Below are 70,815 nucleotides of genomic sequence, written 5' to 3'. Positions count from 1 at the left end.
GCATCACCTCTGCCTAAAGGCCTCTAACTGGCTTCCTGCTGTGACTGGAGTAAAATCCGCAGCCCTGACAGTGGCCTATCCAGACAGCCTTGCTGCCCTCAATTCTCCCCTCAAGCCCCGACCAGCCTCGCGTCCTGTCTGAGCAAGTCAAGCTCACTCACTCATTAAGGTCTTTGCACTGAGATTCCCTCCCTTGGAAAAGGTTCCTCAGGTCGCTGCAGGTTTGGCTACCTCCCTTCGTTCAAGTCTCAGCTCAATGTGAGAGTAGCACCCAGCCATGTCACCTCTGCTGGCACCTCTGGCACCTCTACTGTGCTCCCATTTGCCCTCTTCATAGCATTGACCATCTTCTCACTTACTTAGATGCCCAGCCACCCATTTATCGTCGGCCTTCCCCATAGATGGCCACCACCATGACAGCAGGGACCAAGGCGGTCTGTGGTCGTGGCTCTTTCCCCAGTACTTGTCTCTGGGTCTGGATGCAGGAGACCCTCTGAACTATTTATTGAATTTTATTTTATTTTATTTTATTTAAATATTTATTTATTTATTTTAGAGACAGGGTGTCACTATGTTGCCCGGGCTGGTCTTGAACTCCTGGACTAAAGCAATTCTCCCATCTCAGCCTCCAAAAGTTCTGGGATTACAGGCATGAGCCACCAGGCCCAGCCTACTGAATAAACATTATTTTTTAAATTCTATAAAACACCAGGTTGAAACTTCTTTTATCAGAGGGGAAGATATGAAAGCGATGGAGTCTTTGGTGGCTGCTGAAAACCACTGCTCATCAGACTTCTGCGTCTGAGCTTGCCCTCTGCTTTCCTCTTGTGGAGACCCCTCTAAACTCCTGCCTGTGTAGAGAGAGACAAGCCCAGCACAGGGCAGGAAGAAAGGGAGCAATGGGCGGGAGGAGAAAGGAACAGGAGTGTCTCAGGCAGCGCCCTCTGGTGGGCACAAACTCCGTGACAAGTTGGAGACCTGGAATCCCTGTCCACACTCCTCCCGCAACTCCATTCTTGCAAGGTTTCCCCTAGTTTGCCCCTTTGTCAGGTGGGAACTCAAGCTCGTGCCCTGCCTATGCAGTCACTTTCCACCTTGTATTGCAGTTATCTGGCTCTCCCGTGGGATGGAAAGTCACTGGGGCCAGGGCTGGCTCTGGTCCATCTCTGGGTGCCCCATGGCTAGGACTGTGGTGTCTGCCAAACATACGGCTCTCACGTGTATGTGGGGACGAATCCTGCAGGCTGAGACCCAGGGGCCTACTCCCTGGTCTACCCTAATCCTTTGAGTCACTCAGCATGCTGCTGGCTTTGTCTCAGAGTTTTATTATTCTTGTCATCTCTCACCTCATCCCATAGAGAAAGGGCTTCCCACCAAATGATTTAGCCTTCTGCCAGGGCTAAGCAGGCTCCTCAGGCAGGTCTACCAATCAAGTTATTATATGCAACCTTTTTTTCTTCTTTCTTTTCTTCCTTCTCTCTCTCTCTCTCTCTCTCCTTCTTTCCCTCCTTCTTTCTTTCCTTCCTTCCTTCCCTCTCCTTTCTTCCTTCCTTCCCTCCTTCCCTTCTTCCCACTTCTTTCTTTTCTTTCTTCCCTCCCTCCCTCCCTCCTTCCTTCCTTCCTTCCTTTTTCTTCTCATTTCAACTCAAATCACTCTGTGGAGAGCAGGAAGCAGACATAATTTGGGACAGGGCCTCTGAGTATAAGTCCCAGGCCCTGCCACCTACTCTCTGGACATCATTTTCCTTGACTGTGAAATGTGCTGATGCTAAGCCCTGCCCTGCTGTCCTCACAGGAAGGCTACACAGAGCAAATGAGGTGTGGTACGAAATGGAAGATCCACGTCAACTTTAAAGTGTGGCCCAAACCTGTTTATGCAGTAAGATCATCTGGATTTGCTTGTTGTAAAAAACTGAAAACTATGACTCCCTACCCTCACCCCACACACGGGAAAGTTTTAAAAGTATGTGACATTGAAGTGAAATTCTGGAACATTTGGGAAAAAATGAGATTTCTGGGCCTTTCTGTTGCTTGGTGAAGACTTGTGCTTTGAACCATGCTGCAGGCAGCACGGAGTTGGCCCCAGCCTCTTCCATCTTCACAGGGCATCATAGGCTCTCCCAGCTGAAGGAGCCTCAGGATCTCCGAGGCTGACTGGTCTTATGGCTGAGGAAGACAGCAGGCTCAGAGAGGTGGGACTCACCTCTCCATAGGCAGTGGGGCTGTGGTGGGCTGAGTGAGGCGGGGCACAGACTTAGTCACCAGCAAGATTCGGAGCAGAAGTGGGTCCTGGCCAAGGAGTGGAGAGACAGAGGTGGAGCCTCACAGGGGACTCCTACCCTAGCCCAGCTCCAGGCCTGTCTGTGCACACACCTGCTGCCTGTGAGGAGGAAGAAGAGGGAGCAGGGAATGGGGGTTTCCCTTGCAGAGGAACTGGAACAAATGCTGGAAGTCTCAAGAGCTGGTTTCTTGGTGGTTTCTTCCATGAGCTTGCTGTGCAGCCTTGGAAAGGCCACTTACTCTCTCTGGTCCTTCATTTCACCATCAGTAAAACGGATATAACAGACCCATTTATTAATCCTACAGATATGAATTGACAACCAGCTATGTGCTGGGCGGCAGCCTAGGTGATGTGGACCCTGTGGGGAGCAAGGCAGGAACAGTTCCTGCCTCCGGGGAAAAATAAACACAAAGTAAATGTGATGAGCATCACTCTGAAGGGAAGACCAGGTACTGGGCTGGCACAGAGGAGGAGCATCTAATTTTGCCTGTTGTAGGATAGGGGAAGGTGGTCAGGGAGGGCTTCCCAGAAGAGGTGGCATGGCAGCTGAGGCAGGAAGGATGAATGGGAGCTAATCAGGCTGGTGAGTGCGAGGATAGGGAAGCATTCATTCCTCCCCCTCTCCTCTTCTACCCTTGAGGTCACCTTTCTTTAGAACATGTTAGCAAAGGACGTCTGTGTAGTCACTCCTGAGGTCTGCTCAAGAATCCGGACTCACTCCTACACGCCCAGCATGCACCCATTCTGTCCCCTCCCTGCCAGCCTCACGTGTCTGAGCAGGATGTCGAATGTTACTGGTGGGTGGGGCAAGTCCAGGAATGACAGTGTTTGTGTCTGTGTGTGGGGAGAGTATTTAAAGCCTGCTTTAAGTATGACTTTGCCCACAGTCTGCGGGAAGCACCCAAAAGCTACGCCTTTCCCAGGGTCCCCTGGGAGTGCTGGTCTGTCCCCTCCACCTCTTGCCCTCTGAGCAGCTTCCACCTGCTCCCACACAGTGACTGGCCTCATTTAGCTTCAGTTCCCTCCTGAGAGTCCCTTGGTCTGAAGGACACAGGACAGTGAGCCGGGCATGGTGGCTCATGCCTGTAATCCCAGCACTTTGGGAGGCCGAGGCGGGCAGATCACCTGAAGTCAGGAATTCGAGACAAGCCTGGCCAACATGGTGAAACCCTGTCTCTACTAAAAATACGGAAATAGCCAGGTGTGGTGGTGGGTGCCTGTAATGTCAGCTACTTGCGAGGCTAAGACAGGGGAATCGCTTGAACCCGGGAGGCGGAGGTTGCAGTGGGCTGAAATCATGCCATTGCACTCTGGGAAACAAGAGTAAACTCTGTTTAAAAAAAAAAAAAAAAAAAGACCACGCGCGGTGGCTCACACGTATAATCGCAGCACTTTGGGAGGCTTAGGGCAGTGGATCATGAGGTCAAGAGATCGAGACCATCCTGGCCAAAATGGTGAAACCCCATCTCTACTAAAAATACAAAAATTAGCTGGGCATGGTGGCATGTGCCTGTAGTCCCAGCTACTCAGGAGGCTGAGGCAGGAGAATTGCTTGAACCCAGGAGGCGGAGGTTGCAGTGAGCCGAGATTGCACCACTGCATTCCAGCCTGGTGCCAGAGCGAGACTCCATCTCAAAAAACAAACAAACAAAAACAACAACAACAACAAATAAGACAGTGAGTTCAGGTCTTTATTCTTCCTGATCCCAGCAGCAGGTGGGGAGAAGGGACCCATGGAGAGTCTAAGAGGGAGAGGTGGGTCTGTCCAGGGACTGGGGAGGAGTACGGGAGGAGCGTGTGAGGTTACCAGGAGGGGCCCTGCCTGCTGGGTGGTCTTGAGACAAGAATGTAAGGAGATGTGCTCAGAGCAGCCCCTCATACGCTTTCAAACACCAGGCAGCGTGCTTCCTTCAACCGCCCCTCTCTGCCTGCTCCCCTCAACTGGGCTGTCGTCAAGGAGGGTGGATTTTTCATTTGGCATCTTTTCTGCATCTTCAGCTGCCCATGTCCCAGGGCTCCAGCGAGGTTAGCATGTAGGGAGGAGAGGGGAAATGTGGCTGGGGGAGGTGGAGGCTGTGGCTTTTGCTGTTTCAGTCATCTATTGCCTTATAAGAAACCACTGCAAAGCACGAAGGCTTAGAACAGCAATCATTTTATTTACTCATGACTCTGCAACCAGGGCTGGGCTGGGCTGGTTGGTTCGGCTGGGTTTGTTGTGGTCACTCATGAGCGTGAAGCTGGTGGCACAGCTGGGGCCTGAAGTCTGCTGGGATATTGGAAGTTTGAACTTTTCTTTCTGTTTGTAGTCTTAGAACTGGCACTGAACCACTTCTGCATTGCACTGATTAAAGTCACATTCCAGCCCAGACTCAAGAGGAGTACAAATACAATGGTGTAAATCCTCAGAGGTGTGGGTTCACTGGAGTCGTGAATAGAAAAGGATATCACATCAGTTGGTGGAGAAGGCAGCATATATGTGAATAAAACGCCCTACCCTTCAACTACCTTCTCTATGGATCTCACAGTCTTGCCTCTAGCATCATGGTCTTAACAACTGTTATATCAACACACTACCTTAAAAACATTTTTTAGGGTATAACACATTTTGAGAGCATGCTCAAGTACCTCTTGCACTCCATTAGTTAGAAAATGCCCCACTCCCGCATCCAACCCAGATATCTCATCTCTATCCCCTCATCACACTCTTGGTATCCTGCGTCCTTGCCTATCTAGGAGAGGTCTTGGACAACAATCATAGCTTAAGCCAAAGGGAAATGCTGGAACTGAAGGTGGAGACTGAGGCTATTAGGGAGAGTAAAAAGAGTGGAAGGTTTTTCTCTCCATCTCTCAAATCACAGCAGGTCAGTGACTGCCATCTGTGATGCAGGCCTGGGGAAACAGTGGCAAACCTGCCTCAGGAAAGGGGCATGAGGGCATTTCCTAAGCACTGTGTCTTTAAGAGTGTTAGGCCAGAAGGCGGCTGTGTGGCTGGGTGGTGTTGAAATGTACTGGGGCACAGGGTAGGACGTCTTTTTAAACAAATTCCTAAGCATAACAGCTTCCATGATATCACCCTCTGGGAGATGATGGCCACTAAAGAAACCCTGGTTGAGAATATCTTGAGCCACAGAAAACTTATAAGTTTGACTAAAAGAAGAATTTTCAAAACAAATAAATCATGTGATGTCTCTGAACACTTATCATACACAGAGCACTCTTCTCAGGGTTTTAGGAGCATTAGCTTATTTTCAACCACTGCCCTGTGAGGTGTAGCTACTAGACCTCCATTTCAGATGTGGAACTGAGGGTAAACGAGCGGCTGAGCAGCTCACCCCGGGACACCCAGCTGTGAGTGGCAGGGCCAGACTTGGGCCCAAGCAACCTCCTTTTGGAGCCTGTGCCTTGGCTACTAGTTACACTGCCCTAAGGAGTCCCTGCCTCAGGCCTTCACCTGATTAGGGAACCTGGCTTTTTACAGCCAAAAGCTGGGCTCTTTGCCTTTCTTAACCTGAGCAAGAGGGCTGGCACCTCCATTCATCACTTCACTTTGGAAAAGCTGTTGCTTCTGAGGCTCAGCTAATTAGAAAATTGTTCCTGAGTTGATACTTCTGGTAAAAGACTAGTTTCTCTTTTTCTGTGTCTTCCTGTATCATGTATATAATTATTTCTGTGTCTTCCTGTGTCATATATGCAATTATTTATATGTTACATATACATATGTGCATATATAAAGAAACATGGCAGGGCACAGTGGCTCACATATGTAATCTCAATACTTTGGGAGGCTGAGGTGGGAGGATTTCTTGAGCTCAGGAGTTCAAGACCAGCCTAGGCAACAAAACGAGACCTTGTCTACTAAAAAATAAAATATTAGCTGAGCATGGTGATGAAAGCCCATAGTCCCAGTTACTCGGGAGGCTGAGGCAGGAGGCTTACTTGTGCAAGGGAGATTGGCTACAGTGAGCTATGATCACACCACTGCACTCCAGCCTGGGTGACAGAATGAGAGCCTGAAAAAAGAAAAAGAAGGAAGGAGGGAAGGGCGGAAGGAAGGAAGGAGGGAAGGAGGGAAGGAGGGAAGGGAGGGAGAGAGGAAGGGAGGGAGGGAAGAAAGGAAGGAAGGAAGGAAGGAAGGAAGGAAGGAAGGAAGGAAGGAAGGAAGGCAGGCAAAAAGAAACATAAATGTGTTTGTACCTCCAGTTCAGAACACTTTGACTATCTAATGGATATGCAAAAGAAAATAATAAATAGCTTCGGGAACTAAAGAATAAACACACAGGAATTTCCCTCTAAGCTCAACAAACACAATAATCCCTGTAGACAGAACCACTAGTACTTAAATAAATAAAGAGAAGAATAAACACAGGGCATGTGACTTAACTGGATAGACATTTGCTGTCGTTAGAAGCTGAGCTATGGACTGACATTGGGTATTGATGCACAGAGCAAGTATAATTGCAGTTAGTACCAGTGAACACTGGGCACTGATATACAGTGGACACTGCCTCCAACAGACATTTTCCCTTTGTGGATATTGGTCATTGGTGGAAGCTATCATTCATATGATAAACATTAGATATCAACCCACATTTGCAGTCTGGTGAACATTAGTCAACAAGGAACACTGAACATTGATGGGCAAGGTCCTATTAGCCTATGATGACCTCTGTTATCATAGACATTGCCCTTGGTGGAGACTAGGTATGCGTGGGCATTAGCACTGGTGGACTTTAAATTCTGTAAGCACATAAAGTGAGTAAGGGGTAGGCCTCTGCCTGCCATATTCCTGGCAGTCCAGAAAAACAGCTCATGAGGGGGTTTGGTGGCAGCTGGATGGTAGAATCTACCTCTTTAGCCGCCTTTCCCCTCTGAAAGCCTTTTGGCCATGGCAATTTGGGGAAACCAGGGGGTCGTGTGATAACAACAGAGGGACATTTCTGAATTTGGAAGAGTCTCATTGGCTCCCTGAACTACAGAGGGATTGGATTACACACAAATCCACACCTACTCTCTTCTGCCATCCTGACCAACACTGTCTGGGTATTTGCCCCTCCTCTAGAAATGAGATAATCAAATCGCAGCAGGGCTGGCTTCTTGGGCAGTGAAACCATGGAAGGATCCTGTGCTTGGTTTAATGCTCTGTTCTTGTCATCTTGAAATCCTAATAACTTCGAACAAGGGGCCCCACATTTTCATTTTATACTGGGTCCCACAAATCACACAGGCAGTTCTGAAGCACAGAATCCTGGCCATGGACCATGGCAACTTACTCATCTCTGGGCCTCAGTTTCCCCATCTGTGAAAAGGGGCCAGGAGAGAAAGGACTTTAACTTTGAACTTCGGCTTTTTATACTCTAAGATCTAGAATCAACAGTCTGATTGGAGCTATGTAGAACTGCATTAACTTCTCCAATTTATTTGAAAATGAAAAAGCAATGGAATCCCAGTGCTCTCTGGTCTCTCAGGGCACCTCTACCCTCTCTGATTCATGGGGTTTACACAGCTGGCCCAGCCCCTGGGGTCGGACAAGGAAGAATGTCAGAATTGCCATCTGACAGATAAAGCCTGGCCTATGCTGGTTTCTTCATCTGTATAGTGACAAAAAACCTGGTGCAGTTGTGAGGAGATGACGGCATGTACCCAAAGCATGAGGAACACATAACCATAGCTGGCCGCTGCATTACTATGAAAGGCATAAAGAGACTGGTGACCCTGCTGACCCAGGATGGCGAGCTGGGCCACAGCTGACGGTGAGTACCTTCTTCATGACCCTGTGGATTACCAGGTGTTGTTCTGTGATTCTACAGTCCCAGAACTTTACAAAATTCTTCAGTTCTGAGTGACAGTTATAAAAAACGGACTCAGACTACATGGCTCTGTAATCTACTTCATAACTCTATGAAGTTGAGCTCAGGAGTTCAAGACCAGCCTGGGCAACAAAACGAGATCTTGTCTACTAAAAAATAAAATATTAGCTGAGCATGGTGACACAAGCCTGTAGTCCCAGCTACTCGGGAGGCTCTATGAAGCTGGATGAGGGCAGGAAAGAGCACTTACAGGCTGTCATTTTGTGCCAGGCACAGTACTTGGTTCTCTACAAATGTTACTTCATTTCTTCTTCATACAGTCCTGTGGAGGGAGCTGTTTTCCCTTCCTTCCTTCCTTCCTTCCTTCCTTCCTTCCTTCCTTCCTTCCTTCCTTCCTTCCTTTCTCTCTCCCTCCCACCCTTCCTCCCTCCCTTCCTTTTTTTTTCAGGGTCTAGCTCTGTCACTCAGGCTGGAGTGCAGTGGCACAATCTCAGCTCACTGAAGCCTCAACCTCCCAGGATCAAGGAGATATTTCCTCTTTCTTTGTTTCTCTTTCTTTTTCTCTTTTCTTTTCTTTTCTTTTTTTTTTAAACAGGGTCTAGCTCTGTCGCCCAGCCTCCCAGGTTCAAGCCATCCTCCCACTTTAGCCTCCCAAGTAGCTGGGACTACAGGCGTCACCATGCCCGGTTAATTTTTAAATTTTTAAATTATGTTGCGCAGGCTAGTCTTAGTTTTGAATTCCTGAGCTCAAGCGATCCTCCTGCCTCAGCCTCCCAAAGTGCTCGGATTACAGGCAGGAGCCATCGTGCCCGGCCTTGAGGGGGATATTTTCATCCCTATTTTCCAGGTTCAGAGAAGTGAAGTGACCTGGTCAAAAATCACACAACTGGTTAGTGATGAACCCAAGATTTCAACCCTTTTCTGTGAATTCCAAAACGGATTCTTTGCACTAATTTTCCTGATTGTGTAAGATTCGAAGGCCCTCGCCCTGAGCACCAGGGCTCCTGAAGGGTGGAGTAAGGCAGGGCGAGGGTAGTCCGGCAGGCGTGGAGGGACTGGCCTCATAAAGCAAACAGCGCAGCTCACTTTGTTCTGCAGCCGCCCTGGGCCTGGCTCCTGGCCCTGGGGTGTCTGGCCATGCGTGAGCACGAGATGGCGCTGCGGGCCGGGAGTCTCCGCAAGGGGAAGGAGGGGCGCGGGGACTCCCGGGTCGGCTAGGCCTGCCGGGGCTTCCACTCTCCTTATGGCTGGCAGGAGGCCAGGGTTGCAGGGTGCAGGGCAGGTTCCCCACCGGGAAGGACGAGCCCGCCCAGCGTGATGGCATCCACGCCCATGCTCTCACTGGGCCTTCACCCTGCCCCGTTTTGCAGAGGAGGAAGCTGCAGCTCACGCGGAGGTGACCTGCTCCAGAACTGATTGCCGCAGCAGCCCCCTCCTTCCCTTCGCTGCCTCCGCACACTTTGGCCCTGTGTTTAAGGCCTTTTTGTTCCATGGCCCTCCCTCAAGGACTCCTTCCTCAAGCGGGGACTTGGGAAAACCCCGACCCAGTGGCTGAAAGTACCGTGATCCCCACCTCCATCTGAAGCCTCTCTTGTCCCAGGAAATGTGGGGGAGGTGTAGAACAGGAGGACTGTGGGGGCCCGGAGTCTCACCCTGACCTCCCTCTCCCCCACACCGCCCTGCGCCATGCCTCAGCCCTTTCCTACCTTGACCGCTGGGTGCCAGCCTCGGACCCAGGGCCTCAGGTTGATACTTCTCCCTGGGGAGGCCTGATTACAAGATGGGCAAGCTCCCTACCAGTGCATATGGCCTGAATGTTCTGGGCACAGAGTAGGTATCAGGAAAAACCTGACATTGGTGATGATGGTAGACATTCCCTGTAGACCGACCAGTTAGAAGAACTTGGTGACAGCAGAGCCACCCAGATGAGCTGCAAGCCTGATCTCTGTCAGTGGAAGTGTGCAAACAGGAGCTGGGGTACCATAGCAGCTGAAGCGCCAAGGAAGAACAAAATACTCTTGCAGTTCAGAGGAGGGAGGTGGGAGGGGCTCGGGAAGCTTCTGAGGACCGGCAGGCACTAGGTCTACTGGATGGGAAGGAGGTTGAGAGACAGGGGTGAGGACAAGGGCAAGGTCCCATAGTAACACCTGAGCAAGAGAACAGGTGTGCAAGGGCCGCCTGGCATGCTCATGGCTATGGCTGGAGTTGGGGTGACAGGAACAGCGGGGAGGGCCGGGGGAGATGAGAGGTGAGCAGGGTGCAGGAACTCCCTCCCTCACGTCACCTTACTCCCCTAATCCTGAGATTATCAGGCTTTTCAGGGAGAACAAACTGCCCAGGGCACGGCCTAACCTGATTCATCTTTGTGGCCCCAGAGCCCAGCCCAGGGATTGCCAGTGGACGCTGGCTGAGTGAAGCAAAGAACTTTTTAAGGATGTTTATTAAATCAAGGACCAGTCAGATAGATGATGGGCTAAGCAGGTGGGGGAAGACAGAGCTCACTGCCCTGTGGGGTCTCTGTGGGGCCAGCCCCTGATGCCCACGTGGCCACTGATGCCCAGCTTCCCCCAACACCGCAACACAGGCCCAGGACAATATCACAAAAGTGAACAAATGCAACCTTTTTCTGCTTTTACAAATGACATGTCTCCATCCCCGGCCAGCAGGGGTGGGGCAGGCGGGTTGAAAGTGACAGTCCATTAAAAAGGCAACAACTTTTATAAAATGAAGACTAAGGAAACAGCCCAGGGTTTGGAAGCTGAGATGCTACCCTGGGGGTCGAGCATAGACATGGGTGGGGGAGACCTTGCCTCCTTTCACAGCATTCCTGGGAGGGTGACAAGGGCTGTAGCACTCAGGGCCAGTGGGGACTGAATCCAGGAGGCCCCTTGGAGCTCCCGGCCAGATGAGGCTCCAGAACTGCAGCAACTCCTTGGAGCAGTATCTAGAGGATGCTCAGGGGAAAATGGGTAGGTTTCCAGTCTGGATGCTGGGGGACCCCAACCCAGGGTGAGAAACTGGCTAGGCTGGAACCAATGTGCCCTAAAGCTTCCAGAGGCTCCGAAGGGCAGAGTGACCTAGCCCATGCCACACAGCTGGTCACCAGGCCCAGAGTCCCACTTGTGAGGCTCTTGCCTGTCCTGCTGCTGCTACTCCTGTGCTAATGGGGAATGGGCAAGGGCAGCAAGGGGAGCCCAGGTGGGGAGGGTGGGGCTTATTAGAGGAGACAAGAAAGTGCAATGGGCCCGGCTGGGAGGCAGGAGGCTGTGCTCCAGTCATGCCACTGCCCCCTAGGAACTCAGACTAGCCTTTTTCCTTCTCAAGGCCTCAGTTTCCCCATCTGTCACATGAGAAGGGTGGACTTGATTCTTTGCAATTCCTTCTACCATTAAGGTTCTAGGGAAATAGAAAAGGAGGAAGTGGGTCTCACGGCCTCATGGCAAAGAAAGGGCTATGTTAGAAAAGAAACTCATGCCCCTGAGTGACTGGGCCACGGGCCCAAGGGGACACTCAGCCCAGTGGACCTGAACTTTGCCTTGCAGCAGGGGGTCCCACCCACCCTCTGCCCGTCTCGGGTCAGGCCGGCCCAGCCATGAGGGAAGGCACTTGGGGGATAAGTGGGGAAGGGAAGCAGGAGGGGACCAGAGTCTGGTTTGGCATCGAAGTCCCTCTGCTCATGGTTTGGGGGAGCAGTGTAGACAAAGGGGTGAGACTTTGCTGCTAGGTGTGACTCCCAGGTCCAAAGCCTCTCCTAGGCCCACAACTCCTGCAGTGACGCTGCAACATAGGCCTGCGGGCTCCCCACTGGTGTTGGCACATGGAACATAAGTCATTCGGGACCGGAAGCAGCCCAGGACAGCAGTCTGCTATGTGGCCCTGGGCCACACCATTCGTCACAAGATGTTGGGCCCCCTAGCAGCAGATTCCCGGGTGTCTACGCAGTGTAGGGCCACCTTGGGGCTGGAGCCAGGCCTCCGGGGGTAGGCACCCTCCCGCACCAGGCGCCGGCACCACACATCCTGGCCCACGCTGACACTCTGCAGTGCCGGGAGGTGGAGAAGCAGCGCCTCAGGCAGGGGCACCAGGTTGGTGCCCGAAAGGTCCAGCTCCTGCAGGGAGCTCAGGCCTGAGAACACCTCAGCTCCTGCCCAGTTGAGCTTGGGGTTGCCCGACAGGTCCAGGACCTGCAGTCCCGGTAGCTCACGGAAGCCATAGGGCGCCAGCTCAGGGAGCCTCTGCAGGCTGGCCAGAGACAGGTGTGTAAGGCCTGCCAGCCCCGCGAAGGCACCCGGACCAATGACAGCTAGAGGGTTCCCATCCAGGCTCAGGTAGCGCAGGGGCAAGTCTTGGAGGTCGGGCACGGCATGGAGCCGGTTCCAGGCCAGGTTCAGGCTCTGAATGGTGGGCGCAGGCAGGCCGGCCCTCGCGGGGTGGGGCACAAGGCGGTGAATGAGGTTGTGGGAGAGGTCCACGTGTAGTGCCCGGCCCTGACTGTGGGTCGTGAAGGCAGACACTGAGACCTCCCGGAGCTGGTTGTGGCTAAGGTTCACGTCACTCAGGGGTGAGCTGGTGAAGCTCTCGGCTGGCAGGGCTGTCAGGCCATTGTGGCTGAGGTCAAGCGACTCCAGGTAACGAAGGCGGGAGAAGGCAGTGGGTGAGATGCTGGTGAGCAGGTTGTGGCTGAGATCCAGGCCAGCCAGCGTCGTGTAGCCTGGCCCCGCCAACACCGACTCGTTCACCATCTCTAGCCGGTTGGAGGACAGGTCCAAGTGGGCTGTGTCCAGAGGGATGGGCACTGGCATGATGTGGGGGCCCAAGCCACTGCAATCCACCCGAGTCAGGCTGAAGCTGTCGAAAAGGCCGAAGGTCTCCACCTCGCACTGGCACCCGGGAAAGCATGGCCGGGTTGTTTGGGCCCCACTCACGGCCAGCAGAAGCAGCAGGGGCCACAGCATGGTGGGGGCTAGAAAGAGAGCCATGGGTGAGGACTGAATGCACCAGATGGTCTAAACCCACCGCACAGAATATGAGCCCATCTAGAGACTGCTGGAAGGTGTCACAGGCCCCAACCTCCTGGAATGCTTTCTGGAACACTCCCCAGAGTTCCTAGACCCAGTTCCCCTCTGGCCTCTGCCTCTCCATCTGCATGGTAAAGGGGCGTGAGGCTAGGTGGTGAATTTTCAACTAGAAGAAGCAGACTCCTTTCTTAAACAAGAGCAGCAGATGAAGGCAGGCCTGGTCTGGCTGAAGTGAGGGGGACCTGAAGCCCTCCACTTCTGCCCACCATCCCTGCCTACGGTGTTAGGAAACCCAGTTTGAAACCCACCAGACTAGACGGCTTCTCGGGCTGGCCTCTCCAGCTCTGACGGTCCAGAGTCCCTGGGTTGGTCTAGACCCCGACCCCCGGGTGAGGGGCTCATCCACTGGGCTGAGGGTAGGGTGTGCCCAGGGTGCCCCATTCTCTGCTGAGCAAGTGTTACGTGTCAGGTGCTGTTCTGGCTGCCCCACAGCACAGTCACATCTGATCCTCACGACCCCCTTGCAAGGCAGAAAATTCTCTGTTTTACCAAAAGGGAACTGGGCCTTAGGTAAAGACACTTTTGGACAGCCACACAACAGAGTGGAGTGGCACTAGAGGGGACACTGACAGACAAAGCACCACCCACTGCTGTGGTCTGGCCGGGGCTGAGCCAGGCCTGAGACCCACACTCCAGACTTCAAGACCAGGGCTCCCTCCCTGCAATGGGGCCTGCAGTGACTACCCCACCGCACCCCTACTCCACCTGCCCTGTCCCCCTAGCCTGTCATCCAGAGGCAGGATCTTCCCTTCTCACTGGGCATCCGGGTGTCCAACGTGGGTGTCTACACTCCCAGATGGGTTTTGGGGACACCTGTCCCGAGTACCTTTCCCCCTTACCCTGCCCCTTCCCCCAGCAGATTAAGCTACTACACCTCTTTCGTGCCTCCTTTAACCTTGGGCAGGCAATTAGGCTGCTTCCCCCATTATACAGATGAAGAAACAGAGGCTGAGAGAGGAATAGGGCTTTACCCCAAACTAGTAAAATGCAGGGCAAGAATGGGACCCAGGCCTGCTATACTCCAATTCCTATATTCATATGCATTGCCTCCAGTTGGACTGGCAGAGTAGCTGGTGGAGAGGCAGGGTGCAGGAGGGGCTTTTCCCACTGACACATACTATGGCATGAGCCAGTTTCCCTCCTCAGATCTCAGTTCCCTCTGTACAATTACCGTGGTGGCTGCCACAGATGCCGGGCGCTACATACGTGTTGTCACATCTAATGGTCACACCACCCACTGCTGTTGGATTCAAAGCCTGTGTTCACGTCCACTGTAGCTCCTGGGATGCTGGTGTTCAGTGGTGCTAGCATGAGAAGCAGAGGGCTGGGCAGTGGGAGCCTCTAAGTAGACCAATTCGATAGTCTGTGGTCACCCTTGCCCTGCACAGCGGCCTGCAGTCTGGGAGACAGAAGGCACTAAGCTTCCTTCTAGCAGGGTTCTTCATCTGGGTGGCCCTGCTCTGGGCCCCCTGCCCTCCTGCCCATCCCTCCCTCTGGCCTTCAGGAAGAAGGGCCAGGGACCTGCCCCCCTTCCAGATGGGCCAGGGACCTGCCCCCCTTCCAGACTGGAAGGTGGGTGGGGAGGGAGTAGCAGGATTGTATTACCAGCCTTGCATGAAACTTTAAAGAGCTAGCCACTTGATCTGCACTCTGGCTTTGCCCAGGGGCAGGGAAAAGTGGGACTCTTCTCCCCTGCCCCCATGCCCATGTAGGCCCCTCCTCTCCCACCTCTTTCTTTTGTAGAGGCCAATTTCAGGATTAAATCCAGCCCAGGTGCATCCTGGGCATGGTCCCAACCAAGGCAGGACAGAGTGTTCCAATGTCTGGAACCAAAAGGAAAATATTAAGTTGCTCCAGGCCCCCTTTGTTCCCCTGGGTGAGCTCCTCACTGCAGGGCTCATTACCACCAAAGGCCCCACCTCCCCTGCTAAGCTGATCTGCTCATTCATACCCACCCTTCCTGGGGTTTAAACAAACACCACAAAGGCCCCAAGATTACCCTTTGATTCCCAGAGGTGATTATACAAGGGGTCCGTGAAATGCCAAATGGCCTCGTATGAGCTCCCACTTACATAACCAGCAACTCAAAACACTGCCCAAATCCACTCCCACCAGAGGGGACCTCTCGCTGACCCTCTTAAAGCCTCAGCCTTGTCCTCTGCACTAAAGGGTGGCAATTTCTGCCCTGCCCTCTTCACCTAAGTTGATTAACCCTTACTGCCAACTGTGAAGGGCTGTGCACATGCACAGGGCGGTCATACCGAGCAGCCAGAAGATACAGAACTGAGGCAATGGTAGTAACAGCCGATATAAAGAGGCACCTGACGTAAAGAGGCAGGAGTTACCTAGTAACTGTTCGCACATGCTCCCAGGGCACCGGACTAGGTTCCTTGCTCAGCCCTGCACAGTGGGCACCTCTCCCGGGGTTCCTGCTCTGTGCCGGGCCTATGCCCAGGGCTGGGCATTGGCAGTGGGAAGTGCCGACAGTGACAGTCAGGGCCAGTCCTTACTCTCTGCTAGTGCTGGACGCACATGCTTTCATTCAGTCCACACAGTCACTCTGTGAGCCAGCAGTCTCATCCCCATTTTAGAGCAGAGGAACTGCGGATGGGAAAAGGAAGGTGGCTGACCATCTTTAGCAGGAGTGACTTGCTACACTGTGCACCTCTGGGAAGTTGTATTAGTCTGTTTTCATGCTGCTGATAAAGGCATACCCAAGACTGGGCAATTTACAAAAGAAAGAGGTTTAATTGGACTTACAATTCCACGTGGCTGGGGAAGGTCTAACAATCATGGTGAAGGGCGAAAGGCACTTCTTACATGGCAGTGGCAAGAAAGAATGAGGAGGAAGCAGAAGCTGAAACCCCTGATAAACCCGTCAGATCTCCTGAGACTTATTCACTATCATGAGAATAGCTTGGGAAAGACTGGCCCCCATGATTCAATTACCTCCTACTGGGTCCCTCCCACAACAAATGGGAATTCTGGGAGATACAATTCAAGTTGAGATTTGGGTGTGGACACAGCTAAACCGTATCATTCCACCCCGGTCCCTCCCAAATCTCATGTTCTCACATTTTAAAACCAATCATGCCTTCCCAACAGTCCCCCAAAGTCTTAACTCATTTCAGTATTAACCCAAAAGTCCACAGTCCAACGTCTCATCTGAGACAAGTCTCTTCCACCTATGAGCCTGTAAAACCAAAAGCAAGTTAGTTACTTCCTAGATACAATGGGGGTACAGGCATTGGGTAAATACAGCTGTTCCACATGGAAGAAATTAGCCAAAACAAAGGGGCTACAGGACCCAGGCAAGTTCAAACTCCAGCAGGGCAGTCAAATCTTAAAGTTCCAAAATGATCTCCTTTGACTCCATATCTTGCATATCTGAGTCATGCTGATGCAAGAGGTGGGTTCCCATGGTCTTGGGCAGCTCCACCCCCGTGGCTTTGCAGGGTACCTTTCTGGCTGCTTTCACGGACTGGCATTGAGTGTCTGCAGTTTTTCCAGGTGCACAGTGAAAGCTGTTGGTGGATCTGCCATTCTGCCGTCTAGAGGATGGTGCCCCTCTTCTCACAGCTCCACTAGGCGGTGCCCCAGTAGGGACTCTACTCCGACCCCACATTTCCTTTCTGCACCACCCTTGTAGAGGTTCTCCATGAGGGTCCCACCACTGCAGCAAACTTTTGCCTGGGCATCCAGGTGTTTCCATACATCTTCTGAAATCTAGGCAGAGGTTCCCAAACCTCAATTCTTAACTTCTGTGCACCCACAGGCTCCACACCATGTGGAAGCTGCCAAGTGATGTTGAGCTTTGGTTTGGGTTTTGTAAAATGAACAATTATCTCCTTCTGTGGATGCTCAAAGAGATTGGGTCACTTGCCCAAGGCCAGTGAATGATGGTTCTGGGACCTGCCAAGTCTTGGGGCTTGCACCCTCTGAAGCCATGGCTGAGCTGTACCTTGGCCCCTTTTAGTCATGGCTGGAGCATCTGGGACACAGGACACCAAGTCCCTAGGCTGCACACAGCACGGAGATCCTGGGCCTGGCCCGAGAAACCCTTTTTTTCCTCCTACGCCTCCAGGCCTGTGATGAGAAGGGCTGCCTTGAAGAACTCTAACATGCCCTGGTGACATTTTCCCCATTGTCTTGGGAATTAACATTCAGCTCCAAGTTACTTATGCAAATTTCTGCAGCTGGCTTAAATGTCTCCTCAAAAAATGGGATTTTCTTTTCTAATGCATTGTCAAGCTACAAATTTTCCAAACTTTTATGCTCTGCTTCCCTTATGAAACAGAATGCCTTTAACAGCACCCAGGTCACCTCTTGAATGCTTTGCTGCTTAGAAATTTCTTCTGCTAGATACCCTAATCATCACTCTCAAGTTCAAAGTTCCACAAATCTCTAGGGCAGGAGCAAATTGCTGCTGTCTCTTTGCTAAAACATAACAAGAGTCACTTTTGCTCCAGTTCCCAACAAGTTCCTCATTTCCATCTGAGACCACCTCAGCCTGGACTTTATTGTCCACATTGTCATCAGGATTTTGGGCAAAGCCATTCAACAAGTCTCCAGGAAGTTCCAAGCTTTCCCACATTTTCCTGTCCTCTTCTGAACCCTCCAAACTGTTTCAACCTCTGCCTGTTACCCAGGTCCAAAGTTGCTTCCATATTTTGGGTATCTTTTCAGCAATGCCCCACTCTACTGGTACCAATTTACTGTACTAGTCCTTTTTCATGCTGCTGATAAAGACATACCCGAGACTGGGCAACATAAAAAAGAAAGAGGTTTAATTGAACTTAACAGTTCCACGTGGCTGGGGAAGGTCTCACAATCATGGCAGAGGGCAAACGGCACTTCTTACATGGCAGTGGCAAGAGAGAATGAGGAGGAAGCAAAAGCTTCCTGCATTCAATGACCTCCCACTGGGTCCCTCCCACAACACATGGGAATTCTGGGAGAGACAATTCAAGTTCAGATTTGGGTGGGGGCACAGCCAAACCATATCAGAAGTCATGGAGAGTTAAAATGGAGTTAATCCCTTCCTCAAGGAGTTGCCGCAAGGGCTAGAGATTGCTTGTGTGAAACACCCAGCACAGTGCCAGGACACTGACAGATGTGCAGCCAATGGTAGACTGAGACACAGTCACCAACTACGTCCCTCCCCACACTCTGGGGCACTCACAGGGAGGTGACAGGGCAACTGTACCTGGTGACAAGATAAGTCCTGCAGGACTGTCAGGAGCCCTAAGTCTCAGTGCCTGTTCTGCCATGGACTGTCCTCATCTCATCTCTGAACAAGTCTCTTCCCCTTTCTGTGCCTCAGTTTCCAGCTTCACATTAAGAGGTTCGGTTTAGATAATCCAACTCCAGGGTTTTGGGATTTTAAAGTTTAACAAAAGCACATCCTAAATTTCTACTAAGTATATACAAAGCACTGGGCTAGGTCAGGAGGGAGTGGGGAGTAGGTGGCAGGGGGTGGTGGTGATGAGACAGATACTAGGGTCCCTGTCCTGATGGGGCTTACAGACCAGCAATGAGAATAGAAGACCAACTTATAACAAGATCACTAACACTAGCTTTGGACCCAGGAGACTAGGGCTCTAGTCCTAGGTCTGCCACTATCTGTGTGACCTTCCCCGTTTTCTTTATTTCTTTGAGCCTTGGTTTTCTTATCTGTGTAACAGTATTCACATTGCCTCCCTCTGGGACCCGTACTCTACCCCCAGGAGAAAGAGAAATGAAGACTGGTAGCCACCAAAGAAGGCTGAGAAGGAAAGGGATCTTTCGGTCAAGATTCAACATTTTTTTCCAAACCATGACCTGCAGATAAAAGATATCCACTGATTGACCAGATTATATAAACACAAGAATAGGAGGACAAGGGCTTAGAAACCATATCCATCTGTGGTTTGGGGGATATACTGTAAGGCCTTCCAGTGCAGGGGCCATGAATCATGCATTGTTGGGCCCACGGGGCCAGGTCCACAGTGACTCTAAGTTTGCTGATGGTCTGCAAGGACAAAGAGTAGATGTTACGGCCCCAACAGGCTCCAGGCAAGTCACCCCAGGTGACACCGCACACACTGCTATGAGACATCTCTAAAACAGCTTTGGCCACATCACTCTCCTTATCAGAAACCTCTTGGGTTCTGCTTTTTACTTATAGAAATCAAGTTCTCCCATGCACGAGGCACCTGCAAGTTGTCATCACCTTCTTCTCCCCTCCCACCTGTCCCCAGCCCCCCATGTGGATTTGAACCCTCCTTGACAGCCGGAGTGGGAACAGCCTTCACCTTGATGGACTCTGAACAACTCTCACCCTCTGCTAACACATCTCCAAACTTGGAGAATTCCAGGGCTTGGGAGCTGGACGGCCCCTTGGGGACCATGGGTGACTAGGGCCCGGAGAGGGGCAGTGACAGCAAGGAATGGCAGAGCAGGGCCCAGGACCTAAGACCTGATGCCTCATGTGACTGCCAGAACTGCATGCATCCATCCCGCCTGCCCCTGGCCTGCTCCCAGCAGAACAAAGCCTGTTCTGTCCACTCAGTCCCCCCCACCCCTCCCTCCTGGCCTCTCACCCCACAGGCTACCCACAGGCCTCCTTCAGTAAATTCTCTGCCGTGAGTTACCTGCTGTTTTCCTACTTGATGTGTGAGCAGCATGGGGCAGTGCCGTGCCTACTTTAACTGTGTGTTCTTTCCCCCACCTGGGATCAGAGCCAGGCCTAGAGGGCGCGTGGAGGAAGAGCAGGATGAACCGGTCAACTGCAAGACCCAGACAAGGTGTGAACCTAGCTCTGTACCCACCAGCCTTGGGTAAGTCTTGAGATCCGCTCCGAGGGTCCTCAACAGGGCTAAGAGCACAGGATTGCTGAAAGAATTAAATGACCGAATGGCAGGCATTCCACTCACTATCTGCTACACAAGTACTCAATGTGTGGTAGACAATGACGGTGATTTGCTAAGCCTTCTAAAGGCAGTCACCATGTGATCCTTCATGTTCCTCCCCAACCAAGTTCCCAGTGCAGCCCAGGAGCGCAGCAGGTCCGAGACTGCCTGTGATGACATTCTCCAGTCACTTCCCTGGTGTCTGCTGATAAGGACAGCTCTCTGGGTGTTGGGTTCCAGCTTGAACCCACCTGGCCCCAGCTGCCTGACCCTGGTGCTGCACTACAGCATCTCTGGTCTGTAAAGTTTTCCAGCTCCTCCCACTGCCCTCAACAACTTCCACAGGGCACTGTTGGCACAGGGCCCCACTGGCACAGAGCCCCAGCACCCTCCTGAGACTGGCCTTTGTCTCAACCGGCTGTTCCTCAATGCAGAGCTGCCTCCCACCCTGCTCCCCTCAGTCATGAGCTCACTCAAGCTGATGCCAAGGAAATCCCCAGGTGGATGGTTTTCAGAAATGTCCTGCCCTCCAACCACTTTGTCAGCTCTGGAAATGCAAGGCAGAAAGAATTTCAAGGCCAGACTCCCGGAGCCCCGAGGGCCAGCTCTTGCAACAGACCCGCTAATGCAGCACATCTGGACAAACACAGCAGCCCACCATGTGCTCTCCATCAGCATCTCACTTCTGCCTCACCACAGCCTTGACCCAGGGGATACTGTCCCTATTTTGCAGACATGGGAATGGATGTTATTCGGCTGGGAAGGAGAGGACCCAGGACTTAACCCCAGATGTCTTAGCTCCAAATCCACTCTGCCTCAGCTTCCAAATGAGCACATGTGCAAGACAGCTTAGACCTGGTCATGCTGAACTGTACTTACATGTTTACCTGTCTCTCCTACTGTGGGCAGGGATGGTATTAGGTTCCTTTTTATGCCCTTGAAGCTGAGCACCGAGCCTGGTACAGATGCACCAAGCATCTAGAATACCGCTACCTCACCAAAGGACACCTCTCAACCTCTCCCATGCCTCCTCAACTACCACCTGTTCAGTCACCCTGCAGAATCAGCAGGTTAGATGGCATCGTATCTACTTTACAGCTGCGTAAAGAAGTCCAGAGAGATTCTGTGATCTGTCCAGAGTCACACAGCCAGAGAGGATGGGGCTGGACCAGGACCCAGGTATTCTGACATCCAGTACCTGGTCTCCTCCATGACATGATCCCAGGGACCTGTAAGCCTAACAACTTACCCAAGGAGGATAATCTACAGGGAGATGGGCAAGGCTCCCAATAGGATATTTTCCTTCCAATATGTCTTCTTCCTGAAGATTTTCAAGTTCCCATCAACTTGAGGCAGCGTACAAGGACACACGAGGAGGCGCTATGGGGCAGAGGGCAAGGGTTCTGTAACCAGGCAGTCTGGGTTCCAACCCTACAGGGCCTTCACTGCTCTGAGGCTTGTTCGTGCCCTCACCCCTGTGAGTCCTCATCCATAACATGGTGATATTCCCCATGCTGGTCCCAATGGGTCACTGTGATGATTACATGAGGCAAAGTGAAGACCCAGACCCGGCCTGGCACACACTGGTATTCACTGAATGTTGGTTCCTGTCCCCAGTGAGTGATTTCAGGGACCAGGGAAGAAAAAGGTGCTGTGACACCAGCAAATCCTGAGGCAAGGCAGGGGCTAAAGATGGAGAAGAATCCACAATTCATCCCAGAGGCCTTGGATCTTCTCTCCACATACCATCCAGGATCCCGGTGTGGCTACGAGGTGCTGACAAGGCACTCCCAGGAGACTGGGAACGGCGAACTGGAAAGGTCTCAGAGGCCAAAGCAGGCAGAAGCTGCTGTGTTGCCTGTGACAGCATGAGGGCTCAGCATCAAATCCGCAGCTCCCCCTGGGCAGGTGGAATCACTGTCTTCCCTCTCCTGCATCCCTAAGCTGGACAGTCACCTCCCACTGTCCAGGTCAGGCTCAACAGCCTCACTCCTGGCCCCTGACTTCAACTGCCAGCCATGCTGGGCACCAGAATGCACTTCCCAACAGAAGACCGGGACCCTACCACAGCTCCCTCTTTCAAACTCATCCCACAGAGACAGCTTTCTAGTCTGGAGGCCTGTGACTTTTCTAGAGCCACCTGCCTTTTTGCACAGGTTGTTCCCTCTGATGAAGACAAAGATACCCTTCTTTGTCTACCAGCAAATTCTCATACACTTGATTCAAAAAGCCACCTCCTCTGTGAGGCTTTCCCAGTCTAACCTGCCCCTCACCCAGGAAAGGCCACCCATGCTGTGAGCTCCTATGGCCCTTGGGCTGCCCCTGTCAAGGTACTGGCCCACTTCTGTGGCCACCTACACGAATCGGTGTAGATGGACAGAAAGCTCCCTTCTGCTTTGTGGGGAACATAACAATTGGTGCAACCCTGCAGGATGCTTAGGGCTCTGCCCGCTGGTGAAATCAGGTTTAGGACCAGAGTCAACGCTGTCTCTGCCTTCTATTGTCGGTGCAATCCAGTGAATTTCTGTCTACACAATGTAATACATACTACAAACCACTTTTCATTTATTTGCACATGTAATTCATCATCTTACTTAATACACCAGATCAGTGGAGCAAGAATTAATATCCTCACATTTTAAATAAGTTACTTGTCCCAGGCCACAGAGGTAGGAAGCAATGGGGTGGGAGTAAAATCCGGGTCCTTTGACTCTAAGAGGCTGGATCACTCGGCCTCCAGATTGGTCTCCTGACCTCCAGCACCACCCACAAGCCAGAGACCAGTTTCACAGAATTACCAACCCCACCCTGCTGTATCTGTTTAAATCCTCCAGGAGCTCTCCATTGCCTACAGGGTCAAATCCCACTTCTCCGCCTGGCATTCAAGGCCTTGGTGATTTGGTCCCTGCCTTCCCAGCCTCAAGTTCAATTCCAATTCACCACCCTCAAGACCTTGTGTCTGCCGATCCAGCATGCGGACCACCTGTGCTGTTTTCATGCACAGGTCCTGCACATGCTGATCCTTTTGTGGGAGATACTTCCTGCCTCCCCTCTGTGTACCCACTGACTTCAAAACCGACAGCAGGAGGAACCTCCCGTGAGGCCCCTCCCCTGGGTTATTCCCACAGAACCCCTCTTAGGACTTGCTTTGGCCAGGGCGCTTTCAGGGAGGACCCAATCCTCTTTATGAAGTGTCCTCAGTGCCCAGGCCAGCCTTGCTCTGAGAAAGAAAGTATGAACTCTTAAGTGCATCCCCTGTGTTGACCCAAGAGTTATGATTAAGAAGAAAACTGATCTGGACTCTACCACCCACAAACTGTCATTTAAAAAGTAAGACGAGAAAAGGTAAATCCCCCTCCCTTCCCTTTCCATTTTTGACTCATTTATCAGCTTTTGCCTTTCCTGGTGTTGGAGGAAGGGTAGGTGGAAGCCCGGTGGCTGTAGCACTGCAGCCTTCCTGGGGAGCAAAGTAGTGCCTGGGAATAGGTTAGGTCAGAATGGAGGTGTAGGTTAAACATCAAAATGTTTCTAGGTTCCGGGATCTGAAGCAGTCAGCCAGAACAGAAGAGGCTCTCAATACCTCCCCTTACAGAAGGGAAACTGAGGCCAGAGAGGGAAAGGAAAATGCCCACAGTTGTCTCTTTCCCAGGTTAGCGGCCTGTGCCCTTCCATCATGTCTGCAGCATCCGACAAAGCTCTAGGTTAAAGACTGGAGTGAGCGGTGGGGAGGAGGGTGTTTAGGGTTATCTTTGCCACTTAGGCTCAAAAGCCCAGCAGGCTCCTGCTGCTCTGAGCTCCCCCCTCTCCGGTCAGTCCCAGGCGCTGCAAGTCTAGACTTATCCGGATGGCAGGGCGCACAACGATGAAAGAAGGATCGAAGGTCTTGAGTCACCTCCTCGCCAGGCCAAAAGTGGGCTGGCGCTGCTCTCCGCCCGGCTCCAGCAGCGCGGGTTATTCCCACCGCACGCCCCGAGCCGCGAGGGAGTTCTCGCCCTGTCCATGCCAGAGTGACCGAGACTCCGCGAAGCTGAGCAACTTGCCAGCGCCGCACAGTGGGCCAGTGGCCGTCCCAGTTGAAACCTGTGTGTGCGAGGCTCCCACGGCCCCCAGACCAGCTCCGGGTCCTGCGAGCCGGCGCCTCGGGCATGATCTGAACTGGCAGTCGCTCGCTCGCCTACCAGGTCGGAGGGTTGGTCCCCCTTTCCCCGGGGCGGGCTGCAAACGGAGAGCGGGTCTCAAAGCAGAGCCTGTCTCCCCACCAAACAGATGCAACTCTTCTGGGTCACACTCTTTCTAAGAAGCGCGGGGAGGGCAACGCCAGCCGCCCTGTCCCTTACTCTCCCCAGCCCAGGACCGGAGCCCGGGACCCACCTCTCGCCTCCCCCTCCCAGCCGGGGTCTGCGGGGGAATCCGCACGCTCCTCCCAGCCCCTGCCCGGCCAGTCCCCAGGCGCTGCCGATCCCCCCGACCACCAATCCCATCGCAGCCCCTTGCGGTCCTGGGACCTCAGGAGGGGAAGGGGGAGGGCTGCCGGCGCCCCCGGCCGGGCTGCGGTGGGGAGGACTGGGGTTGTTGCCCGAGGAACCGGGAGAAAAGTTTGGAGCCAAGTCGTGGGCCCGAGTGGACAGCGGGGGAGCGGGGAGGTGGGGCGGAGTTGGGCTCTCGGCGCGCACACCCTCTGTGGACACCCAGCCCAGACACGTCGGCAGGCACCGACCACGTATGCGGACACACGCGATGCGCCCACCGACGCCCACAGCCAAGCGCAGGCCCGCAAACGTGGACACCGGCGCAAAGCAGCCGCGCAAAGCCACGGATACACAAAGGCACCGGCAGCAGCGCGTCCCCGACTGCAAATCCACAAAGACCCACAAACATGAGATGCACGTGTCCGCACAAAGACCCACACGACCCCCGGGCGGAGCCTTTGTCTCCCGCAAGCCCTCTCCCCTGGGTTCGCGTTCCTCACTCCCGCCCAGCCCCAGGCGTCCGGCTAAAGTTGAGGGGCCTTGGCGGGACCCAGCCCCGCCCCTGCGTCCGGCGTCCTCCGCCCGCCCGCCGAAGGGGCCGCGAGGCTGGGGTCGGGGACTCGGGATCTTCACCCGGAGCGCGAACTCTCGCCCCGTCCGGGGACCCGCACCCACCTGGAAGCCTGCGCCGCAGCTGCCTCGGCACGCTCACCCCGGCGGCCCGGCCGCGGGCCCTCCGGCCGCCGCTTTTCTCCTCGCGGCGCGGCCCGCCCCCCGGTCCCCGCCCGCAGCCGGGCTCCCCCCTGCCGGGCGCCGGGTGGCGGCTCGGGCCAGCCGCGGGGCGGCTCAGGGAGTGTCGCCAAAGTGCCAGCCTCTCCCTGCGCGCGCCCCACCCGCGGAGCCCGAGCCGAGCCCGGGTTCCACTCTAGGGAGCGTCTCAAAAGTGCGCAGCTCCCGCCCCCTCCAGTAGGCTTCGCTCACAGCTTCCTGCATCCCGGATCCCTGCCCCCTCCCCCTGCGCGCCCCAGCAATCTAAGCAGATGGCCTCACTGTCGGGAACATCTGGAGGTCGCCGGAGTACGTGCCTCTGTGTGTGTGTGTGTGTGTGTAGAGAGAGGGGGAATTAGTTGCTAGTAAGGAAGAGATGGGGTGGGTGGGTGAGGGCTTCCTCTTTGCTTGTTCACCGCCCTCCCCGTTTTTTTTAAAAACAGTGAAAAAGGTTCAGGGACGACAGGGAGCCAGAAACCAAGAATCTGAAGCAGAGAAAGACTGGCTGAAAGACGAACCCACAGAGAAGAGAGAGCCCGGCTCGGAAAGAAAAGCTGGCAGGAGAGGAGAGAGAAAGTCAACAGATTGAGTTTTTCTTTTATGGAGGAAACCATTGGCTTCTGGTTAGAGTTCTAAGAAGGGAAACTGGCGTATAAGTAGGCAGCAGTTTCAATCTATTCCCCCTGCTACAGCTCTTGGGCTCTCACCCTTCTTTATGCTAAAAAAAAAACAAAAAAAAAAAAAAGGCGGGGGGGCGGCAGGAAAGCATCCAAGACACTTTAAAATGAGGGTTTGCAGGAGAAATGACCTGGTGGACGCATTCCCTAGGAGGGGAGAGTTGGGTGTGTGGGTGGCTCCCAGTGTACACACCCAGACAATGCCTACCTTCGGAGAGGGGCAGTTCACAGGTGGGGGAATTGATAAAGGCTTTGGTCTTGGGTCCTGGACCTCCCAGGAGCTTCTCCTAGACTTTGGAGGGCCTCAGGGTGCAGAAATTGGGCAACGTCCCCCCTGCAGTGGCCTAGACTCGTTAACACACCCAGTCTGTTTGCTGCTTCTTTCCTTATTACTTTTTCTTATTAATTAAATTAAAAATTTTTTTTAAAAAAGGAGTTGCTTGGGCCTGGGTGTGTGCACGCATGCCGGTCTACTTTGGAAAGAAGGAAGACACTAGAGAGGTGGTGAGGTAGGAGTAGAGGCCACTACCCTAGGCCTCAGGCCAGCAAAATCATCTGCTGCCCAGAAAACAAACTGGTCTTGCAGGTCCTCCATGCACCCAGAGCCATTGTGTGGTCTTGGGGATGCACTTGGTTTGAGACCTGTGGACCCTGCCAGTTAGGGAGGTGCAGAGAAAAGGCTGGGAGCCTGGTCTCATATGTGTGGAAGCAGGGAGAGCTCCCCTCTCTCCTCTCCATTCATCGTCCTCACCTGATTAGAATCCCAGCTTTCAGAACTAGGAGGCCTTCTGTGATCATCCAGCTCACACTCATGAGTCTTTGGGATGGCACCGTGGGCCCTTTGGTGTCCAGTGTCTTCCTCACTGTTGGGCTTGAAAGGGCTGCAGGGATTCAACTCCACAACCCCTGGGACCCATAGAGAGGAGTCAGGCCCCTCCCATTTCCCACCTTCCCATTCCCTCCCCTCTCTAAAGGCTCCCTGCCTAGATGGGAGAGAGACCTGGATGGGAGCATCCGGTGAAGGCCAAGCTTGGTCAGGATTCAGTTTCCAGCCCTGCCACTTACCAGTTCTGGGTAACTTTAGGCAAGTTACCTAACCTCTCTGAGACTCAGTTTCTGCAACTGTAGAAGAGGCTATTCTGAGGAATAAACAAGGTAATTTAGGTAAAGCATTAGTCTGGCTCACAGGAAGCTACTTTGTGTGGTTGCTAAATGTCTTCCGTCAGGGACTGGGGTAGAGGTTGGAAAGCCCAGCAGGCTTGGGAGGGGAGCGTGCCTGGGAATGACCTCCGTACTCCCTGGCTTGTCTAGCTTATATTCCTGCTGCTTCCTCCCCTCCCATAGGGACATTCTTCGGAAAGAATGGCAGCCCCCATCCCCTTGCCCTGAACTAACGATTTCCATCCTCTACTCCATGTGGAATTGTTTAGTGAGTCTCAAGTTCAGCATCTGAGAACTGGAGATGAAAATACCCAACTGCCCGGGAACTCAGGGAAGCTAACTCCCACTGCATTGTGTGTGCAGGGTCTAGCCAGCTGGGCTGGAGGCTCCAGACCTCACATTTAACATAAAAGTGATCAACAACCCTTCACACTTTGGCTGGTAGCTGGCAGCAGTTTCTGAGCACTTCCACATTCATCATTTCCTTTGATCTCCCCTTAAGTAGAGGTGGCCTTGAAGGGCTTCAGCTGGTGGATCTCCATGAACTTTACCCACCTCCCCTCATAACTGTGCCTCCAGTTGAGAATCTCTGTGCCTCCAGACTCTCCTCTCCTGTCTGCTGTCCACATTCCAGCAAGAGTGCCCTTTCTAAACTGCAGATCTGCAAAATGGATCATGACACTTGCCTGCTTAAAACCTTTCAATGGCAAAAGCCAAACTGCTTGGCGTAGCATTCAAGGCCTGTGTGATATGCCCCCACCTCACTTTCACTCTCCAGCATCAGTTCTAGCCACCCCCTCGCACACGTCTCAACTCTAGTCCCCTAGTCACCTGGAAAGAAGGGAAGGGAGGTGGACCTTCTCCATTCAAGTCTGTTCAGTGTCCTCGCCCCCAGGGAGCTCTCTCTCTGGTGAACTTGGCCTCTCCGTCTGTAATATTGCCATGCCCTTTGTATGTAAGCACCATCATTTTCACTGTTCTCTTCCCCTTCTTGTGATCATCTTGGCCACTGTGACATGGCTGAGATTGTGCTGGATACGTTTAAGATCATGATTTAATCCAAACAACCACACTAGATGGATAGTGGTGTGGCCCAGAAAGGGCAGGAGATCTGTCTGGGGTTACATAGCATGTTCTCTGCAGAGCTGGAACAACAGTTACGGCTCCAGTGCTCTTTCTGTTACCTTATAATCTCCACAAAGAGCAGAGGTTGCATAGCAGAAAGGCCTGGGAATCTAAGGATTCCAGGTGCAAACCGTCACTCTATCCCTGGCTAGCTGTGGACTTTGGGTAAGTCATTTCCTCCTCTAAGCCACAGTTTCATTAGCTGTAAAATAGGGATAAATAAGAAGTCCTACCTCCCAGGGATATCGGGGTGATCAAAGGAATCAATACAGATGCAAATGTGTTATAAGCCATAGGGTGCAGTGTGCTTTTATTTATTTATCTAGAGATGAGGTCTTACTCTATCACCTAGGCTGGAGCACAGTGGTGCAATCATACGTAGCTCACTGCTTCGTTGAATTCCTGGGCTCAAGGGATCCTCCTGCCTCAGCCTCCTGAGTAGCTGGAACTACAGGCATACCACCACCGTGCCTCGCTAATTTGTAAATTATTTGTAGAGACAGGGGTCTTATCTTGCCCAGGCTGATCTCGAACTCTTGGGCTCAAGCAGTCCTCCTGCCTTGGCCTCCCAAAGTGCTGGGATTACAGGTGTGAGCCACCGTGTCTGGCCGTGGTGTGATTTTAACTGACTTACCTGAACAGCCATACTGCAGCTGCAGGTGATCTGTTGAAGATCTCTTTTCTCGAAGAGCTCTCGAGTGGAGGTCAGAAGACACTATTCATCCCTTCAGCTGCTTTGCTCATTTTCCATGTTTTGAGACAGGCCTTTCATTTTCTGTCCTTCATTATAGCTGTCAAGCCCTGACCAGAAAACTCTTCAGATCCTATGTATCTCCGTGAGCCTCCAGGATCTCTATTTTCCTTGCTACATTTTCTTCTTTTCAGCTGTCAGAAGCTGGCAAGTCTTAAGTTAATAGAGCATCAGGACCATGTGTGGAAATAGCAGACAAGAAGAGCCGGAAGAAAAAGGATGTGTCTCCACGCCCGCCCCCAACCCTGACTCTGTAGATGTGGCGTGTGGCAGGTTATGTTTTCTAAAAGTTCCTCTAGTGATTCTGATGTCAGTACGAGGGCTGTGGGACATGACCGAATACCTTGGAGTTGGAAGACCTTCCACGCATGTTCTCATTAAACCTCCGAGCAGGCTTCTTAGGTAGTTGATTATTCCCTCCATTTTACAGATGTGGAAACTGAGAGTCAGAAATGACTTACCCAGGATTGCACAGCTGGAACTGAAAACTGGCTCACAGACAGAACTCCAGCCATTCCTCTGCCAGGCGGAATTCTGTGCCTGGGCTTTGCTGGTGTCTCAGCAGTCAATGCATGACAAATGCCTCTCCCATCCTGCCAAATCAAATGCTTCCCTAAATATTTCTCTCCCACTCTTCCACCTCCATGCTTTTTCCCCTGCCTGGAATGCTTTTCTCAGTTCAATCTACCAGCTGCAGTTTTCACTGTCCTCCGAGCCCTGCCACCTCCTGCACAAAGACGTTTCCATTTTCCACAGTTTCTCTTCCTTTGAGCCTAGAAACACTTGGTCTGTGCCTCAGTACAGCTGTCTCTTCAGCCCAACCTCCTGCCTCAACTTGATGCTCCAGCATCCCCAGCTGTTGGGGTTTCCTGCAGCTTCTGGCAGTTCCTTGCCACCTCTGGGTCTTTGCTTCTCTTTGTGCCTACAGAAGTGCCCCTTGCCCTGCCCCATCTCTTACTTATTATTCAAAATTCAGCTCAGGTATCACTTCTTCCAGGAGGCCTCCCCTGACCTCCCCAACTCCTAATTCTACTATTAGGAGCCCTTCCTCTGTGATGCCATGGTATACCAAGGATACCTCTATAATGAACAAGATTGTTCATTCGTTCACCCATTCATTCATTATAGCAAGGTGCAGACTCTGAAGCCAAACCTCAGGTTTGAACCCTAGCTTCAAAGTGGGCAAGTTCTTAACCACCCCACCCTGCCTTACTATCTGTAAAATGAGGAAAACAATAGTCCCTACCTCAAACGTTGTAAGGATTAAATGAATTATCTGTATAGCATGTGTATAACACTGCCTCGAATGTAGTAACACGCTAATACATTAGCAAGTATTTGATGAATGTTGCCTACTACTCTTATAACTTGTTAATTCACTTTACAACATAGGAAAAACGTTTGTAAAAATGGACAGAGAAGAGGATTCTGGGTAGATGGCAGAGTAGGAAGCATCAGGAATCCATCTTCCCACCTAGACAACAATTGCACTGGCAGAATCTGTCTGAGGTAACTGCTTTGTAACACTGGAGTCTATTGAAGGCATGAAACTTCCAGGGGAAGTCTGGGACAGTAAATTGTACTTAATTTCATCAATTTCAGCTGTTAACATGAAAGCAGCTACTCTGACCACAGCCCCATGTCAGGCCAGGAGGCTGTGTGTGTGTTCCTGCAGCAACCTGTACAAAGCCTGTGAGAGCTAGGGTGGATAAAAAGGACCCTGTAGTGAATACTGGGTATCTGAGCTCTGATCACTGATTATTGCTTCTAATCAAAGAAATACAGACACAAAAGCAGGTGGCCATTGTTGTTGCACCTCCTCTGTTGTCTCAAGACTCTCCTCCTCCAGCTAAAGTGGCTTCCAAAGGATTTAAAGGGCTAGTGCCCTTCCTTTTCCTTTATTTTTCTCTTTTTCCCCTTTGAGAGCCAGACATTAAAAACTAGAACATTTAAAAGCAACTGTATATACAGGAAAAGTTAGAAAGTGACCATGTATGTTCAGGGAAAGGTTCAGGCTCAGAAAAGACTCCAGAAGACCTTAAGTTTACATTGCAAGCTAATGTTTGGTGCAGAGACAGTCCACAACATCAACAGAAAAACAGTAACAGTTTATACCTCAGGCTGATCCTGGGCACAGAGACAGCCTACAACATCTACAGAAAAACAATAACAAAAACCAGCAAACCCTAGGGAAAGAAGATAATTGGATTCCCAGAGCTACCACATCATCAGTTAAATGTTCAGTTTTCAACACAAAGCATACAAAGAAACAGGAAAGTATGGCCCATTAAAAGGAAAACAAACAGAAACTGTCCCTGAAAAAGACCTGATGGCAGATCCACTAGACAAAGACTTTAAAACAACTCTTTTAAAGATACTGAAAGAATTAAAGGAAGATGTAGATAAAGTCAAGAAAATGACGTGTGAACAAAATAGAAGGATCAAAAAAGAGAAAAAACCTAAAAAGAAGCCAAAAAGAAATTCTGGACCCATAAAGTACAATAACTGAAATGAAAAATTTACCATAGGGATTCAGACAGATTTGAGGAGGCAAAAAAAAGAATCCACAAATTTGAAGATAGGACAATAAAAATGGTTGAGTTTAAGGAACATAAAGAAAAAAGATTGAAGAAATATGAACAGAACCTAAGTGACCTATGGGATATCATCAAATGGACCAACATATGTATTGTGAGAGTCTTAGAAGAAGAGAAAGGAGCAGAGAGAATATTTGAAGAAATAATGGCTGAAAACATCTGAAATTAGATGAAAGACATAAACATCCAAGAAGCTCAGCAAACTCCAAGTCAGATAAACTCAGACCCACACTGAGACTCATAAAATCAAACTATCAAAAGCCAAAGACACAGAATCTTGAAAGCAGCAAGAGAGAAGTTACTTATCATATACAAGGGATCCTCAATAAGACTGTCAGTAGATTTCTCATCAGAAACTTTGGAGGTCAGAAGGCAGTGGGATGATATAGTTAAAGTGTTAAAAGAAAAAGAAAAAACTGTCAATCAAGAATCCTATACTTGGCAAAACCATCCCTTAAAAGTGAGGAGGAAATTAAGACATTCCCAGATAAACAAAAGCTGAAAGAGTTTACCATTAGACCTGCTCTGCAATAAATACTCAAGTCCTGCAGGTGAAATAAAAGGACACTAGACAGGGACTCAAAGACATTTGAAGAAATGAAGGTCTCAGTAAAGATAAATATGTGGGCAGTTACAAAGCTAGTATTGTAACAATGGTTTGTAACTCCAGTTTTTGTTTTCTACATAATTTAAGAGGCTAATTATTTAAAATAATTATTAGTTTGTGGTTTTAGGCACACAGTGAATAAAGATATAATTCTGTGACAACCACCACCAAAAGGCCTGGGGATGGAATATGTTAAAGAAACAGAATTTATGGGCTGGGCACGGTAGCTCATGCCTCTAATCCCAGCACTTTGGGAGGCCGAGATGGGAGGATCACTTGAGGCCAGGATTTAAATACCAGCCTGGTCAACATAGTGAGACCGTGTCTCTAAAAAATAAAATAAAACAAAATAAACAGAGTTTGTGTATGTTATTGAAGTTAAGTTGGTATAGATTTAAATTAGAGTGTTATAACTTTAGGATGTTAAATATAATCCCCATGTTAACAATAAGAAAAAAGCTATAGAATATACACAGAAGGAAATGAGAAAAGAATTGAAATGTCTTATTACCAAAAAAATAAAACTAAACACAGAAGAGGACAGTGTTGTAGGAAATGTACAAAACCTCTATTGACCAGGCACAGTGGCTCATGCTTGTAATCCCAGCACTTCAGGAGGCCGAGCAGGTGGATCACCTAAGACCAAGAGTTTGAGACCAACCTGGCCAACATGGTGAAACCCCCTCTCTACTAAAAATACAGAAATTAGCCAGGCATGGTGGTGGGCACCTATAATCCCAGCTACTAGGGAGGCTGAGGCAGGAGAATCGCATAAACCCAGGAGGCGGAGGAAGCAGTGAGCCAAGATCGCGCCATTGCACGCCAGCCCGGGCGACAAGAGCAAAACTCCATCTCAAAAAACAAAACAAACAAACAAAAAACAATAAAAATCCTCTATAAGGCATGTAGAAGACAAATAGCACATAATAGAAGCAAATTCCTCCTTATCAGTAAGTACTTTAATTGTAAATGAACTAAACTTTCCAATCAAGACAGAGATTGGCAGAATGGATAAAAATGCGTGATTCAACTGTCTGCTCTCTACAAGAGACTCACTTTAGATACTTGTGAAAACACAAAGAGATTGAAAGTGAAAGGATGGAAAAATGTATTTCAACTAAATAGTAACCAAAAGAGAGCAGGGGTGGCTATATTAATATCAGACAAAATAGTCTTTACACAAAGTTTATAAGAGACAAAGAAGGACATTATATAAGAGGTTCAACTGGGTGCAGTGGCTCATGCCTGTAATCCCAACACTTTGGGAGGCCAAGACAGGTGGATTGTTTTGAGTTCAGGAGTTCAAGACCAGCCTGGGCAACATGGCAAAATCTTGTCTCTACAAAAAATGCAAAAATAAGCCGGCATGGTTGCTCATGCCTGTAATCCCAGCTACTCCAGAGGCTGAGGCCGCAAGATCTCTCAAGCCCCAGAAATGGAGGTTACAGTGAACTGAGATCGCACCACTGCACTCCAGCCTGGGTGACAGAATGAGACCCTGTCTCAGGAAAAAAACAAAAGTTTCAATATCACAAGAAGGTATTATCAGCATTTATGTGCCTAGTAACAGACCATCAAAATATAAGCAAAAAACTGACGGAATTGAAGGGAGAAATAAACAGTTCTGTACTAGTAGTTGGAGATTTTAATACCCCACTCTCAATAATGGATAGAATGACCGGACAGAAGATAAGTAAGGAATAAACCAACTAGACCTAATGGACATACACTTAATGGGTAAAGTGTTTCAGTTTTACAAGATGAAAATAATTTTGGAGCTGGATGGTGTTGGTGATTGCATAACATTATGAATGTATTTAATACCACTGAATTGTACACTTAAAATAGCTAAGACGGCAAATTTTATGTTACATGTTACCACAATAAAAAAAAAAAAACTGAACAACAACAAAAGAAACTGGACAGGGAAACTGAGGCAGAAGCTAGTGTGTAGAGCCCAGGAGAGCACAGTGTGAGATGTGGGAGTCTTGGAAGGCACAAAGAGAAAAAAATGGAAGGTAGATTTGGCCCTTGGTTGGAGGAGGGCACAGTAGAGAGGGAGGCTCTGTCAGTTGGAGCCACGTGTGGATCTCTGGTCCACTTTCTAGGCAGGAGACTGTAACCTATAAAGAGACAGTAGGCTGTTAGGTCAAATCTGCCAAGCCCTCCCTCCAAATTTCCTAGTTTGGTGGTGGTGCGAGGAGGCCAGGAACAAATTGTCTCCTGAGCAGCTGCCAGAGCTGGTCTAGTTCCAGAAGGCCAGGTCTACACTAGAAGCACTGCCCTTCCCCAGCTTTGCTTCCAGGTTTCCTCTGAGCCTGAAACCTCTGCCCCTATCCCTGCATCCAGGAGCTAAGCTGACTTGCATGTTCTGACAGGATGTGATGCTCCAGGCACCATGAAATCAGCATGGGAGCTGGAGGGCCTTTGGGGATCAGATATCCGGCATTTAACCTCAACACCTTTCTCATTTTGCAGGTGGGAGACTGAGGTGCAGAGAGAGAGAGTGACTTGTCCAAAGTCACAGAGCTAATGAGCAGGAAAGCTAGATTCCCAGTCAAGAGCTCTGTTTACTTCTCTACATGGCATACATCACTATGTATTCCCCCTCACCCATCCTATCCTTCCATCCGTGTGTCCTACTGTCTTTACTCTCTATCCATCCATCCATCCATCCATCCAACAAATGTTTACCTGCTGAACCTCTGACACATGTTGAATCTTGCGCTGGGCTCCAGGAGCCTATAGTTGGGGTGGGCACACTGACACAGATATACCGTAGGTCCTGAAGAGTTTTGGATGCCCACTAGAAATCTGTGCAGAGCATTCGGAGCAGAGAGGGTCGCGGTGCCGGCCAGAGCCATCAGGCAAAGTGTCCTGAGGGAGCCTGGCTGAGAGAGTCCTGCTGGGCACAGAGGGCTGGGAGTGTGGGCTTAGTGAAGAAGTTAAGGCCCTTCTAGGCAGAAGGAGAAGCATGAACAAAGACCACACTGGAGGTTGTGGAGCGAAAAGTGGTTCAACGTGGCTGGGTACAGGCGCCCAGGGAAGGATGGGTCTGAAAGAAGGGGAGCAATTCTCGGGACGTGGAGTCTCGTGGGTAGGCTGAGGTGACAGGCCTTGGTGCCACATGCATGGGAGCCACAGATGGTGTCTTCATTGTCAGGTGCTCATCTGAGGGAGTCCCGGTGGGGGGGACCCAGGGAGGGAGGGCAAGCACTGGGGACCCTTGTGTCCTCCTGTTAGCCTGTTGGTCTCCTCCCAGAGGCCTGGCAATTCTCTCTTGCCTTCCCCACCGTCCCCAAACAGGCCTGCGGACTCATCCCCTCCCCGCTCTTGTCTGTCCTCTGTTGGTCTCTCTCCCTCCCGTTAGCCTATCAGCCCTTGCCAATCATGCAGAGCCTACTGTTTCTCCCTTGCTCATCATCTCCTGTGTCTTAGCACCACACCAGGCACAGAGCCCCCGACTGGAGGTCAGGCCAGGACACAGGATTCCAGTCCTATTTTTGCCACCAACTGACCTGAGCAGGAGCATCTTATTAATAACAAGTATTTGCAGGGTGATTTCAGCTGATAAAGTCCTCTGACCCCCCTATAGGGGAAGATGTCACCATGACCCAGAAGCCTCTTGACTAGGTCTAAGCGTTCTGAGGGCCAGTGAACTCCAGGGAACTTTGTTATCACGCTTGGGTTGTTGTGTGATTACGTTATTGTGTGCAAAGGGCTATTTGCTCAATTTATTACCTTCTGTCCCAAGACAAACAGAACTTTAGAATGTTACCTCACAGAAGGTTACTTCAGAGCACATTAGAATCAGTCCTGGCCTTAAGCAAACAAGTTCCATTAAGAGATTTTCAGATTTTCTTAAAAAGTTAGTCCATAGTAAGATACGCATGTTATCACACAACCGGGGAAATATATATGTGTGTGTGTGTGTGTGTGTGTGTGTATGAAACACAAGCTTGGCAGACAGTACTCACCCTTGCTGCATGTAATATGGACTGGTATTTTCCTTTCTACTCCATTCTATTCCATCAGGAATAGCAATGGTGGTCATGTCCCTGTAAATTGATTTCACATCCCACTAATGATTTACAATGGGAAGTTTTCTGGGACCACCCCCCCTCCCCCACATTCAGTTGTTTCCTGATGCAGAAAAACTGCAAATCTGTATCTCCAGCTGTGACCTCTCATAGGGTTTAAATCTTGGCTTTGCGACTTCCTGGTGAGTCCCTTAAAAACTATTTCCTTTTCTGTAAAACGAAGAAAATTGTTACCCTGCAAGGCAGTGGAAAGGATTTAATGAAATCATTTATGTAAAGTGGTTCATGTGATTATGGATGCATAGTAGTTGCTTAGTAAGTGTTTATTTATAATGATCTCTTATAACAAGAATTATGGAGACAGGTGTTCAGTGAACCTTGGTGAATAGCAGGGGTGAATCAGTTCACATAGCTGCCCTCAGGGCTGAGACTGGAGGGTGATGGGGAAGGGGTTAATATTTACAGAGCTCCTGCTGTGGGCCAGGCACTGTGCAAAATGTCGCAACTGCCACCTTGGTGAGGGCTTACAACAAGGTGGGTGCAATTACTAGTATGATTTTATAGATGGGGAAACCGAGGTTCAGAGAGGGACAATGCTTTGACTAAGATTGTATGGCTTACGAGTGGCACGACAGAGTTGCACCTCAGGCTTTTGGGCCTGAGAGTCCCAGAGCACCCTCCACACTCTCACCTGCCTGTCCTCTGTCTCTGCTCGTAGGTCCTCTGTGCCATACTGTGTTGGGCCATGCTGGACCCTTCGAGTGAGCCCTGGTTCCACGAAGAATGCTGCCCAAAAGGGCTTTGACCCAGCCCCTTCCAGCCTCCACCTCTCCATGTCCTTATGGACCACAAGGTGAGGTCCCATCTGCCCATCCAGCCTCACTGCCCACCACACATCTGCCCCCTCCCAGGCACAGCCAATGGTCACCCGTACTAGGTGACAGGCCCCAAACACGGCAGCACTTTCCATCCTGTAAGCTTTAGCTTTGGCTGTCTCCACTACTCAGAATGCCCCTCCCCTTCTCCCCAAAGACTGAAATCCTAGGTGTCTCCAGTGACAGACCTGGAACCTGGGTCTGTCCTCAAAACCAGGCCTTGAAGGGAGGAAGTGGGGTGGTCTAGTTTGGACACACAGAAAGCAGAGAATGGAAGGGGCAGGAGGAGGGAGGTGAGGGCAGGAGAGAGAAGAGGGGGTAAAAGGACAGGGCCAGGCCGTGCACAGTTGTGTAAGTGTGTGTGCCTAAGGCCACCACCTGACCAGAGCCAGGTGTCCTGCCAGGGGTGAAGAAAGTTCACCAGCTTTGTGCTCTCAGAGCAGACATTCCAGAACGATTTTGCAAAGGAGGGATGCTTAAGCCCCTGGTGAGCGGCCAGGGTCAGTGAACCACCCATGGCTAAGCTGAGATCCTCCCTCCCACCCTAGCCAGCTCTAAGTCCTCATTTTGGAGCTGCAGGACAGGCCCTGTAGCAGAAAGGAAAAAGGATACTTTGTCGGCATGCTTTCATTTTCATTTCTGGTGTCATTACAGGGATGAAACATTCTTAGAGAATTTACCAGTGTTTATGCTGTGGTCACATCTGATGCTCAAAGTGACCCTGGGAGGTGGGACTCCTACCCCCGTTTTACAGGCTGAAGCTCAGAGAGGGAAATTGGTTGTCCAAGGCCACAGAGTGAGAGAGAAGCAGAGCTGTGACACAGTTTTTGTGCTGTTGGCATGTGAAGGAGTGGCCCCAGTAAATAAAACAAAGTTAACAACTTAGCTGAAGCTCACAATGGGCAAGATCAGATTCTTATCTTAACCCATTTAATCCTCACAATTCTATCTGGAAGACACTACTGTTATCATCCCCATTTTACAGAGAGGGAAACTGAGGCATGGAGCTATTCAGCAACTTCTCAGTTCACAGAGCCAGTAAGTGGTGGAGCTGACACTTGCATCCAGGCCCTCTGGTTTCACAGCCTGTGCTCTGAATTGCTTCACTTACATAGAGGCTCAGGATGAAGGTAATTTAGTGAAGATGAGGTCAGCAGGATGGGCCCTAATCCAGTATGACCATTGTCCTGATAAGGAGAAGAAATCTGGACGCAGACACGTGTAGAGGGAGAACACCCTGTGAACATGGAGATGGTCATCTATAGCCAAGGACAGAGGCCTCCAGAAGCCAGCCCTGCTGACACGTCCGTCTCCGACTTCCAGCCTCTGGCACTGCGAGGAAACACATGTCTGGTGTTTAAGCCACTCAGTCTCTGGTACTTTGTTATGGCAGCCCTAGCAAACGAATACACTCATGCAACATCGAGCTAGTGACTCAACTCTCAGTGTGTCACATAGTAGACTCAATAACACCCTACGAAGCATGGGCACATAGTAGGACTTCAGCAAATGCTGGCTTTGCCTCCCCTCCAGGCCGAGGAACAGTGGCTGGCTGTCTCAGGGGAGGGGAGTGGGAATGTTACTGAGTCATCCTGCCTCAGCATGGACCCAGGACACCTGACGCTCGATCCTGCCCTCCTCTTTCCCCAGAAGAGCAGTCCTGCCCTCAGCCCCACCCCTGTCCTTGGAGGTGAGCAGAGTTCACAGCTTTCTGTGTGCCAGGCTGTGAGGTGAGCAGAGTTCAAAGCTGCTTTGCCTCTGCCCATGCTCAGCAGCACACCTGCCGTGAACGACTGACCAACTTGGCCAGGCACAGAGGGCAGGAGGGGAGGAGCCTCGGGTGCGGGGGCCGACAGGTGCGTTGGGGCATTTTCCACAGTGCGTGCACGCTGCATTTTATCTGATGCTCACAGTTACCCTCGGAGAGAAACTGAGGCCCAGAGGAGTTGAGGGACTCCCATTCAGTTCACCTGTGCTGGGCTGAGGTCCTTGGTGTCCAGGCTCTGGCCATGGCTGGACCACTTCCTTGCCCTCCAAGGCTTTGGGAGGCTATGGGGGGTGGTGGGAGGCCCATGGGCCCAGCAGTCACCTGACCTGGGCTCAAATCTCAGCCAGACCAGCGACCAACCATGTGACCCTGGGCCCTCCTTTGATGGGAGGCTAATCATGCCCACCTCGCCAGGCTGTTGGCAGGCTTAGTGAGAGGCCATCTCCACCCCTGGAACTCTCAAGGGATTTCTTGTGACTTTCACAAGGAACTGCTAAGTTACTGTTGCTGAATCAAATTCCTGGAGAGCCAGGAAGTATGTCTGTGGGTGGGAGAGACGTCTGGCACTTCCAGGGGGGGCCCCAAGGCTTCCTTCCCACATGCCTGCCTCCCCCAGCGCCTGGCAGCCCTTGAGAGGGAAGATAACAGAGGGGCCCAGAGGGTCTGAAATTTACCTTGCTCCTACTTCCTGCCCGCTGTACCCGTCTGCACCCCTGTTTCCCTGTCTGCAGTTCTGAGTTCAATAAATGTGGTTTTACCTTCTGATAGCACCTGTCACCACTCAAACTTCTCTGGATTATTGATTGTATTGTCACTGCTGTCTGCTTCCTCCTCCCCTCCTAGAGTGGCGGTCACGGAGCAGGGACTTTGTTCACTGCTTTGTGTTGTTGAATGCTGTAGCTCCTGCGCCTAGAACAGTGCCTGGCACACAGCGGGAGTTCAGTCAGTATTTGTGGCAGGAAGGAAGGAAGGGAGAGAGGGAAGGAGAGAGGGTGGAAATTGTGGATCCTCTGTGGTCAGCCCTTTGCTGCAACTGGGGATGTTGCCTTAGGTTAGAGCCCAACCCTGCTTGATGAAGGCTTCCCCTCTGGTGCCAGAGGCAGACAGTGACTGCGGGTGTGACCTGCACTGTGACAGAGGGAAGGAGGCACTCTGGCTGGGGAAGCCAGGGCAGATGGCATCTGATCTGCTTCAGGGAGTAGGCCGGGCCGGCTCGGGGACCTGGGAAGCCTCAGAGAAGCATCAGCTGAGAAGTACAAGGCAAGGAAGAGTCAGGGGGACAAGGGAGGGGCAGCATTCTAGGCAGAGAGAGCCGCTTGTGCAAAGGCAGGAAGGCAGGAAGGCTGTGTGGAGTTAGAGGCGTTTGCTGCTGTCACTGAGTGCAGTGACCGGGAAGGTAGAGGCTGGTGGTGGGAGGGTCCCCTGAGAGAACGGTGGGGATCTCACAGAACACAGCAAATCCAAGCTGTTTCTCTCCCAGTGCTCAAAGGCTCCTGACTGTGGAGAGCTAGGGCTGCCAGGAGCTGCCTGCGTTTGCCAAGTGGTTGCAGAAGTTTCCTGCCTACTGCTCTGACTTTGCCGGGGGAGTACATTCTCCTGTCTGAGCTGGTATCTCTGTCTCTGTCTGTCTGTTTCTATTCCTCTCCTGAGAGAGTCTAGCCTTGGGGTCCAGGCCTGGCCTGGCCAGGGTGGCCATGGGATCTTGGAGCAGCCACCACTCCCCTTTCTAAGCCCAGGTTCCTCCTTAGATGCACAGTGGGTGGGTCGTCAGCGCCTGGCAGGCCTCTCCTCTGGGACCTAGTGTTTTCGCAGACGAAACAGACTTCAGAGCTAGTGCGTGCTTTGGTATCTTTTCCAGCCAGGAGACACTGCTCAATGGCCCCAGGAAGGGCCCAGGAAGAATTCATTCCAGCCTTTCTGGGGCTGGGATCAGGCTTCTGGTCCTACTCCAGCCAGGCAGCCATGGGGGAACCCTGAAGCCAGAGACATAGATTCTGGTCTCTCACGCACTCTCTTGGTAACCTCAGAAAGTTTCTACCTCTCCCCAGACCTCAGTCTTCCCTTTTTATAAAATGGTTGTAATAGCACCAGTCCTCTCTCTGCAGAGACAAGAGCCCTGCTCCTCGTCCCAGATCTGGCATTGACTCACCTTAGGTAATTCTGTTCCCTTTTTGGGCCTGTCTCCCCATGTATGTGTTGAGGGGGTGGACTTGAGGGCCTGTGAGAGGCCTTCCAACTTAGACATTCTCCCCAGGCACATAAATTCAGTGAATCTACGTGACTCTCAGTGATGGCATCATTGCCCAGTATCCACCCAGCTTCTGCTTGAAAACTTCCAGAGAACTCCCCACGTCTCCACGGCTTCCTTCTACCTTCAGGTAGCAGGAAGGTCTCCCTTGTACTGTATCTTTCTTCCTGCATCACCCAACCACTGGGGTCAGTTCTGCTGCCACAGAACTCCATACAATTCAACAGACCTTAGGTACTGGGCACCCTGGCCAGGCCTCATGCCAGACTCCAGGATCATGAAGGAACCAGTGTGGTCCAGCAAGGACTAGACAGGCATAAAGCCCAGTAGCTCTGTCCGACTCCAGACTCAATAATAATCCCAGCTGCCACCGATAGCCCCTTCTGGGCGCCCAGCCCCCCACCTCATCGAATACCAGCAATATGTACTTCACTGAATCCCCACAACAGCCCTGCCAGATGGTAACTCTCATCCCCATGTTGTAACCGAGCAAACTGAGGCCCACAGCAATTAGATATCTTCCCAAAGCTCACACAGTTAGTATGCGTGGAGCCTGATTAAAACCAATCTGGCTACAAGTCTTATTGGGCTCTGCTGCCTCTGGTTTGTCTCTCTGTTCCTGGCATGGCCAGGTTTAGGGGCAGCCTCCTTCCAAGCTGCTTCAGAGCCAGCCTCCTTCCACAGCCTCCTCAGAGCCAGTCTCTGGCTGCTTGTGCATTTCCTAAGGCAAGGAAGCCCGGGCAGGAGGGTCCCGGGAGGGTGGAGAGGAGACGGTGGGCCTGAACCCAGGGCTCATGACCTGTGCCCTCTGGAGGGATTCCAGGTATCACCAGCAGCCTGGGGAGGCACACCCTTGTGTGGGGAGGAGGAACTCTTCCTGGCACCCTCAAATTATCCCTCAAAAGTAGCCTTGGCTGCAGTTAGGCTGGCAGTGGGCGAGGCCCTGGTCTGGGAGCCCAGAGTCTAAGCTGTAGCTTCAGTTGACTCCCTGATGGTCAGTGTGACGTTGGATGGGGCCCTTCCCTTTTGGGACTTCAGATTCCCTATTTGCAGACATGAAGAGGGGACAAGATCTCCCAGCAACATGCAGTAGCTGGAGCTGAATCAAACCCTGTCTTGGTCGGATCTAGAAGGGCAAATGTGGTCAGAATGTTCTCCCTAATCCCTCCCAGGTCTCTTGGCTGCCCCAGCTGGGCCCACCCCACAGCTTCTCAGTGGCATGTCCTTTCATTTAGGAAAGGAGTTTCCTTAAACGGGCAGACAGTGATGGGGCAGGAGGCTTGGAAAGGGATGAGATCAGTGTGGCCCAGCTCCCTGCTGGAGTGGTGAACAGAGAGTGTCCTTGGGTCACACAGATCATAAACCAGCTGTGTGACCTCGAGCAGAGCTCTTAACCTGCTTGAACTTCGGTTTCTGTATCTGTAAAACAGTGATAATAATAGTGCCTACTTTTGAAGGTTATTAATAGTGAGGATAAAATAAGGATTCAAGGGAAGTGTCTCTAAAATACTTAGCACAGAGCCTGGTATGTAGTCGGCACTCAGAAAGTGTGGCCTTGATGACAACAATGATGATGGTGAAGATGGGAATGAGTGGGGAAAGGATGGTGACAACCGTTGTGTTGAACAGTGTGAGACGCTGCTCAGCCTTCTCCAACATACTGGGTACTTCCATGCTTCCAGGCTTCACACTTGCCATTTCTTCTCCCTCGCCATCCCCCAAGACTTCTCCCAGCACAAATGCATCCTAAGTAATGGAGTAACCAAGCCCTGTGAATCTGAGCCTGGAGGAGCCTGGGGGCAGATCGGCACCCAATGGCTGTGCTCTGTGTGAGATGGGAGCACCAGACTTGGAGGAATTAATAGAAGGTTTCCCAGGGGAGGCAGAGCTTAGCTGGAGTCCTGATGAAGGAGTAGGAATTGGCTGGAAGAAGAGAATAGGATTTCTTTTTTTCCATTTAAAGCAGTCCAGGCAGATGAAATAACACGTGCAAAAGCAGAGAGGTGGGAAATAGCATGTTGAGTTTGGGAAACTGCAAGAAGCACAATATGGTGCGAGTGGGGAGAGGGCGAGAGAAAGGCGGAATGGGGAGGATGTTTGGGGCATATCATGAAGAGCCTGTGTGCTACACCAGACATTCAAAATGTGTCTTGAAGGCGATGGGGAGTCATTCTTTTCATCATGCGACAAACATTCCTGAGGATCTACTTGACCCAAGACATCGTTGTAGCAGGCACTGCGATGGCTGCCGATGCCTGTGCCTCCTACCCCCACCCCTCAGCTGCTGAGAGTGCTGAGGGCAGGCAGCTTGCAGGTGAGACTCCTCCCATCACCACCATTACCTGCTCACCTAACGCCATGGTGCCTCCAGGGCCAGCCTGCATCCAGAGATTGGTTCGCATGGGGGTATAAAAGCCCAGGCCCCTTGCCCCCACCTGGGACAACTACAAAGAGTCTTTCCAGCTCCACAGCTCCCTGAGGGGCTGGCCGAGACCTTTGTGGGGTCTGCATCACAACCCAGTTTATCCCTCTGGCCAATTCTGCTTCAATCACTCCCTGCCAGGTGTTGACCTTGAACGTACTCCCCCAGTAAACCTCCTGCAAGCGAATCTTCATCTCAGAGTCTCCTTCCCCAAGAACCAAACCTCCAACGATCATTACTGAGGGATATCAATGGTGGCTGACATTTCACTGAGGGTTCAATGAGAGACCCCGCTTTTGGAAGGTGATTCTGTCTGCAGTGTGAGAATGATGTGGAAGGACACATTGGAGTCCAGAGGCCAGTGGGAAGGTGGTCGTTGTGATTTAGCACAGAAATGATGAAGGCACCAGGTGGGTGGGGGCAGGAAGGAGGGACAGAGCTGGGGGACATAGAGGAAACAGGACTGCCAGATAGAGACTGAGTAAGGAGGGGGTCTCCCAGGCTTGCCTGTCTGGAGCAACCAGGCAGAGGTGGAGGCAGTCCCTGGGATGAGTTTAACTGGAGAAACTCAGTTCATTTTGGGAGTTGTGAGTGTGCCATTTGCATGAGGTATGCAGGTGGAAGGGCCAAGAGTTGGGTGAAGAGGCTCCAGGAGATAAATTGGAGCTGGAAGTGTGGATCTGGAGTTAGCCAGCACTTTGTAGTTTACAGAGCATTTACTGGCACCCATTTAGTTCAATATGGGCAGCAACCAATCAGAGGGGTTGCCAGGATCTTGAGGACCTTCCAAGGGCCTAGATGTTAACCCCTTGGTTGCTGAATCATGGTGGGAAGGTCGGGGGATGCGCGGTTGAGTGGCAGGGGCACTCAAGGTGCTCGGAGTCATGGCTATTTACCAAGCAGTAAGTTAGAATCTTTGCATGCCAGCTGAGTATCAGCCCTACCAGTTCCTCTTAGAATCCTCACAAGGACCTGTTGAGGCAGATACTATAATCCCTTTCCCAAAAGAGGAAACCAGGGCTCAGTGAAGTAACTTTCCAGAAACCAAGCAGCTCTTAAACAGCAGAACTGGAGTTGAACCCAGGTCCGCCTGAGCCTGCATCCCATGCCTTTAAATGTTGGAGTGGGAATCAGAACGCAGAATTCTTGGCTCATTTAACCAAGGGCTTTTCCTCTCACTCAATGGCCACTTCCTGTAGTGAATTCCAGAACTTCTGATCATGAGCCAGTTTCTCCTTCCAAGAAGCAGGGTTGAGAATGACCAGCCTTGTGGGGTGTGGGTGGAGTGAGACAACCCTACTGGGGGTTTCCAGGCCTGGGGAATCCCCCAGCTCCCAGTTTGGAGCCCAGGCATGTATGGGAAGGTTCTGGGTAGCAGCGGCTTCTCCAATGGATGCCACCTCCCATGTCAGAAGGAGATCTGGGGCCAGCTATGCCTGCCTCAACCTGGTTCTGTCACCTCCAACCTTCAGGAAAATGAGCTGCGTTTGAAGCAGTGAGCATCTTGTTACCAAAGTGTTCCTATGGACCTGGCTATTCATTCATTGTTCATCCATTCCTTTAACATTGAGCAACTATTTAGAGAGTACCTCCCATGCCCTGTGCCACTTGAGTCTCACCTTACGTGGGTCCAGCCTTACCTGGGTCCTGTTTCACCTGGTTCCAGCCTCACCTGCGCCTGGGCTGGTGGAGAAGTTGGGTGCTTAATAGGTAATGCCATCCAAGTGAAACAGACTAGGGAACATACAGGGGTTGTTCCATCATCCCTGCGTTACTCCTGTGCCAGCACAGTGATGCTGTCACAGGTTATCTGATGAATGGATGAAGGAAGGAAGGGCTGAGATTGAACAAAAGAAAGGGCTGCATGACTGGCATGAGAGAGAACCCTGCAGGGGGCATCAGGGATGGGGCCACCAGCCTCTGCCCTGCAGGGTGTGACAGCTACTCCACTTAGAGGCAGACGGCTGGACTCAGAGATGCTGGAGCCTTACCGGACCTGGAATCTTCTACTCCATTATGGCTCCAGGTGGCATCTGGATGCCTAAAAGATATTCCAATTGTTTGGTCGGCTGTGCCTCATAACACGCAGAATAACTTCCTTGCAGAACCCTGTTCAGGGAGTCAAGAAGAGTGTTAGCAGGGGGCGGACGGGAAGGGAGAGGCCCAGCTGCAGTGCTCTGGTCTCCTGCCCCAGAACCCACCAGAAGTCTTGGGCATGACCTGAAAGTGTGGCACTGCGTCAGGTTTTGGAAAACACAACATGTTTTCCTTTTCTTTTAACTTTTAAACTTCTCTGAGAATATTATTTTAGAAACCATTTTCTTACTCCTCTCCCATCTCTCAGTCACAGTTTCAGCTTCATGCCAACAGGGCTGTGGCAATCAGGAAAGAGGACAAGTTCCCTGTGGCCACCCATGGAAGAAGTGACTGCATTAGGAGGGGGTGGGGAAGGAGGAGGCGAAGCTTTGGTCAGCACCTTCTGCAGGGTGCCAGGCCTTATGCAGGGTGCTTTGCATATCATCTCCAGTTTTTTTCATGAGGAGACTGAGAGATAAAGTAATATGCACATAGTTGATAATGATTATGCTAATACGAATAAAATAGATAATTATTAGGTGGATCCATTATTCGAAAAACTGACAATTCCTCATGATTTGACCTACTACGTGTCATTCGGGCCTGCTGTGTACCTGGCACAATGCAAGATGTTCTCTGTAACTCTCACAAGAACTGTGCAAGGAATGGGTTATTTTGATTTGAAAGCTGAGGAAACTGAGGCTAAGACAGATCAGGTGACTGTCCAGTTGCTCTTAGCAAGTCAGTAGTGGGACCAGTCCTTGAACTCAGGTCAGTTTCCAAAGCAATGCAATAGCCGAAAATCTATGTGCTGAGTTTGCTAATTTGACCAGCTATTCTTAAGTTTATATTTGTCTTTGGGGGATGGAAGCTGTCATCGTGGAGATGCAGGGCCCTGCTTGGGGTCAAGGTAGGATTCAGTGACTTGGTCTCATTAATGTCTTTATCTTATGATGAAGAAACAAAGCCCCAGTCACATGGGGATGAGTCACAGCCTGGAACTTCCAGGGCTCCTGAGGTGCATGGGGAGGTACATAGAGCCATTTATCTAAAGATCTGGTTTCAATCCTGGCTCAGCTGTGAGCCCTGCCCACCCTGGACCTCACCTTCTCAGCTGCACAGAGACTGCTGGAACCTCCAGCTCTGAGGTTTGATGAGTCTGGGCAGAGTCACAGCTGGGAACTCGTGTCCTCTACCCCCTGCCCTGTGCCACCTGAGGCCCGCCTTACCTGAGTCCAGAGCTTTAGCCAGGCCCCGTGGGAATGCCTCTGTGCTTCTATTTTCCTTCAGAACCTTAAAGATGCTTCCTCATTTTCCTGCACTCAGTTATGACCCACTGCCATTGGCCTGATTTAATGACTGCCCCAAAGCCTGTCTGAGCTTATGACCTCCTGGTGCTGTGACTTGCTGTGAGGTTAATGGTGCTGGTAGCACTGATCTGAGGGGTCCAGGCACAGTGGGGGCAGCTGAGAGCCCACGTGGATATGTGAGGGGATGAGGGCCATCTCTGCAATGTGCCTTCCCCTCCTGACACCTCAGCGAGCCTGAGACACAGGACTGCTCTGTTCTCAACTGGTGCCGCATCTCAGCCCAGATCCTCCAGCCTGGCAGGGAGAGGAGAAAATCTGCCTCTTACTGCCATCTCTGGTCATTTTTGTTATTTCAGTCGGTTAGTGGGCTTTCAAAATGATTTATTATAAGACTCCATCTATATGTTTGTATCTAAGTTTTTGTGATATGCATGGGACTCTAAATCTCAAAGCTCAGGCCCCTTATGGGTCTGAGCAGGTGGAAATGTAAGCCTTCCACAGATGTCAGAGGGGAGATGCTCGTGCTCGAGCTACCAGTGGGAATGAGGGGCAGCGGGGGATGCCCTTATAGACTGAAGGTGACCTAGGCCAATGCCCTGGCCCTCTGTACCTCTCCCAACTCCAGAACACAAATGCACTCCAAGTAGGAGTGGGGAAAAGCCCTGAATTGTCGGAGGGAACCCTGAACTGACCAGCATCATGACCACCAGCACCAGAGTGAAGCGTTAAGGTGACGCTTCTGCGTCCACAAGCTTGGTTTCATGACGGAGCTCAGCGCCTGCTCCATGCTGAGCCCGTGTCAATTATCTGCAGTGGGCACCTGCCATTCGGCAGTGATGGGCACACACATCACAGCAAAGCCCCTTGTGGCTGGAAGCTTCACTCTTCTTTTGGAGGGGGAGCTAAAAACAGACCCCCGTTTGTTCAGGACCACGAAATTTCCCACATAACAGAGCTCTGTATCCTGCTCACCTGATGCCCCTGCACCCCCAAGCTCACTTGCTAGCAGGTTGAGTTGGGGCATATATTGTTGGCTATGAGTATGTGTGTCTGTGGCCTTGGCTGTGAATGCACCTGTGAGCAGGGCTTTTGTGAGGATGTGTGCGTGTGTGCGCCCACACAAGGAACTTCATGAAAGTAAGTCAGATAAGTTTGAATGAAGACCCAGCAAGTGCTACACACTTATCAGCCTCTGAGTCAGGGTGTTCAAATGAGGATCCCAACAGTTAGCCTGTTGGTAGGCCAGTTCAGTGGCTCTGAGCCAAAAGACTCTCAGCCTTGTTTTTGTTTTTTGTCTTTTTTGTTTCTTTTGCAGGGTTTGTTGGTGTCTTGGGGTAAGGGGCTCTTTAGGCTGAAAGGTGAGCGGAGGCTGTCAGAAGCTGGGGAGATCTGGGTCACCCAAAGCAAACATGAGCCCTTACCAGATCTCACAGCGAAGACCATCCCTGGATCTGTCCATGCAGAGGTCCAGGTCTCTGGTGAGAAAGGGAGATGGGAGGACCAAGCATGGAAACTGGAGGGGGAAAGAACAGAACTCACAGGGGTAGACCATTACTCTGAGACACTCGTGCTCGGGCCTTAACGTACAGCTCAGTTAATCTCAGAGGTTAAATTATTATCCCCATTTTACAGGGGAGAAAACAAGGTGGGAGAGGAGGAGTGACTTGCCCATGGTTGTGCAGCTAGTAGAAAATTCTACCCTCTTGTGGAGGCACCATTGTTCCCTGATACAAAACAGAGTCCTACTTCAGGGAAGTCGAGAGAAAAAGGGTAGATTTGGGTTTTCCTAAAGAATAGAGCAGGTGGCCACATTACGACTCCAAGATTCTAAGAGCCTGGGTGTTGGGGAGGCTGACTTGCTGGCAGAAGCCCACAGGCTTTGGAGTCAGTGTCTGCAGCCTTCTGGTTGGGGTAATCTTGAGGAAGTCATTTTACTTCCCTGAGTCTCGGTTTTCTCATCTATAAAATGGAGTAATAATACGCTATTCTATCTTCATCAGATTGTAATGAAAATTAAATGAGATGCTGTGTGGGAAGCATTTAACACAAGGCCTGGCAGAATACTCCGCTGTGGTTGTCATCCCTAGGGTTAGGATGTAGGTCTCTTTGGTATGAGAGAGCCACACCCAGGGAGAGTAAATGGCAAGGTGTCCCCAGGGAGGAGAAGACCTGGACAGTGACCAAAGTTGCTTTGTGTTGGAAACAGTCCGTGGGGAGTTCTTTGTTTTCATTCTCATCCCACAAAGCTACTCCCATTTCTACATTCTCTAATCACCTTTAAGCTTCAGATAAACAATGGAAGAGTAGAGAGAACTGCCTGTCCCTTTTCTTCTCCTTGAGTCTCCACCCCACTCTCCTCCTCCACGGTGCACTGGCCATGGGAGGCCTTTGTTAGTTGGAATGGCAGAACAGCTCCCACTACACTTGGGGGATGGGAGGATGCTGGGGAGGCCCAGCCTCCAGGTGGGCTGACTTCAGCAGCACCAATACCATGCTTCCAGGTGCAGTGCTGAATTCTTAAAGCTCATGCCTCATCTCTTCCCTGCTTTGCCTGTTGCAGTCTGACACGCACACCAACCCCACTGACCATGCCTTCCTTAAGGTCCCCATGGCCCCCTTATCAAGTTTGGTGAGCACCTCCTGCTCAGTCTTGACTAACTGGCCCCTTAGTGCCTCTGTTGCTCTAGGCCTGCCTCTGCCTCAGATGCTCCCCTTGGCAGCCATGTGATTTTCTTCCTTTCCCATTGCTGCATCTTCCCTCTTCTCTAGGCTGCACCTCCTCAGTTGCCTCTGAGGGCTCCTCTGTGTCCATGGCATCCTAATTATTGCTGTATCCATGGCCTGGCCCTGGTCCCTGCCTTCCTCACTCCACACCCTCTCCACCTTCTCCAGCCTAGAGCCTTGCTGCCTAGCTCCCCAGCTCCCCAGCTCCAGACCCACTGCTCTCTAGCCTTAGGACAGCTCCACTGGGATGTCCCTATGCCCCTCATACTCAGCCTGTGCAGAGAGGGACTGCCGAGACCTAGGCCTGCTCCTGCCACCTCCTTGCTCAAAACCCTCCATCTACAAACACTTGAGAAAATGATTTGGCGTCACAGATTCAAGTTGAGCATGCATATACTCTCCAACCCAGCAAGTCTACCCTTGGGAATATACCCAACAGACATGTGTACACATGTGTATCAAAGATGTGTACAAGGACATTCAGAGCACTATGCATAGTAGCCAAGAATTGGAGACCACCCGATGCCCATCAGCAGACAGTGGTGGATTCACACAACAGAGTGCTACAAGCTACGGAGATAGCTGCAATATTGAGAAATCTCACAGATGTCCTGTTGAACAACAGAAAAGACACAACAGAGTTCATACTGTACACTTGCATTTATAAAGTTCAAAAAACAGGCAAAACAAACCTGTGGTACCAGAAGACAGGAGACTGGTCAGCCTTGGGGACACACAGTAACTGGCAGGGACCCGCAGGGGCTTCTGGGTGCTAGACGCCTGACAGATTTTGATCTGGATGTTGGTTCCATGGGTATATTCCTGGTGAAAGTTTACCAAGATGCATACTTATGATAGGTGAATTTTTCTGTATGTTATATTATGCTTCAAAAAAAAGCTAAAATAAAGAAATAAATAAAATCTTCCCTGAGTCTTGATTGCATTCAGGATAAAACCTACAGACTCCCTTCTAGACTGGTAAATGCAAAGTCCTTCATGACCTGGCCCCTGCCTTGCTGTCCTCCTCTCACTCCACCCACCCCTTCTCCAGCCCTCACAGCACCAAGGTGATTGCCACTCCCTGAAAGCGAGATGCTGCTTTCAGCCTCTGGGCTTTAGCACGGCTGTTCCTTCTGTCTGGAATGCTCTTGTCAGTCTATTCCATCTGGCTACATCCAGAGATCCCTCAGGGCTTTCTCAGCTCCCCAGACCATGAGTTACCACCTCAGCTGGCTCCATAGTGCTTGGTTGGAACCTCTGTTCCAGCGTCTGCTCTTCTGCTGGCTATGGTTGTCGCCCACCTGTCGTCCCGCCCTATGGCTGTGAATGCCATCTTGAAGGGACTGTGTCTTTGTTCTGCTATCTCCAGCACTAGCTCACGGCCTGAGACAGGGTTAAGTGTCAATAAGGCATAAAAGTGGAACCATATGCAGTCACACACTCAACCAATGACTTCCTTGAAAAGAACAGGATGATGTGTAGCGAATACAAACTTTGGTTACATAGATTCCGGTTAATGCAATGCTTGAATATTTAGAATCAGGATGTCCCTGGGAAACCTGGGCAGTCTGGTTGCCATGGGCTTTCTTGTCACAAGGGAACCCTGTGACAGGCTAATTCATACTATAGCATGAAGAGCTAAATATGCCTGCATTTCACAGGAATGTGAAAAGGCAATGTTTTCCACGGTGGAATGGGGTATACATATGGTGTCATTTCAGGCATAGTGGCTTCTTAGAGAGCACTTTCCTTCTTAGGATGGATGCTGTCCTGAATGTCTATATGCACTTGAGTGGTTCTCTAGAATTCAGATGAGCAGTGGGTGCTCTCCCTGAAGGAGGGCCCTGTAAGGAATTAAATTGTATTTTATTTAACAAGAAGCCTAATAGGCAGAAAATGACCTTGGGTTTCCTGAATGTGGCCTTCCTTACAACGCTGCTGCAGGGTAGGCCTCCACTGTCCTAGGAGAGTGAGAGGGCCCTGGAGGAACAGGGGTGGGTCAGGGTTCTTGAGAAAGCAGACCCTGGAAGCAACCTGCATCTTGGACTCTGGGGTTGCCTGGGAATGAAAAACGAGAACGGGGTCCCCCTAATAACTGCAACACCATATGCTTAGGCTGTCAGGGTACAAGGGGTTGATAAGGGGTGAGGTTGCTGCTGGAGGATTTGTATTCTTCTCAGCTCCTGGGAAACACAGTCACCCTTTGAACGGGGTGGGCAGGGAAGCATGGAGAAAAGCCATGCCTGGGTGGGGACAGCAGTATGGCAGGGAATGGGAGTGTAATTAGAGTGTAATTAAAGTATTTTGTGGGCTGAAAAGGAAAAGCTGCCAGGCCCCTGAGCCAACCCAGAGGAGACGAGGGAACAGAAGTCTTATCATTGAGAGAGTGGTGGCGCCAGCCTCCACCCAACCAGGACCACCCATGGCCAGGGCTGCCAAGCAAAGAGGCCAGGTGCACCCTTCTCTGAGCTTGGCATGGAGGTAGTGGGATGATCCCTCAGGGGACCACGATGGCCTGGCAGAGGGCCCTGCTGCAGCTGGCGGGGCCAAGTTTCCATGTGGTGCTGCTGGTGGTTGGGAGGAGTGATGGCCGCAAGGGTTCCTTGGACACAGGTGCTGGCTCACTGACTGGGAAAGTTGAAATAAGTCCCTTTCCCACTGTCTGGGGGACAATTCAGGGGGTCTCTCCCCAAGAAAGATAAGATTGGAGATTTGAGCAAATTTTAATTTTAATTTAGAAAAAAATAAAGCACAATGGCCCTAAAGAATTAAGTCAGCTACATTTGACCACATGTCAATTAGGAACTTTTTTTGTAATAAGAGACAGAATAATATTAAGAAATAAATGACAAATCAAGAGAAGTATTTGCCCCATGTGTAAGAAGAGATCAATGTCTGGGAAATAGAAACAGCTCCTATAAATCAATAAGAAAAGACAGACAAAACAGAAAACTGGGCAAAGTGTTTGAATAAGAAAATCACAAAAGAGGTAAACAGGATGTATATATGCAAAGATGCCCTCCTTACTGGTCATCAGGGAAATGGAAGTTTAAAAGGAACATGAGCAGGGCGTGGTGGCTTATGCCTGTAATCCCAGCACTTTGGAAGGCCAAGGTGGGAGGATTGCTTGAGCCCAAGAGTTTGAGATCAGCCTGAGCAACATAGGGAGACTTCATCTCTATTAAACAAATAAATAGGTAAGTACATAAATGAATAAATAAAAGGAACATAAATCAGAAATTAATTTTCACCTATACATTGACACATTTTGAAAAATATTGATGATAGTCAACGTTGGTAAGAGTTGCTGGCCATGTAAATTGGCGTTGCCTTTTGGAGGCCATCTGATAGACTCTATCTCAAGTTTGTCCAGCCTGGGGCCCACGGGCTGCATGTGGCCCAGGACGGCTTTGAATGAAGCTTAACATGAATTCATAAACTTTTTAAAAACACTTTTGTGAATTTTTGTTTTTACCTCACCAGTTATCGTTAGTGTTAGTGTTTGCTTGTTTATTTATTTATTTATTTTGAGACAGAGTCTTGCTCTGTTGCCCAGGCTTGAGTGCAGCGGCAGGATCTCGGCTCACAGCTCACTGCAACCTCTGCCTCCCGGGTTCAAGCAATTCTCCTGCCTCAGCCTCCCAAGTAGCTGGGATTACAGGCGCCCGCCACCATGCCCGGATATATATATATATATATATTTTGTTGTTGTTGTTGTTGTATTTTTAGTAGAGATGGGGTTTCACCACATTGGCCAGGCTGGTCTCAAACTCCTGACCTCAGGTGATCCACCCGCCTTGGCCTCCGAAAGTGTTGGAATTACAGGCATGAGCCACCACGCCCGGCCAGTGTTAGTGTATTTTATGTGTGGCCCAAGACAACTCTTCTTCCAGTGTGGCCCTGGGAAGCCAAAAGATTAGACACTCCTGCTCTATTAGAATTTAAAATGCACATATCTTTATGTATTTGACCCAGCAATTCACCTCATGGTATCTACCCCAGAAAAACACCTGCATATGTGCACAAAGAGGAAAATAGAGGATATTCATTGCAGCACTGTTTATAATAGTGAAAAACTGCAGGAAAATATACAAGAATAAGAAGTGGTTAAAAACTCCAACAAAATTTAGCCAGGCATGGTGGCGTGTGCCTCTAGTCCCAACTACTAGGGGGGCTGATATGGAGAGGATGGCTTCAGCCCGGGAGGTGGAAGTCACGGTAAGCTGAGATTGTGCCACTGCACTCCAGCCTGGGCAACAGAGCCAGGCCCTGGCTCAAAAAAGAAAAACAAAAAACTCCAATACGTTTATACTATAGAATACCATTGAGCAACAAGGCAATGCAGCCCTGTAAAGTTAGACTTACAATGTGGCCCAAGAGAGGGAGGCCTGAGCATCAGCTTCCCTGGGCTGGTCTGACCCAGGGGCACCAGGAGACTGAATTGAGGGCCAGTGAACGAATAGGCCTGAAAGGGTAAAGGGCCTGGGTGGTAGAGGCTGATGAGAGCCCACTGGGCAGGGGTATTGATGGGGACCAGGGCAGAGACTGTGGGTCTGCAAGCACCAGGAGCCCAGGTGCAGTCAGATCAGCCAGGGCCACCACTGGAGGAATGGCCTGGGCTAAAGGAAGGCCCTGAGTTCATGAGCTGAAGACCCCATGGGAGAAACCAGCAACTGGACAGGCTCAGGATGGCCCTGGAGAGGCAGTGGCACTGACTGCATCTGCCAGTTCAGGACGATTGGCCTGCCTGGCTGCTCCCACTAACACCCCTCTCCCCCACCACCCCTGATGCTCCCACACAGCTGAGAGGCAGGTGAAAGGGGAAGCGACCTGAGGGACAGGGCGTTTTTATACAAGACAGACTGATATTACCTAGACAGTTTCAATAATCAGCTCAGACCAAACTTTCAACCAAATTAGATGGCATTCTGTAACTGTTTCCTGCCAGTCTGGGGTTAGGGAGGGGAGGGAGCAGTCTGGGAGGAAAGTCAGATTAGTAACACATAAATCACAGCTTCCTTGTGCACTGGAGAGTAAAGTGAGCTGAATTTTGTGACTCCCCCCACCAGTGTGACACGGCCTGGCATGCCCACCCTCCCTGCTCTTCCTGGTCGGTTCAGTTTAGCCCTGGCATCCCTCCTCAGGAAGTTGCCTTTGAACCCCCACACTGACCTTCACAGCCCTGGGCTTCTCTGCATGGTGGCACTTGGCACACCGTGTAGTCGTGCCCGCCTTCCTCACAGACTGTGGGGCCCTGGGGCAGAGACCACCTAACGCTCATCTATGTTCCCTTAGAACCTAACACAGTACCGGGCTCAGTTAATGTTTGCTGAATCAATGAGTGCATAAGTGAATGAATGATAAGATGACCTGAAAACTGTGACCTTGGGCCTGTCACTTCCCTTCTCTAGGGCTCTGTTTTCCATCTATACAGAGTTGGAGCTGGGGAGCTGGCCTTCTCTCTGCCCAACCTGCCCAGCCCAGGCCTTCTCCAGAAGAGTCCCAAACTGCCAGACTCTTTCTCTTTTCCCCACTGAAAAATTCCAGACAGGAGAACCCGGTCTACTGCAGCCTCCCTGCCCCCTCTGCCCACTCACATCGACGTGGCTCATGTCTGGCTTCCTCCCAACGCCCTCATCCTTGAGGGACCTGACAGCTTCCAGATGGGTGTGGTCACTGCCTCCTTCCCGGAGTCCAGCAGGCAGGCAGCCCAGTCCAGTGGAGGAGCTGCCCAAGGCCTCTCCCTGCCCCTGGGGAAAGTCCCTCTTGTGTCCTCTCGCATCCTCCTCTGCGTCGTCAGGGCCCTCTGACCCTGCTCCCCTCTCCGTTCTCTCCGTGTGGCTGTCTCTCAGGCTGTGCATCTCTGGCTTTGTCTTTGTTGTCTTTTCTCTCGTCTCTGTGTCTCTACTTGCTCCCGGTACCTGTGTCCCCAACTCCTGCCCTCTCTCCTTGCCTGTTTTTCTATGTCTTTCTCTCCCTTCTCCAGACTCCTCCTTCTTCTCCTCTGGCCTTCCCCTCCCCAAGCCTGCCTGACGGGTGGTTGTTTCTCTGAACCAGGCCCGCCTCTGAACCTGCCCTGACCAGCCTGAATCCCCTCTCCCACCCGACCTCCTCTACACACCTCTGTCGGGTGTATGCCCCAGGACAGTTGGGGGAGTGTACTGGACCCACAACATTCCAGCGTTGCCTTCCCGAGGGGGAGAAGGGACTGGCTGTGACCCATGGCCAAGGTCATCTGAGTTTTGCCGGCTTGGAGATGCCCCACCCCTACCCTGCATGAAACAGCCTGGTCCCTTCCAGTCCCTGACTGCTCCAGTGCCTGGCGAGGGAGGAGCCCCCAGAACAGGGGCTGCACTTATGCCCCCACCCCCAAACATACACACACTGGGGAATGCTTTCCTCTGCTGCCTTTCTCCCGCAGAGCCTGCTGGGAGCTGGGCTGTTAGAGATCTCGCTGCTTCAGTTTTCACTCTAGAACCCAGTCCGAGGGATATAGGAGAACCCAGGCATGAGAGGGCAAGGCACAGAAAGGAAAAATGGGACGGAATGTGGATGCTGAGGTGGGAATCAACAGGTTAGATTCAGCCCTGTGGGATCCTGGGCTCTGCCCCTTGCCAATGGGAGGCTTCGGGCAAATGAGTTCTTTTTTCTGAGCCTCTGTTTTTTCCCTGTAAAATGGGACAGCAGATTCCCTCCTGGTACACTGTTATAGGAATTACATGTTAAGACATGGATAAAACCTCCAACACCGAAGGCTCTTGATAAATGTTACTTGGGAAGGAATCTGAAAGCCTGACAAAAGAATAAGCCAGGAGTCAGGGTATCTGTGTTCAAATCCCATCTATGCCTTCTGTGGCTGGCCAGGGGGATGCTCAAAAAGAATTGAACAGTAAACAAATGAAGGGATGAGGAGATGATGAATGACTGAATCTCAATCACTGATCACCTGTGGCTTTGCATATATCACAGATTCTCAGGAAAATGGAGACGTAAAACTTACATTGCAAACTTGTCAAGAGAATGAAATTGAATAAGGAATATGAAAGTGCACAGTCAGTGCTCATACACATTTGCCCTTATATAAATTATGATAATCCTAGTGCAAGACTTAAAATAAAAAATCAAGAGTCACAAAATGCTGGGGCAGTTGCCCCACTTAAGCCCAAACTGCTAAGGAGCATGGAAAAAGGGCCTGGCTTGCCTTTTAGTGGCCCTCAAGCCCACAGCAGATTGAGTGAAGGTGCCTGGAGACTTTTTGCAGGTTGTTTTTTTGCTTGTTTGTTTTAAGAGACAGGGTCTCCTCTGTCACCCAGACTGGAGTGCAGTGGTGCAATCATAGCTCACTGAAGCCTCAGCCTCCTTAGCTCAAGGATTACAAGTACACACCACCACACTCAGCAAATTATTATTATTATTATTATTTTATTTTATTTTATTTTATTTTTTTGTAGAGATGGGCATCTTGCTTTGTTGCCTGGGCTGGTCTTGAACTCCTGGGCTCAAGTGATCTTCCTGCCTCGGCCTCTCAAATCACTGAGATTACATGTGTGAGTCAGCGTGCCCAACTTATTATTGCAGGTTCTTGACCAAGTGGCCAGGGTGACTGCTGAGGGCCAGAGATGCAAATCTGGGGATGCTGTACCCTGAAGCAGGCCCGAGGAGGCCAGGGTCAGAGGGCCAGTCCTGCCAGTGAGGGCCTGGATGGAGGGGTGAGGCTGTCTTCAGGACTACAGGCTTCACTCCCTATCTCAGCAGTGAGCCTGGGCACACTCTATCCCCAGGCTGAGCACCAGACTCTTGTCCCACTTCAGCATGGGTCCAGGCAGCATAGCAGACAGACCTGCCCTTTCCTGATTCCAGCTGCCCTTAAGTACATCTCACAGGCTACTGCGTCTTTGCCTTGGTTCTGCTGTCCCTGCCACCTGGGATGTGCAGTCCGCCTTCTCTTTCTGTTAACATCTTACCTATCCTTCAGCTCTACTGCAACTCCCCAAGATCCCCCTGGGTCAGAATGACTCCCACACCAACCTGACCTCAGGCAGGTTACCTGACTCAATGAGTCTCCATTTACTTGCTTGCATATGGTGCTGTTTGTACCTACCTGTGGGTCCTATGAGCATTTGGTGAGAAAACTTGTACAAACGTGCCCAGCATGATTTTAGCATATAAATTATCTCCTTATGGTGATACTTTTTTCCTTCAATAAAAATTTGTCTTGCTTTCTGTGTTGTGTTAGTTGGCGCGTATTCCCCATCAGAATGGGAAGTCCTTGAGCACTGGGTTATTTTGATCCCCAGTGCCTAACGCAGGACCTGACCCATCCATCGTAACACAAGCGAGAGGCATGGCCCTGACCTTGACCTGCACAAGCTAAATAGGGCCACATTCTCTGAGCCTCCCTGTGTGAGAGGCAATGTGGGGAGCATTCTCTGTGCATCGCTCCATCACTCAACAAAAACTTAGTGAGCATATACTCTGTGTCAGGTTCCGTCTGTGGCACTGATGTCCGTCTGTGACATCAGTGAACAAAAGTCACAAATCCTGTCCTTGTGGGGCTTGCTTTCCAGTAGAGGGAGCAGAGGACAAAGAGCAAACACAGTGAATGTTAGAAAATGACTGCACTATGGATAAAAATAGAGCAGTGCGAGGAGGAGTGTGTGGAGAAAGGGGGTGGGTTACAATTTTAAATTGGGTGGTCGGTGCAGGTCTCTTTAGAAGGACAGTTGGGCCAGGGCTTGAAGAGTGTGGGACTTCATCATCCAATTGTCTGTGGGGAGTATGTTTCTGGCCAAGGAACAGCCATGGCAAAGGCTCTAAGGTGGGGCCACCCGGCTTGTTGTGGGTGGCAGGGAATAGGAGAGCATTAGGGCAGGAGGTCAGGCTGTTTGTTACTGCAGGTTCACCAGGGCTTTACAGGCCATGGTAAGGGCTTTGGCTTTTTCCCTGAGTGACCTGAGCCATTGGAGGGAATTTTTTTTTGTTTTGTATTGTTTTGCTTTGTTTTTTTCTGAGATGGAGTCTCACTCTGTTGCCCAGGCTGGAGTGCAGTGGTGCCATCTCAGCTCACTGCAACCTCCACCTCCCAGGTTCAAGCAACTCCCCTGCCTCAGCCTCCCGAGTAGCTGGGATTACAGGTGCATGCCACCACGCCCAGCTAATTTTTTGTATTTTAGTAGAGACGGGGTTTCACCGCGTTGGCCAGGATGGTCTCCATCTCCTGACCTCGTAATCCACCCGTCTTGATCTCCCAAAGTGCTAGGATTACAGGTGTGAGCCACCAGGCCTGGCCCATTGAAGATTTTGAGCAGGGAAGAGACATGATGTGACATGTTCTAAAAGATCACTCCTCATGGCTATTCTGTGGGTTCAAATCCCAGCTGCCCTTCTCGGTAGCTCCATCTCTGGGCAAATCATCTCAGCACTCAGCTTCACTTTCCTCTTTAAAAACTAGATTAATGCTATGTGTCTAACAGATCCTTGGCAGAAATTTCTGTCTGCTTTTGGGTCTAAGAATAGCAGTCCTTCTGAGCAGTTGGTCTGTTTCAGTCTCATGAACACTGTGGCTGCGTTTCTCATGCTTACGGGCTGCTGGGAGGTGGGAAGCAAAGCATGTGCTCTCCCCATGGCAAATGCATTGGTCTTTAAGCAATTCCAGCTTTATTCTTGCACTTGTTTCTTTCATGCCTACTTAAAATTTTTGTTTTAAATGTTATGCCCTTTAAACAATTCCTTTAAAATAACAATTTTTCCTCAATTACAGAAACAATACATGTTACTGTTAGGTATTTGGGGAAATGTACAGGAAAGGGACCATGAAGTAAATATTTGTGAACCAAAGCTAAGCAGTTTTAATCTTTTTTGTAGTATTTCTCTCTGATCATATACATAGGTATGTGTGTATATGTATGTATGTATGTGTGTGTGCATAGCTAGAAAAAACAATTGAACTATTAAACGTTATTCCCCTTCCTCCAGAGTTTCTTTAACCCATGACCTTCACTCTCACCTGGGCTGTTGGGGACCACGCCTTCATGCCGCGGTGAAACACTGATAGTAAAGGCCTTTGGCTTTGGGGGTTTGAGTGTAAGCAACACATTTGGAAGAAGTGGTGAAGAGTCAAGCAACCCAGCTTCCAGGCCAGTCAGAAAATATTCTGATGGAGGGAAGGGAGAGTTTCAAGGAACTGTGGGTGCTAAGAAGGGGTCCTGCCTTCCCACCTGCCTTCCCCAGTTTTGTCCCAGGAAGAGAATGTGTGAGAACCAGCCACACAGAGATGGACACTGAGGGGTGCTGGGACTCCCAGAGCAGGGAGGACTTGTGCCCTCCCTCTCAGTAGAACCTGGGAGGTGCCAGGGCACTCGAGTTCCTGACAGCCCGCTGCGGTCCTGGCTAGCAGAGCACAGATGCCTGAGAGAAGTCCAGGCAAATGGGCTTGAGAGAGCTTCACAAAATGTCCCACACCCCTGGAAAGGGTCTGGGGCAGCAGAGGGAGTCCTGGGCCCCAGAGGGTTGTGGGGAGTGATGGAAAGCCTCGGGGAACCCCCATCCCAGGTGCACCTTTGTTTACACACACCTGGAAGCAATCACAGTATACTGACGTGCAGCTGTGTCAGTTTCCTGTGGTAACAAATGACACCAAACTGAGTGGCTTAAAACAACAGAAATGTGTTTTCTCTTGGTTCCAGAATCTGAAATCAGTTCAGGGAGCTGAAGCGAAGGTGTCAGCAGAGCCACACGACCTCTGGGGTTCCAGGGTGGAAGCTTTCCTGCATCTTTCTTGGTTCCATCTGCACATGGCCTTCCCTGTGAATCTGTCTCATCTCCCTCTGCCTCTTGTAAGGGCACGTGCAATTGCATTTAGGACCCATCCAGGTAACACACGATAAGCTCTTGCTTTCAAGATCTTCGTCTTAATCGCATATTTTGCCCTATAAGGCAATATTCATCTTTTGCCATATAAGGTAATAACAGCACTAACAGGTTCTGGGGATTAGGAAGTGAATATATCTTGGGGAAGGGGGACATTTTGTCTGCCTACCACAAGGACCTTGTAGTAGCCAAGAAAGCTGCCTGGAACAGAAGGGCCATGTGGCTGGGAACAAGGCTTGACCAGGCAATGACCAGTGAGGACTGACAGCCAGGGCTCAGACAAGCTGACGGGATGTGACAGGGGACACCACTGTAGATGGATATAGTGGAGGACCTACCTGTAGGAATAGGGAAAATGAGGTGAGGGGGGATCCAGAAGTGATTGAGATTAAGTTTCCACTTCACAGAATGGTGGCTCATAACAGAAACCAAATTTAGTTAGAAAAATAAAATTACCACTTATTTTGCACATGTGAGTGCCCTGTGGTTGGAATCTGTTACACATACCCATGTACATACATACTCCCAAAATGAGCTCTCCTTTATAAAGGCTATTTTCTTTTCCTTTTCTTCCTTTTTTTTTTTTTTTTTTTTGAGGGAAAATAAAAAGAGATCTCATTCTGTTGCTGGAGTGCAGTGCAGTGATCACGGCTCACTGCAACCTCAACCTCAACCTGCCTGCTGGGATTACAGGTGTGAACCACCGCACCCAGCCAACTTTCTTCTACGTCATTGTTTTGATAATTGCCTTTAACATCCTATTGATTAAATGTACAATCCTGTACTCACATCATCTTGTAATTTTATGAAAACTCATAAGCCACCTTAAATCCCTTTTCTGACATGATCAATATACTTATGAATATCTCACAAGGATATTAATAAGTATATGCAATATATTCATAAGTACATATAGCTCAGGCTGAAGTACAGTGGCACAGTCTCACCGCAAACTCTGCCTCTCAGGTGCAAGTAATCCTCCCACCTCAGCCTCCCAAGTAGCTGGGACTACAGGTGCAAGCCACCACACCCAGCTAATTTTTGTATTTTTTTTTATAGAAACAAGGTTTCACTATGTTACCCAGGCTGGTCTTGAACTCCTGAGCTCAAGCAATCCACGCTCCTTGGCCTCCCAAAGGGCTGGGATTACAGGCGTGAGCCACCATACCTCCCTATAGTTTCACAGGAAAGGTGCTGCTTTAATGAGAAACCTGGATTTAACTCTTGCCTCCTCCCTCTTTCTCATCCCACCTTCCATATCTAATCAGTTGCCAGGTCCCACCCCTTCTGCTTGTTCAATCAGTTCTCTCCGCCCTCACAGTCCCTCTCCAGGTTCACGTGGTTATCTCTCCTCTGCACCATTGCCTCAGCCTCTTCCATGGCTGTCTTCATTAGGGATCCCCCAAAAGCAGACCCTGATATAAGGACTTGGGTTATGTAGTATATGGAGTGTGTGTGTGGGGGGGTGATCCTCCTAGAAGCAAAGCAGGCAGTGAGGAAATGAGGAGAAAAAACAATGAAGTACATGTGAGAAACAAACTTGGTCTCACTGGGCACCCTGAGGTATCTGTAGGGTGGAACAGGCTCATGTGAAAGCCCTTATCTTCTTGGACAGAGAAGCAGAGAGAAGGTGGCACATGGGGTGGGCCGCTGCCACAGTGTGAGAACCGTTTATTGCAGCTGGGGTGGCCTTGGGTGATGTAGGGCAGGGCATCAGAGCATCTGCAGCACTGGTCTCCTGCCTCAGTCTCCCCTCCCTCACCTCTCTCTGACCAGCAGCTGGAGGGGTGTTTCTGAGACGGTGTCTCAGGCTGCACTGGTATGCAAATGGGGAAGCAGGCAGAGAAGCAGAGGGACAGACTGGCTCCTACAGGGGCCTTACAGAGGGACTGGCGCATGGTCCATGGGCTGCCTTGGGTCTGAGTTCACCCCTAACTGAGCTGGACTGGGTTGAAACAGGCCGAGGGTCTGTGATCAAATACCAGGATCAAATCTCAGGACATCAGATTTTACTTTATTTTAAAATAAAATGTGGTATTTATTTTGGGTTTTTTTTTTTTAAACCTTTATTTTAAGATTAGCTAAGGCTAACCTTAGCTTTGGATGAGAGAGGCGGGTGGCCCAGGAGGCCCAGGGAAGCCACCTGGGAGTCCGCACTGCCATGGGCAATCCACAGGCGGAGCAGTGGGAGTTTCCCTGTGCTGTTTGGCTAAGATATGAAAGTCATGAGGATGTATTTAAGTTGGCATTGATGCCAATTACTATCCTCATCTATGTCTGCAGAACTTAACAGAAAAAAAAAAATATGCCACTATTGGAGTATTGCCAGTGTTGGAAAATAAGTGAGTAAATGAGAGTCTCATGTGTGTCATGGGTTCGGCTGAGGAGGCAGCGTCTGGACGCCAGTGACTTCCCCAGCAGCCTCGTGGCTTGCCTCGCTCATGGGCCTCTCAGAGGAGCCGGGCTGCTGGGGCTCCCCGCTGACTGGGAACAGGCTCTGTGGCCTTCAGCCAGAATCCCTTTGGGATCCTCTTGAAGGAGCAAGTTTTCTTACGTGCTGATTAGATAATTAGTCCAACAGCCATTCCCTGGTGCCAGGTCCTGGGCTGGGACGTGGGACCCAGAGATGGTTCAGACATGGTTTCTGCTCTCAGAGGGATCACAGTCCAGGCTGTCTGAGGTGGGAGCAGAGTTCTGTGCTGCGATAGAGGTGACTTGCTGAGTCAAGGGAGACCTCCTAGAGGAGGTGACATATGAGATGGGTACGGGTATGAGTACGAGTAGAAGTTTGCTGGGTGGGCATAATGTGGCGTAGGTGGGGAGAACAAAGCATTTCTTTAACTCCATTTATGAAGCACCTACTCCACATGTCAGGACCCCGTCAGGTATAATGTGCATAAAAATGATAAACACAAGAATCCTGGTACTGAGGAAGCTGAGGCCCAGAGAGGCAAAGTGACAGCCCAGAGTCACACAGCACATCAGGGGCAGAGCGAGGACCCAAAATCTCCAAGTCCAAACCTTTTACCACCCTTACTGGGCATGACCTTGGAGGACAGCACCGGGCAGCTGGTGAGGACACAGTACCCACGTGGGTTTGCTGAGCCCACCCCTCTATCTCTGACGAATTAGCACAAATAGATGTTGGGTATGTCTTAACTTCCTGTTTGTTTGTTTGTTGTTTTTGTTTGAGACGGAGTCTCACTCTGTCGCCCAGGCTGGAGTGCAGTGGTATGATCTTGGCTCACTGCAATCTCCACCTCCCGGGTTCAAGTGATCCTCCTGCCTCAGCCTCCCGAGTAGCTGGGATTACAGGCACCTGTCACCACGCCTGACTCATTTTTGTATTTTCAGCAGACAGGGTTTCACCATGTTAGCCAGGCTGGTCTCAAACTCCCAACCTCAAGTGATCCACCTGCCTCAGCCTCCCACAGTGCTGGGATTATAGGCGTGAGCCACTGAGTCTGGCTCAGATAAGCCTTAATTTCTGTGTTGTCTCACTCCACCTCTCAGGTTGGGGACTGTGAAAATGCCTGCCCCCAGGTAGGGCCAAGGTAATTCTCCAGAGTAGGTAGACTCGGAGAAAGGTTTTGCTGAGATAGCCGGAGGAGGCCAAGCCCAAGAGAACATTAGTGTATCAGGTGTGGTATCGGATCAGGGTCTGAGCCAGAATGCAGCTCTGTGTCACCTGCATAGTACAGGTCGGGTCGGGGGAGAAAAAGGCCAGAGGCAGGGGATGGAGGCTGAAGTGTACCGTATTTGTATGACTTAGCATCGGAAGTCACATAGCATCACTTTGACCATACCCTACTGCTCAGGGCCATCACAAGCACCTGCCCAGGTTCAAGGGGAGAGGACATAAACTCTACCTCTTTTTGGGGAGTGGCAGGGTTCTAAAAGCGCATGCGAGATGGGAGCTGTTGTTGTAGTCATCTCTGGAAAAGGCAATTTGTGACACCCACTTTGTGGCTTGTATTTTCACTTTCTTTTTGATATATTTTGATGAACAGAAGTTCTAAACTCTACAGTAGTCAAATTTATTGCACTTCTTCCTTTATGTTTGCATTTTCTTATGTCTTGTTTAAGAAGTTCTTCCATGGCTTAAATTCATAAAGGAATGTTCCTATATTTTCTCTTAATATTAACAAAAAATGTTGGTTCTCACATGTTAAGCCCTTAATCCACCTAGAATTGATTTGTGTGTGTGGTGTAAGGTGCAGATCACATTTCATTTTTTCCAGAAGTGTCAGCACCATTCAGTGACTAGTTCTTTCTTCATCTGCAATGCAGCTGTCATTTATCAAGTTTCCATATGTGCAGGGGCCTACTTCTGGGGTCTCCATTCTGTTCCATAAATCTGTTTATTTGCCACCTCTGCCGGCGACCACACTTTCTTAATTTCTATGGTTTTATGATAAATCTCCATAGCTGGTGGGGCAGGACTTCTCACCTTATTTTTCTTTTTTGGGAGTATCTTGCCCTTTGCTCATCTATTAAAAAAAAAAAAAAAAAAGTTAGCATCAACTTGCAAAATTCTCCAAGAGAGCTCCTGGAATTTTGATTGAAATAATATGGAATCTATAAATCAATTATTCGACATTGATCATTTTAACCCACCAACCAAAATATCTACCCACTTTAAAATGTCTTCTTTAATTATTTTCAGTAAAGCTTACAATCTTCCTTCATAAAAGGGTTTGCATGTCTTTTGTTAAATTTGTCTCAAGGGATATTTTAATTTTTGTTGTTACTATAAATGCATCTCTTTTAAAAATACATTTTTGAACTTTTTTTTTAATTTTAGAGACAGGGTCTTACTCTGTCACCCAGGCTGGAGTGCAGTGACATGATCATGACTCACTTCAGGCTCGACCTCCTGGACTCAAGTGATCCTGCTGCCTCAGCCTCCTGAGTAGCTGGGACTACAGGTGTACACCCACACAACCAGCTAATTTTTGTGTGTGTGGAGATGGGGTCTCACTACGTTGCCCAGGATAGTCTTGAGCTCCTGGGCTCAAGTGGTCCTCCTGCCTTCGCCTCCCAAAGTGCTGGGATTACAGGCATGATACACTGCACCCGGCCCCAGTTTTGAACTTCATGTTGCCAGTATATAAAAATGCAACTACTTTTATGTAGATATCTCATGTTCACGTGTTTTGTTAAACCCTATTATTTTAATTATTTACAGATTATTTGTAGATTCCATGTGGTTAATAATATTACATACAAACAGAGTTTTGTTTTTTCCTTTCATATCTCTATTCTTTCATTTCTTCTTATTTTATTGTGCTGGCTAGGGGTTTCAGAAGAGAATTCAATAGTAGTTTTTGACAGAAGGAATCCTTGTTTTGTTCCTGATTTTAAAGAGGATTTAATAAAAAACAACTCACTGTTGAATATGATGTTTGCTTTCGGGGTTTTGCAGGTATTCTTAATGAAGTTAAGGAAGTTTTTATTCTTGCAAGTTTGCTAAGAGGTTTTTTGTTTTCTTTTTCGATTGTGAATTGACATTGAGCTTTATTAAGTACCCTTTTTCATCTATGATATGAAAATATGGCTTTTCTCCTTTAATACGTTATTGTCCAATATTAAGATTAGGGTTGGCTGTAAAAGACAGAAAACCCAACATACTAATATCTTAAACATAAGAAGAGTTTATGTCTTTCTCAGAAACAGGTCTGGAGGAGGGAATTCAGGGGTATTTTGGCAACTCTGCTCCAGGAAGTGTCCCAGGCCCCGGGCCCCTCCTGTTTTGTGCCCTGCCACCTCTCCAGGGGCCTCACCCCATGGATCCAAGACGGCACTGCTGCCAGCACAGCCTCATGCCACAGGGCACGCAGAGAGGGCCAGGCAGGGGCACAAGGCTGGCCAGGTGGCACTCAAGAAAGGCTCCCAGAGCCTCGTGCCCTAGACTTTGCTTATATTTCATTTGAGATATTTACACACATGTTCGTAGGTTCTATAAACTTGCAATTTTCCTTTACTACATCGACTTTGATTTTGGTATGGAGGAACTGTATGAATTAGGGATTATTCATTCCTTGAAGGCTTAGCATTGCTTATTTGAAAAAGTTTTTATCTTCGGAGTTTTATTGTGGGCAGATTAAAGACAAACTTTCTAAAAACAATTTTAAATTTACAGACACTGGCAAGTAGAATACACATACTCTATTTTTTCCTGAGTGAATATTTTAGTGTTTCCTATAAACAAGGACATTCCCTTACATAACCACAACACAACCAACAAAATCAGGAAATGAACATGGATACGTGACTCTAATCTCTAAAGTCTCGCATTGTCATATCTTTTTGTCTCTTTCAGACTAAACAGTTCCTCAGTCCTTTCACTTTCATGAGCTTGATACCTTTGAAGATTACAGGCCAGTTATTCTGTGGAATGCCCTTCACTTTTGGTCTGTCTGATGTTTCCTTATGATTAGATTCAGGATTGAAATCTTTAGCAATACTACCGGGGTGACACTGTGTTTTTCTCATTGCATCCTGTCAGGTGGCATGTGACTTCAGTTTGTCCCATTCCTGGTGATCTTTGCTTTGATCACTTTGATGGTGCTTGCCAGGCTTCCCCATAGGAAAATTACCGCAGAAAATGATTCCTTTTCCATGTGTAATGAACATGTATTTTGTAGGGAGGTATTTTGAGACTATAGAACTATACTGTTCCTCATCAAATTCTCCCTCCCTTGCTCGATCCTTCCCTAACAGTTTGGACTCATGGTTTCTTATTTTATTCAGTGAGTTATAATCTGTCATTACTGTTATTTACTTTGATGCACAGAGTCATCCAGATGTGACCCATGGCCCCTATGGGATAACTTCTATGTCTTTTTGACATGTCCCCATAACTCTTTGAGCACTGATTTACTTTCTGGCCCAGCAAGCTGTTCCAGGCTCATCTTGTACGTTCCTTGTCCCAGGCCTGGAATTGGCTATTGCTACAAGGGGCCCTGGCTTGAAGAAGCCAAGACTGGACAGCAAGTGTTCATTGCTATTGGGATGTGGCTTCCAGGCTCTCTCAATGGAGAGAGCTAGAAAGCACATCTATCTGGAAAACCATGACTTCACACTGATACCTCCAAATCCAATCCAACACCATTGGGTTAATTTTATTTTTCTCTCTTTCCGTACCTGTAACTCCCTTCTCTAGCAGGGAGAAACCTGGCTCTGATTACCTAAAATACATTTGCTTTTTGAATCATATATAACCAGTCTCCCATCACTACCCCTCCTTGCTCTGAGTGGATATCCTTCTCACCCTGCCTGTGCTCTGACACCCACGCCAGACAACCACCCCTATGTGGTCCCAGGACCTGCCCAGGGGAGTAAAGGCTGACGGTTGAACTGACCCGCCTGATGCTCAGTCTTGCACAACCCTAACTTCAGAAATTCAAGTTTTATTCTAGGAAAATGCCTTTTAATTTTGAATGGTCACAGAAAAGGAAACCATTTGCCTTCAAAGCTGGGAAGAGCTCTTAAAAAATAATGCCAACTCAAAGAAAACACTCAATTTAGAAGCCTCATTGAAATCTTGGAACCCCAAGAACACATCATTAGATTCCTGATTGGAGACCCTTTTCCTAAAATGAATGTTGTATGTTTATACCTGTGTAAGCAGAGTCGCCTCGGGGTGCTTGAGCGTTCTTTTATTTACTTACTTATTTATTTATTTATTTATTTATTTATTTATTTATTTATTTATTTATTTTTTGAGACAGAGTCTCGCTCTGTCGCCCAGGCTGGAGTGCAGTGGCCGGATCTCAGCTCACTGCAAGCTCCGCCTCCCGGGTTTAAGGCATTCTCCTGCCTCAGCCTTCCCGAGTAGCTGGGACTACAGGCGCCCGCCACCTCGCCTGGCTAGTTTTTGTATTTTTAGTAGAGACAAGGTTTCACCGTGTTAGCCAGGATGGTCTCGATCTCCTGACCTCGTGATCCGCCTGTCTCGGCCTCCCAAAGTGCTGGGATTACAGGCTTGAGCCACCGCGCCCGGCTACTTATTTATTTTTGAGACAGGGTCTTCCTCTGTCACCTAGGCTGGAGTGCAGTGGCACAATCATAGCTCACTGCAACCCCAAACTCCGGGGCTCAAGTGATCCTCCCACCTCAGCTTCCCAAGTAGCTGGAACTACAGGTATGTGCACTATGCCGGGCTAATTTTTGTATTTTTTGTAGAGATGGGGTTTTGTCATGTTGCCCAGACTGGTCTCAAACTCCTGGATTCAAGCCATCTGCCTGCCTCGGCCTCCCGAAGTGCTGGGGTTACAGGCGTGCACCACCACACCTGGCCACTTGAGCATTCTTGATGTCTGTGAATCGTTATTAAGCCCACTCACAGCCCCAGTGCTCACGCCCTGCACTGCCTGGTCCGGACGGAGAACCATGGTAACTCCTGGTATCTGTGGCTCGCAGTTGTAGATTTCCACGGCTGACACATCTTAGGCCTGCCAGCATGCTCCCCTCCAGGGCGCTTCTTTCTGACTTACTGTTTCTAGTCTGAAGAGGTCTGAGGAACAAATCACTGACCCTGATAGGAATGTGGGGATTTAAATGGAAATCTCATGGCCGTGTTTGTTCAGCCTTGCCCCACACCCTAGCCAAGTGCTCTGTTCTTCTTTCCACCTTCTCTTTCCCTGCCTGCAACTGGCACCTGGGCCAAGCCAGAGGCTCTGGAGTCTGTTGGCCACTGCCATTCCACGGTTTAGGGAGAGACCTACCCCTACCATAGCCCGCTGTGCCCCTTCCGCTCCCATCCGTCTCTCCTCCTGCTTCTCTCCCCTTGGAACTCTCTGTCCAGCTCTCATCTTTCCTCCAGGGTCCTTTCTTTTGCTCTCTTTGTCACCTGTATTCTGAGCCTGATCCTGCCATGATTTGCTGGGCCTCAGTTTTCTCACCTGCAAAATGGGGAGAGGGTTGAACATGGTGGATTCTGAGGCCCCTCCTGGCTCTGCCCTCTCCTACTTACCATCCCTGACACACATCCTTGTATTTGCCCCTCTCTTTCTGCTTCTTGTTTGTGGATCATGTATTATTTCCTCTCTGCCTCTGATTCTTTTGGCGTCTCTTTCCCTCTCCTTCCTCTGTAACTTTGTTTCTCTCTCTGCACATCCGCTTCTGTCATAATTTTTCTTCTTGGAGTCTCTTTGTCTTTCTCCCTCTCTCCCTTTCTGTGTCTCCATTGCCTCTGACTCTATAGTTCCTGTCGCTCTCTGCCCCTCTTTCTGGCTTTCTACTTCCTTCCCATCTGTGATAACTTTGTTGTGATTCTGTTTCTCCTTCTCATCCCATTGCTACTGGGTCACTGCCTGCCAACTCCCTCCCTGACACTGCTCTTTCAGTCTGTTCCCGATACCAATGTTTCCGGGTCCCCACCCACTTCTCTATCCCTGTTCAGTGTCCCCCTTCCCATTCCTGCCCTGACCTAGTACTGGGAGCAGGGGGCGGGTGCCATGCTGCCCCTGCCAGAGCCAGGCTCCTCCCTGGAGTGGGAAAAGCAGCTGTGAGGCTGGCTCCAGGAAGCACACTGGGCTCAGCTGGCTGCCTCTGTCTAAAGGAAGGCTCAGAAAGTTAGACGCACCACTCAGAGGGTGGAAGTCCTGCCATAGCCCAAACCCAGAGAGTGGCCATCAGCTCCACAAGCACCCTTCACCCCACATGTGGGGCGTACACGCACATGTAATGTGCACCCCTGCATACACGTGCATGCAGCTGGGATACGAGTGCTGGCACTCATCTCTCATCGGGAGTTTCTGCCGGTCCACAGGGCCACCTAAAGGTTGCTTCCTCTCTTTAGAGTCTACTCTAGCCTTAGTTGCAAACTTCTGGCCCCAGTCTGGCCCTTGTAACGTTCTCTATGTAGATATGTATCAAGACCCAGTAGGAGGCTGGGTGGGTGGCTCACACCTGTAATCCTAGCACTTTGATAGGCCAAGATGGGAAAACTGCTTGAGCCCAAGAGTTGAGGTGGGAGGATTGCCTGAGCCCAGGAAGTCAAGGTTGCAGTGAGCCACCATGGTGCCACTGCACTCCAGCCTGAGCAGAGAGTGAGAACCTGTCTCAAAACAAAACAAAACCAAACAAAACACAAAGACCCAGTAGGGAGAAAGAATTCTGACCCAGCCCCAAGTTAGGAGCTGGTGTAATTCCCATCAAGCCCGCAGATTGCGATCCGGCCCCTATGCCTCCCAGAATCTGGATCTAATAGACATTTACTGGGCATCCACCAGTGCTTGGCACACCTGTCACCCCAAGCAAACCTCA

At 50.2% G+C, this 70,815-nt stretch overlaps 1 protein-coding gene across 5 annotated transcripts; it reads right to left on the bottom strand.

Moving 5' to 3' along the window:
- Positions 1 to 10,502: 10,502 nt before the first annotated feature.
- TSKU (tsukushi, small leucine rich proteoglycan) lies at positions 10,503 to 26,299 on the bottom strand. 5 transcript variants are annotated; one of them, XM_023209350.1, is made up of 2 exons: positions 26,179 to 26,299; positions 10,503 to 13,051 (listed from the first exon to the last, which is right to left on the bottom strand). In XM_023209350.1, the coding sequence occupies exon 2, from the start codon at positions 13,041 to 13,043 to the stop codon at positions 11,982 to 11,984; it is 1,062 nt and encodes a 353-aa protein (XP_023065118.1). In that variant the 5' UTR covers positions 13,044 to 13,051; positions 26,179 to 26,299; the 3' UTR covers positions 10,503 to 11,981. The 5 variants fall into 5 exon arrangements, with proteins under 5 accessions (XP_023065118.1, XP_023065115.1, XP_023065116.1 ...); XM_023209347.2 differs by lacking the exon at positions 26,179 to 26,299 and adding an exon at positions 25,201 to 25,270; XM_023209348.1 differs by lacking the exon at positions 26,179 to 26,299 and adding an exon at positions 24,235 to 24,456.
- Positions 26,300 to 70,815: the final 44,516 nt, after the last annotated feature.

The sequence above is a fragment of the Piliocolobus tephrosceles genome, chromosome 13, assembly GCF_002776525.5.
Source record: "Piliocolobus tephrosceles isolate RC106 chromosome 13, ASM277652v3, whole genome shotgun sequence".
Classification (NCBI taxonomy): domain Eukaryota; kingdom Metazoa; phylum Chordata; class Mammalia; order Primates; family Cercopithecidae; genus Piliocolobus; species Piliocolobus tephrosceles.
This window is presented reverse-complemented; position numbering and strand designations above follow the sequence as displayed.

Bases quoted from the DNA above. Each gene is read 5' to 3' on its own strand.
- TSKU (XM_023209346.1), bottom strand. From the start codon at position 15,960: ATGATTGTTAGACCTTCCCCAGCCACGTGGAATT. The intron at 13,052-15,926 runs GTAAGTCCAATT...CTCTCTTTCTAG, and splicing joins TTCCCCAGCCACGTGGAATT to CCCCCACCATGCTGTGGCCC.